This window comes from Ranitomeya variabilis, chromosome 8 (genome assembly GCF_051348905.1).
Source record: "Ranitomeya variabilis isolate aRanVar5 chromosome 8, aRanVar5.hap1, whole genome shotgun sequence".
Lineage (NCBI taxonomy): Eukaryota > Metazoa > Chordata > Amphibia > Anura > Dendrobatidae > Ranitomeya > Ranitomeya variabilis.
Genome location: NC_135239.1, coordinates 12,973,390 through 13,027,642, shown reverse-complemented (window position 1 = coordinate 13,027,642; position 54,253 = coordinate 12,973,390). Strand labels below are relative to the sequence as shown.

Here is a 54,253-nt window from a genome sequence, read left to right as displayed (position 1 = left end):
ACACACTGTGTGTGTTTGGTGCAGATTTTTGGGTGCAGATTTGTGTGTGGATTTGATTGTGATCTTCACTCTTCTAATGCATGAGGTGAAATTCATAAAATCTGCATATGACCCGCGTGGAAATGCTGCTGTGCAGCTGAAAATCAGCATGAAATTCACGTGTGCAGCCGGACGTTACAGAACTGCAAAACGCCAATTCTTCATATGAATTTCACCCTTGGAAAAGACACAAATTTGTGTCAAAACTGACTGAAAAATGTGCAGGTGAAAGAACAGATTTTTTTTCTTCACATTTTCATTCTATTTTTTTTTTCATTATTTGGTGAAGTGAATGTGGCCATTGACAACTACAAGGGCAAAAAATGGGGACAGAAATGGGAGAATAAAACAGTTCTGCCTCCTGGAAGTAAAGGAAAAGCACAAAAGTGAAAAATGGCCTCGGTAAAGTGGCGGAGGTGTCCCTGGTGAGTGAGGATGCTACGTGTCATGTTTTGCATTTATAAAAGTGAATTTACTTCAGAAGTTTATTTTTTTTCCTGCTTTTATACATTGTGATAGAAATGTCTGCTGGGAATTGTTTCTACAGAGGAGTAATGTGCACAGAGGTTTATTATCAGGTATCACACGGAGTAATTGATAATGAAGACACGATGTTGTGGCTGCTGGGGACCACTGAGGTGGCTGGGGACGACTGAGGTGATCAGTGTCCGCGCGGGCACTGGCACGTGACTTTCCCGCCTTTCTGTGATGACGTCACCAGCAGTCGTCGTGCCAAGCAGTCGTAGTCGTCGTCGGCTCCTCCTCCGCGCTCTCTGGGAGAGACCATGTCCGGATTCCCGGAGTTCTCACGTCACTTACTGGGCTTCTCGGCTGCCCAGAACCAGACACCGGAGCAGTCCGAGTCCTCGTGTTACTCGGGCCGGGAGTCCCCTCCTCAGTCAGGAGCGCTGCGGCCTCATCGTGCACCGCAGACCCCGGCGGGCAGCTCCCTATCCAGCAGCCAGGCGTCTCCTGCGTCAATCCCCCGGGTGACACCAGGGGGCAGCAACACGGCACAGAACAATGGTGAGGAGGACGCGGACAGGGAGCAGCCTCTCAGAACTAGAGCAAAGAGACAACCAATCAGATCAATGCTCTCATATGTCAAAGACCCGGAAGGAGCATGAAAGCAGCAATCTGGTTGGTTGATCTGGGTGCAATATAAAAACAGCAATTTGATTGGTCTGAACGAGCTCTGAAGTAAAGCATCGCTCTGGTTGCTAAGAGCTCACAGTAAATGCAGTGATCCGGTTGCTATGGGGTTGGAGTGAATGCGGTGATCTGGTTGCTATGGGCTCAGAGTGAATGCAGTGATCTGGTTATATGGGCTTAGAGTGAATGCAGTGATCTGGTTGCTATGGGCTCAGTAAATGCAGTGATCTGGTTGCTATGGGCTCTGAGTAAATGCAGGTATCTGGTTGCTATGGGCTCTGAGTAAATGCAGTGATCTGGTTGCTATGGGCTCTGAGTAAATGCAGGTATCTGGTTGCAAATCGAGCGATTCCTTTACATGGACGGTTCACTCTTCTTTTACCGAAAAATCAGCATTTGTATTGATATGCAAATGAGGGTGAAGAGCTATGGTAGATCTGAAGCCTCCGTCACTCCAGATCCACTCCCGCCCTGCTCTTCCTACTCCTGCTTGACTGACAGTCTCAGTGCTGTGTGACTTGAAGCAAAGGAGCCATCATTAAAGCAGGAGGCAGCACTGGGGGGATAGAGCTGGAGTGACGGAGGCTTCAGATCTACCATAGCTCTTCAGCCTCATTTGCATTTCCAGACGCTGATTTATCAGTAATGGAGGCACAGACCGGCCAACTTAGGGTACGTGTCCACGTTCAGGATGGCCGGCGGTATCGCCGGAGCGGCAAACCCGCTCGGCGCTAAGCCCCGCCCCCTTCTGGGACGCGATGATGCCGGATGTGTTCACTGTACACATCCGGGATCATCGCACCCCTCGCATAGGACCCTGTGTTATTCCTTGCGGCGGCGCAGCGTCACCGCAAGGAACACGGGCATGCTGCGATCTTAAAAGATGCGCAGCATGTCTGGAGTCGCAGGGCCGACGGATGCGTGTTTCCACGCATAGTGGACACGGGATTTCAAAAAATCCCCTCCACTATGCTGGAACATCTGGACGCTGCGTGTTTGACGCTGCGGCCCCACGCAGCGTCAAACACGCAGCGTTTCCTGAACGTGGACACATACCCTTAAGGTATCTCTGGACTTGACTGTGAAACGGCGTCATATGCAGATTAATAGTTTGGATGTGACATCTGCTGACAGATTCCTGTACCAGAGAATTTGACATTTTTTTCACTTTTACATACAGTAATTCTCTGTAAGTTCAAGCTAGTTTTTGAACTAATAAAACAATGTTATATACAGATATAGATCGATAGATATGTCATTGAGATATATAATCAGCACAGTGCATGTGTACATGTCTTTAACTAATAAATAAATAAAAGAAAAAAATGGTGTGGGGTCCCCCTTATTTTTCTTAACCAGCTGAAGGAAAGCCGACAGCTGGGGGCTGTTGTTTATAGTCTGGGATGAGGTAAATAACAAGGAGCTTCCCAGGCTATAAATATCAGCTCATAGCTGTCTACTCAGCCTTTACTGGTTACTAACAAGGGGGGACTCCCTAAAATTTGTTGTGGTGTCCCCCCTATTCTACTATATAATTGTCTAAGGGTCACTTCCGTCTGTCCTTCTGTCTGTCTGTCACGGATATTCATTGTTCGCGGCCTCTGTCATGGAAATCCAAGTCGCTGATTGGTCGTGGCAAAATGCCCACGACCATTGCCACGACCAATCAGCGACGGCCATAGTCTGGCAGCGAAATGGCTGCTGCTTTACTGCCCTGCAGTCAGCGCTGAGCGCTCACACAGGGTTAATACCAGCGTTAACGGACCGCGGTGTAACGCACTCTGTTAACGCAGCTTGTTGTGAACTCTGTTTTTGGGCTCCCTCTAGTGGTCACAAGCGGTACTGTGTAGTGTTGTCTTTCTGCAGGTTGGCAGCATCAGCTGGTTCGTTATCCTTGGTTGGTTTCCTATTTAGTTCACCTGGATACTCAGTTCCTTGCCTGCTCTCAATGTATTCAGTGCTCTTCAGATTCCTTGTGACTACCTTGCTCCCAGTCTCTCCAAGACAAGCTAAGTTTTTGTTTGATCATTTTTTGATTATCAGCATTTATTATGTTTTTAGTCCAGCTCGCTAAAATGTGATTTCTTCGCTTGCTGGTTGCTCTAGGGGACTGAGTTTCTCCCCCCCACACCGTTAGTTGGTGCGGGGGTTCTTGAAATCTCAGTGTGGATATTTTGTAAGGGTTTTTTACTGACCGCATAGATTCCCTTTTCTATTTTCTGCTATCTAGTATTAGTGGGCCTCATTTTCTAAATCTGTTTTCACCCCTGTGTATGTGCCTTCCTCTTACCTCACCGTTATTATATGTTGGGGGCTTCTATTTCTTTGGGGATTATTTCTCTGGAGGCAAGAGAGGTCTTTCTTTCTCTCTAGGGGTAGTTAGTTCCTCAGGCTGGCTCGGGACGTCTAGGATTTTTAGGCACGTTCACCGGCTACTTCTAGTGTGTTTGGATAGGTTCAGATTTGCGGTCAGTCCAGTTTGCCACCTCCCTAGAGCTTGTCCTATGTATGTTACTTAGCTGGAGTAATTTGTGATCCTCAACCACTAAGGATCATAACAGCAGCTATTAACCCTGTGTGACCAACTTTTTACTATTGTTGCTGCTTATGCAGCATCAATAGTAAAAAGATCTAATGTTACAAATAATAATAATTAAAAAAAAAGGTTATTCTCACCATCAGACGTTGCGCGCTGTCCTCGGCAGTGCAAGCGGCAGGTTCCGGTGCGGCAGGACCGCGACGTCATCACAGGTCCTGCGCTCATACCAACCCTGGGACCGGAAGCTGCCACGTGCACCGTACACAGGCGCCAGGACTTCAAGGGGCCTTCGGAAGGTGAGTATATGTTTATTTTTTATTTTAAGTCTTTTTTAACCATGCTATATACTGCGTGGGCTGTGTTACATACTACTACTACTGGGCTCTGTTATATACTACATCTCTGTGCTATATACTATGTAGCTGGGCAGTATACAACGTGACTGTCCAATATACTACATGGCTGTGCAATATACTACGTGCTCTGTGTTATATACTACGTAGCTGTGCAATATACTATGTGGCTGTGTCGGTTCTGTTATATACTACGTCGACTGTGCAATATACTACATGCCTCTGTTATATACTACGTGGCTGTGCAATATGCTACGTAGCTATGCAATATACTACGTGCCTCTACAATATACTACGTCGCTCTGCTATATACTACGTCGCTGACCAATATACTGCATAGCTGTGCAATACAATACATAGCTGTGCAATACACTACGTGACTGTGTTATATACTACGTGGCTGTGCAATATACTACGTGGCTCTACAATATACTACGTGGCTATGTTATATACTATGTGGCTCTGCTATATACTACGTGGCTGACCAATATACTACGTGCCTGTGCAATACACTACGTGGCGATGTTATATACTACGTAGCTATGTTATATACTACGTCGGTTGTGTTATATACTACGTCCCTGTGCAATATAGTACGTAGCCTGTGCTATATATTACCTACATATTCTAGAATACCCGATACGTTAGAATCGGGCCACCATCTAGTTTTTAATATCCATCAAAGGCTAAGCAGACAGCTGCAGGCTGATATTAATAGTCTGGGAAGGGTCCATGGATATAGGCTCCTGTCTAGACTAACAACATCTGCCCTCAGCCGCCCCAAAAATGGCACATCTATTAGATACGCCAATTCTGGCGCTTAGCCTCCGCTCTTACCACTTACCCTGGTGCGTGTTTTGTTCAAATAAAGGACTTTGCTCAGTTTGCATGTTTTTTTACTTAAACGCACAAGGTTAGTAATGGGGGTGTCTTATAGATGCCTCTCCACTACCTACCACTGGGCTTGATGTCAGCTGACGGAAAACACCCCAAAACCATTACCCCACTTGCCAACGCACCAGGTCAAGTAGGAAGCGCTGAGGCAAAGCGCCAGAATTGGCGCATCTAATTGATGTGCCATTTCTGGGGCGGCTGAGGGCTGTGTTATTAGTCTGCGAGGGGGCAACATCTATGTCTCCTTCCCAGCCTATTAATATCAGCCCGCAGCTGTCTGCTTAGCATTTGCTGGTTATTAAAAATAGGGGGTACCCCACGTCATTTTTTTTCTTTATTTATTAGCTAAATACATGTCCAGTATGCTACACACGCACTGCACAGATTATATATCTCGATGATATCTTTTTATCTGTCTTTTTTTATCTATTCTATTTTGACTTTTCATGCTGCGAATTTACTGATGAAATGTTGGGTTTCCTATGAGATGGGAGCAATTTTTTTCCTCGCACCTATTGACCTGCTTTGCTGAGTCTCGGTCGTTTTACGCGGACACTTGCAGCATGCTGATATTTTTTCCACATCCCAATTCCAGGTGAGAAAAGACTCGCAGATGATCACTGCCTCATTGATTAACATTGTCACGAGTGCAATTCGATTTTCTTCCCCACATTGCACACGTTTTATACGCAGATGTGAGCGAACCCTAATATGAAGTGTAGCAATAGGCTCTGGTTTTTTTAGCCTGTTACGGCTGCCAAGAACTTTACAAAAAAAGTGTCAAAAACTGTGATAAAGCCAGGAATTATTATTTTTTTTTTTACAATAGCCTTTTGATTTGTTTCTAATTTTTAGGCTACGTTTTTTGACATAGATTTTGAACTTTCAAAATCCACATTAAATGCCCCGTCACACGCTCTCTGAATTCTCTAATGTGGATTTTAGAGCAAATCTGCTTCAAAATTTACGTTAAGAAAATCACTCTAAAAACACGCAGAAAAAAAACACTTGTGCAATATAGACACAGTTGAAGTGAATGGGAAGCTTGTTGCCAGCAGATTTTAAGAGGTTTTTTTTATTTACAGATTTTGTTGCAGGATCCCTACAATAAGCCGCGTGGTGAACCTCTGTGTGAACATGCGCTATCAGGGGGTGTTTTTTGGTGCATTTCCTAAACAAAAACTGCATCAAAGCCACGATAAAAACATTTATGAAAAGTGCTTCTTTTTCTGCAATTTACAACCAGAAAATGCCCTAAAGAATTGACACAACATGTATGATAACACGCAGATAAAAAATGCAAATTGCACTATTGATCTGCTTTCTCATTCAAATCAATTGGGATTTTTTTGCAAGCAGAATTTAAAGATTTTTTTTTGTGTGTGGGGGTGGTGTTCATGGATTCTGGTACATTGTGGAATTTAGGTTCAGAAACGCTGCAGATTTCAGTTAAGGAATCTTCATAACATCCTCAACAAATGTGCAAAATGTGTACCTAGCCTTCGCTTCGTTTACGTACGCTTTTGTTTCTTATGTATTTGTTTTTACTTAATTTATAGTGTGGTTTCTTTCATGCATCAATCCTATTATACAGAAATATATGTCAGCCTTGCACCCGGCCTCCTGGCTCATCACATCCACAAAGATAACGATCAATATGTAGACGGCTGAACTGCTGCTCAGAAAGTCCTGAATGTCGCTCGGTCACCGGAATCCCCTAGGAGGGAACATTCTATGTAATAAGATCTGTCCTCATTTTCACAAATATTTTTTTTCTATAACTTTTTCCACAGAAGCTTATTTTGCCGACAGAAGTTCCTTTGCGGATTATACAAGCGCCGTCCATGCTACCTCTGGTACCAGCGGCTCTTCCAGAAAAGCTCCCAACAGTCCCTGTGCTAGAAAAATGGCCGGCGGCTTCTTTACAAAGTCCAAGCTCCAGACGCCAGTGACCGGATATACAGGTAGTGCTGTCCGATGACTTCCATCATTCAAACACTGCATGGGAAAAAGTATGTGCCCCCCCACATCCACCTCCTGTGGCTTCCTCTGATGTCTTACATCCAGAGACATTAATATGGAGTCGCTCCTCTGCAGATATAACGGCTCTCGCTCTTCTGGGAAGGATTTCTACAATATTTTTGACACGTCTGTGGAAATTTTTGCCCCTTTATCCACAAGAGCATTTGTGAGGTCAGACCACACTGCTGTACGAGGTCAATATTTTCCCTTATCAGCAATGCTTTGCTTATGATTGTCACATGGATGAGATGACTACCATCCCCATTATTCACCGCACACATCGGGCGTTGCATTCCTTAGTATAACAGATCATTCTTTCATTTTCCAGTGACCACTTCGTCTTCAGCATCGGCTCGGCCTACAGCTTCTGCGTTTGTAGCGGTGGTGGAAGGACGAGGACTTGCAAGAGGAGAAATTGGCATGGCTAGTTTGGATTTAAAGAACCCGGATGTGGTTTTATCTCAGTTTTCAGACAGCAGCATTTATGTGAAGGTGAAAGTATTACTATAAGTGTGAAAAAAAGCAGTATTACATAGTTTTTTAATATTCTGATTTTCTCTATTTTCTGACATTTTGATGGCCTACCATTAATACAGGACTTATTAACAGTTATTGAATATCATAGAAGGTCTTAGATAAGTGTCTGTAATCACCTGTAAGGCCAAAAGCTTCCAAGACTTCAAGCCAAAATATAATAATAAATGGGTTGTCCTGCAAATAAAGGTGGGTACTCAAAGCCATAGGTCAAGGTGAGCAGCACAGATGGAGACAGTGATGCAGCGAAAAAGGACAGCACCTGGATTGATGAGGACCAGGACAGCAAGTTAGGCCCCTTTCACACATCATTTTTTGCCGTCAGTCACAATCCGTTGGCTCGACGGATCTGTCGCAGATTGTGAAAAACTGATGCGATGGATTTGTTTTTTTCAACGGATCCGACTAGCGGATCTGGCTAATTGGATCCTAAATAAATCGGACAGATCCGGCAGCCATAGGCTTCCATTCGAGCAAGCGACGGATCCGTCGCTGTCCGATTTTTCGACGTACACAAAAAATATTACTTCGTCCCTCGTCTCAGGCCGCCGGACAAACAATTTTCGACTGATCTGGCGAACGACGGATGAAACGTGAGGCAATCCGTCGCTAATACAAGTCTATGAGAAAAAAAACGGATCCGGCGGCATCAGTCTCCGGATTCGTTTTTTTTTAAATTCGACGGATTGCGACTGATAGCAAAAAACTGATGTGTGAAAGGGGCCTTAGGCTACTTTCACACTAGCGTCGTGCACTGCATGTCGCTATGCGCATAGTGTGGAAGCGCCGAACAACGGGGACAGCGGATGCTGTTTTTCAATGCATCCGCTGCCCCATTGTGAGGTGCGGGGAGGCGGGGGCGGAGTTCCGGCTGCGCGTGCGTGGTCGGAAATGCTGCAGACGACGCACCAAAAAACGTTACATGTAACGTTTTTTGGTGGCGACCGACGGTCCGACGCGGTCCGACGCAGCACGACGCAACCGTCGCACGACGGTTGCGACGTGTGGCAATGCGTCGCACTGCGTCGTTAATAAAAGTCTATGGAGAAAAAACGCATCCTGCAAGCACTTTTGCAGGATGCGTTTTTTCTCCAAAACGACGCATAGCGACGTCGAGTGCACGACGCTAGTGTGAAAGTAGCCTTAGCAAGCAAAGCTGGAAGCACTGGATGCTGCTAGAGGACTGTCACGCACTGAAACAGCAGAGAATTGTATGCAGTCTGGAACTTGCAGCATGTATACGGTTGATAGCAGAGCTGAGAAGTAGTAGTTAGGCCGGTTTCACACGTCAGTGGCTCCGGTACGTGAGGTGACAGTTTCCTCCCGTACCGGAGACACTGACACACGTAGACCCATAAAAATCAATGCATCTGTGCAGATGTCATTGATTTTGTGCGGACCGTGTGCGGACCGTGTCTCCGTGTGCCAAACACGGAGACATGTCAGTGTTCGTGGGAGCGCACGGATTACACGGACCCAATAGAGTCAATGGGTCCGTGTAAAACACGCACCTCACACGGACATTCTCCGTCTGGGGTCCGTGTGGCGTGCCGGAGACAGCGCTACAGTAAGCGCTGTCCCCCCCACATGGTGCTGAAGCCGGTATTCATATCTTCCCTGTAGCACCGTTTGCTACAGAGAAAATATGAATGATAGTGTTTAAAATAAAGATCCATGTGTCCGCCGCCCCCCCACCCCCTGTGCGCCCCCCCCGCTGGTCAGCAAATACTCACCCGGATCCCCCGTCGGCAGTCGCTCCTTCCTGGTCTGGCCGCGGCTTCTCTACTGTATGCGGCCGATTACACTCATGAATATGTGGCTCCACCTCCAATAGGGGCGGAGCCGCCTATTCATGAGTGTAAATGAGCGGCCCCACGTGACCGCATACAGTAAGCTGCGGCCAGACCAGGAAGGAGCGACTGCCGACGGGGGATCCGGGTGAGTATTTTCTGACCAGCGGGGGGGGGCGCACAGGGGGTGGGAGGGCGGCGGACACATGGATCTTTATTTTAAACACTATTCTTCATATTTTCCCTGCAGCAAACGTTGCTGCAGGGATGATATGAATCGCAGCTTCAGCACCATGCAGAGTGGGTACCACACGCTCCGTGTGGTACCCACTCGCCATACGGGCGGCACACGTGTGCCGCAGGTATGGCCTCCGTGAGTTCCCAGGCACACGGACACGGATAACTCCGGTACCGATTTATTCCGGTACCGGAATTATCTGGACGTGTGGGACAGCCCTTAGATAATGGAAAGCAGGCAGGAGTTGCTGGGAAAATAATCCAGCTGGCTGAAGTAGATTCTTGAAGTAAATGAGGCTAAGACCTGCACAATCATGTAGCTATGTGCTATATTTTCCTGAATACTCAGACAGCACATGACTGCCTGAGCCAGCCTTAACCTCTTTTACATTTATTTTTTATTTTGGCCTCTTCTGGTCATGACACAGTGATGAACTTCTCTCTGTTTTTCTAACTAAGTTTTAATGATATCACATTTTCCAGATAATAACAAAACTCCAGATTCTGACTCCCCTTGAAATCTTGATGCCGAATACTGCGTGTGAAAGTGGAAAAAGCGCAGAACTGTTTCGCCTTATCAATGAAAACTTTAAGGTGCTCCGTATATTTGTGTTTAAGGGAACTGGTTTAGATTCTTTTTGGAATAAAATCCATTTTTCTCCATTTAAGATTTCTGTGGATATTTGGTGCTTATTTCACACTGCAGACTCACAACAATTTATTGTACAATGCAAGTAAACTAGATTGTTCAAAATCTGATTTGTCATGTTATATGGCATAAAAGTCTGCAAGAACACGAGAGCATGGCGTGGATATCAAATCTGCAGCACACTCATTCTTATGCCTTGTAAGGCCTCTTTCACACTAGCGTTGTGTGACGTACGTCGCAATGCGACGTTTTGGCGAAAAAACGCATCCTGCAAAGTTGCCCGCAGGATGCGTTTTTTTCTCTATAGACTTGCATTAGCGACGGATTGCCACACGTCGCATCCGTCGTGCGATGGATGCGTCGTGTTTTGGCGGACCGACGGCACAAAAAAAGTTCCATGTAACTTTTTTTGTGCGTCGCGTCCGCCATTTTCGACCGCACATGCGCTGCCGAAACTCCGCCCCCTCCTCCCCGGACATTAAAATGGGGAACCGGATGCGTTGAAAAACTGCAATCGCTGCCCCCGTTGTGCATTTATTTCACAACGTACGTCGGGCCGACGCATGGCGACGGCCCCGTACCGACGCTAGTGTGAAAGTAGCCTAAGGCCGGTTTCACACGTCAGTGGCTCCGGTACGTGTGGTGACAATTTTCTCACGTACCGGAGACACTGACTCACGTAGACACATTAAAATCAATGTGTCTCTGCACATGTCAACGTGTTTTCACGGACCGTGTGTCCGTTTGAAAAACATGGAGACATGTCAGTGTTCGTGGGAGCGCACGGATCACACGGACCCATTAAAGTCAATGGGTCCGTGTAAAACACGTACCGCACACGGATGCTGTCCGTGTGCAGTCCGTGTGCCGTGCAGGAGACAGCGCTACAGTAAGCGCTGTCCCCCCAGCTTGTGGTGCTGAAGCCGCCATTCATTTCTTCTCTCCAGCAGCGTTCGCTCCCATAGGGGTGGAGCCGCATATTCATCACTGTAATGAGCGGTACCACGTGACCGCTCATACAGGACAAGCTGCGGCGCTGAGAGGATGCAACGATGGAGCTGGGTGAGTATTTCCAACGGGCGGGCGCACAGGGGGTGGGAGGGGGTTGTTTACCGGGAACTTTATTTCAACCGCAAAAAAAATTAAAAAATGATTTTTCATTCCTTCTTTCCAGCGAACGCTGCTGGAGAGAAGGGATGAATGGCGGCTTCAGCACCCAAAGCAGGGGACAGCGCTTACTGTAGCGCTGTCTCCTGCACGGTCCGTGTGGTACCCAGTCGGCACACGGGCAGCACACGGCTGCCGCACGTGTGCCACACTGATGTGCCACGTGAGCACACGGACACGGATAACTCCGGTACCGATTTTTCCGGTACCGGAATTATCTGGACGTGCTAGACTGGCCTAAGGGTGAATTCCCACTCAGCAGATTTTGTTGCTAAATTTAAGTGATTGAAAATCCCATTCATCGTAATGGGAACGTCTCAGATGAATGGGACAGTTGTAGATCTTTGTGCCAGAACTTTCTGTCAGTAGATCCACTCCAAATATGCAACATGTGAAGATACCCTGGGTGAAATCCACAACCAAATCCTCAATGAATGTGAACTAACAGAAAAATACACGTAGAGATCACAACTTAGATGAAAAGTTTATAAAGTTTATGTGATCTGGGGAAAAGGTTAGCGTTTTCTTTTTTTTTTTTTTTTTTTTAAATGATGTTCATGATCCACATTTGGCATGCGTGTGTAACACCCGTCCGAGGTGAGCATGCTGAGAACATAGAATCCTAGATTGTTAGAATTAGAATGGACCTCTGGAGTCATCGTGTCCAACCCCCGGCTCAATGCAGGAGTCACTAAACCATCTCAGACAGATGTCCGTCCAGTCTCTGTTTGAAGACTTCCATTGAAGGAGAACTCACCACCTGTCATGGCCGCCTGTTCTACTCATTGATCACCCTCACTGTCAAAATTTTTTTTCTAATATCTAATCTTTATCTTCTCCCTTTCAGTTTAATTCCATTGCTTCTCGTGTTTCCATATGCACATGAGAATGATGATCCCTCTACACTGTGACAGCACTTCAGATATTTAAATACAACTACGCAATCAATAGGATATGAATATATATCAAATATCACCCCATAATATTAACAACACCTACTCAAAAAAAAAAAGGGGTGAAAAAAACAAGTACAAAACCAATATGGTAAACTATATAAATTTATTCAATAATATTAAAATACATATGAGAAAAGGGGAAAAGATACAACAGAACAGTACAAAAAAACCCCAGTGCAATAATTGGAGTGGGCTATGGACAGAATAATGATTAAATATAATAATACAAAAAGTATATATATCCCATTACATATAGCCTACATATGTTTGCAAACATGCATTCAAAGAAGTCAAAAAAAGGCAAAAAGAATGGGACAGAAAAAATACCCTATAACATAATATAATCCATACCCAATAATATCCTGCTAGCTCCAACGCACGTTTCGCCTGGACGTGGCTTTTTCAAGGAGTCAAACATTCCCAGATCCTTTACCCGTTCCTCGTAGGACATACTTTGCAGTCCGCTCACCATCCTGGTCGCTCTTCTCTGAACTTGATCCAGTTTTCAATGTCTTTTTTTACAATGTGGTGCCCAGAACTGGATCCAGTATTCCAGATGAGGCATGACCAAGGAGGAGTAGAGGGGGATAATTACTTCACGTGATCTAGACTCTATGCTTCTCTTACTACATCCTAGAACTGTGTTTTCCTTTTTTTGCTGCTGCATCACACTGTTGACTCATGTGCAGACTGTGATCTATTAGTATACTCAAGTCTTTTTCACACGTGCTGTTGCTTTGTTCTATTTCTCCCATTCTGTAGATGTAATTTTCCTTTTTCTTGCCCAGGTGTAGAATTTTGCATTTCTCCCTGTTTAATACCATTCTATAGTCGCTGCCCATTGTTCAAAGTTATCTAGATCCTTCTGAATCCTTTCTCTGTCTTCTCTAATGTTAATTATCCCTCCTAGCTTTGCATCGTCTGCTAATTTGATTAGTTCACCTTAGGGTACTGTCACACTATACGATTTACCAACGATCACGACCTGCGATACGACCTGGCCGTGATCGTTGGTAAGTGGTTGTGTGGTCGCTGGAGAGCTGTCACACAGACCGCTCTCCAGCGACCAACGATGCCGAAGGCCCCGGGTAACCAGGGTGAACATCGGGTTACTAAGCGCAGGGCCGCGCTTAGTAACCCGATGTTTACCGTGGTTACCAGCGTAAAAGTAAAAAAAAACAAACAGTACATACTTACATTCCGGTGTCTGTCCCCCGGCGTTCTGCTTCTCCGCACTGTGTCTGCGCCAGCCGGAAAGCACAGCGGTGACGTCACCGCTGTGCTCGCTTTCCGGCTGGCCGGCGCTCACAGTGCAGAGAAGCAGAACGCCGGGGGACAGACACCGGAATGTAAGTATGTACTGTTTGTTTATTTTTACTTTTACGCTTGTAACCACGGTAAACATCGGGTTACTAAGTGCGGCCCTGCGCTTAGTAACCCGATGTTTACCCTGGTTACAAGCGAACGCATCGCTGGATTGCTGTCACACACAACGATCCAGCGATGACAGCGGGAGATCCAGCGACGAAAGAAAGTTCCAAGCGATCTGCTACGACGTACGATTCTCAGCAGGGTCCCTGATCGCTGCTGCGTGTCAGACACAGCGATATCGTATGGATATCGCTGGAACGTCACGGATCGTACCGTCGTAGCGACAAAAGTGCCACTGTGTGACAGTACCCTTAAGTTCCCTTATCTAGATCATTTAAAAAATCTTGAACAACACTGGGGCCAGGACAGAGCCTTGTCCTGGCCCTTCCTAAATGTTTCTGTGGCTTTCTGTTGCATCATTAGAAATCATTTGTTAATGGCTTTTCTATTGCTGATGATCGCACAGTATTACAGAAACAATATGGGGCCATTAACATTTAACAAACCAATTCTTTTGCAGTTCTTTACTAATAATGCAGCAGAAAGCCGCAGCGACGTTTGAGGCAGCTTCTTAGCAGACACCTCGGAGGCGTCCTGAACACGCACTATGTGCAATGTGCGACCCCTGCTAAGAAAGATCGTAATATATTTCAGCAGCTAATGTCATATTTCGGTTAAGTGTCCAAGATAAAGTGCAAAATGTCATAAAGGGAGACACAGTACACGTCCTGGCTCACAGAATCTGAGTCTGATTTATGGCGATATCTGCAGCCGATTTGCCGACGACATGCCACATTTCCTTACTTTGTCATATTGTGTGACTTGCAGGATGCCTCTGTTACCACTGTACAGCGGAAATATTTCAATGAAACCAAAGGCCTGGAATATATAGAACAATTATGTGCCCCAGAATTTAGCACGGTCCTAATGGAAATCAAGTCTAAGTATGTATGATGTTGTGCTTCACATGAAGTGTGAGAGTCCCTAAAGGGAACTTGTCAGCTGATTTATGCTGCTCCAATCGCGGGCAGCAAGACTCAGAGACCAGCTCCATTGTTGCCGCCTTGTAAGCTTTCCTCTGACTACTTTTATCTTCTAGGTACTACTGTCTGGCTGCAGTTGCTGCTTTGCTGAAATATGTGGAATTCATCCAAAATGCAGTTTATGCTCCAAAATCCCTGAAGTTTCGCTTTCAAGGAAGTGAACAGACAGCAATGATCGACTCTGCTTCCGCTCAGAACCTCGAGCTCCTGGTGAATAGCAGAGATGTCAGGTGTGGCCAGAGCTGGTTAAAACAGTTAAGCCCCTATTTATCAAGACCGATTTGGAGCGCCCCCACGCGTAAGGGCAATGGGGTACTTGGTACCAGGTCCTTCTCTGCTCGGGGAATGTCACGGTTGCCCGACCCGGTCTGTGGCCCTTTTGAGGGGCGTCCAATTAAAGGTGAAGTTTGTACGGTGTTCGTGACGCCACCTGTGGTATTCGGTCAGGATGACCGACGCTGCTGAGGGGTCCGCTGGGGTGATGTTATGGCAGCTAGATGGTATACCTTCCCACAGGTGAAGTGTATCCCCAGGGCCTCCCAGAGGTGTAGTTGGTGATGGTGTAGGCGCGGTAATAACGAGGACACAGGGTTGCAGTCTCTTAACCTATTACTGAAGACTTCAGCGTCCGCAGTCCAGAGCACTGCTAACAGGGCTGGCTGAGACCGGCCGGTCCGAAGGCACATCCAGAGTTCCCTTATGCAGGTGGAAATCAGTGCCTCCCTACTAGCGCCTGTGTGTTGTAGTACTTCCCTGCTGAGCACCATGGGATAGTCCTCACAACTCTCTTAGATGTATCTGATGTTCTCTCTCCGTCCCCCAGATGGTATGGATAGGACGACCCGTATGACGGGGTAGGCCTGGAGCTATTTTATAGGGACCCTAGAGCATACCTCCCAACTTTTGAAGATGGGAAAGAGGGACAAAGTTTGCGGCGCGCTTTGCGCGCCGCGGCAAATTTTAGGCCACGCCTCTGACCACACCCATTCATAATTAGTCACACCCATATCCACATCCCAACCACACCCATTTAGCACTGCCGATCACACTGTTTCATATACAATAATTATAAACAAAAAAATATGGCCACACAGTGCCCCATACTGTATAATGGCCACACATGATGCTCCATACTGTATAATGACCGCACATGATGCTCCATACTGTATAATGACCCCACATGATGCTCCATACTGTATAATGAACACACATGATGCTCCATACTGTATAATGACCCCACATGATGCTCCATACTGTATAATGGCCGCACATGATGCTCCATACTGTATAATGACCGCACATGATGCTCCATACTGTATGACCGCAAATGATGCTCCATACTGTATAATGACCGCACATGATGCTCCAGACTGTATAATGACCGCACATGATGCTCCATACTGTATAATGACCCCACATGATGCTCCATACTGTATAATGACCGCACATGATGCTCCATACTGTATAATGACCGCACATGATGCTCCATACTGTATGACTGCAAATGATGCTCCATACTGTATAATGACCGCACATGATGCTCCAGACTGTATAATGACCGCACATGATGCTCCAGACTGTATAATGACCGCACATGATGCTCCAGACTGTATAATGACCGCACATGATGCTCCAGACTGTATAATGACCGCACATGATGCTCCAGACTGTATAATGACCGCACATGATGCTCCATACTGTATAATGGCCGCACATGATGCTCCATACTGTATAATGACCGCACATGATGCTCCATACTGTATAATGGCCGCACATGATGCTCCATACTGTCTAATGACCGCACATGATGCTCCATACTGTATAATGACCGCACATGATGCTCCATATTGTATAATGACCACACATGATGCTCCATACTGTATAATGACATACAGGCACGCAGCTCACACACAGGCACGCAGCTCACACACACGCAGCTCACAAACACATGCAGCTTTGACACAAATGCATCACACACGCAGCCATCACACACACACGCAGCCATCACACACACACGCAGCCATCACACACACACACGCAGCCATCACACACACACACGCAGCCATCACACACACACACACGCAGCCATCACACACACGCAGACATCACACACACGCAGACATCACACACACACACACACACGCAGCCATCACACACACACACACACACGCAGCCATCACACACACGCAGCCATCACACACACGCAGCCATCACACACACACAGCCATCACACACACGCAGCCATCACACACACGCAGCCATCACACACAGCCATCACACACACACACACAGCCATCACACACACGCAGCCATCACACACACGCAGCCATCACACACACGCAGCCATCACACACACACACGCAGCCATCACACACACACACGCAGCCATCACACACACACAGCCATCACACACACACACGCAGCCATCACACACACACACACACACACGCGCAGCCATCACACATGCAGCCATCACACACGCAGCCATCACACACACACGCAGCCATCACACACACACACGCAGCCATCACACACACACACACGCAGCCATCACACACACACACACGCAGCCATCACACACACACACGCAGCCATCACACACACACACGCAGCCATCACACACACACACGCAGCCATCACACACACACACGCAGCCATCACACACATCACACACACACAATCTCCTCTGTGATGCAGGGGCGGCTGATGTCCATGTGCAGCTCTCTGCTGAAGTCTTCAGTCTCCTGCTCACAGCTCTGCACTATCCCGGCACCTCCCCCGTCTCTCCTTCTCTGCCGGGATAGCAGCTAAGAGCAGAAGCCGGAGCTCCGTGCACACACAGCCAGAGGTAGTGAATCGCTGACCTTTCTTCTTGATTGCTGCAGGCTCTCTCCTTCAGCGTGGCAGCGCCGCACAGGGGGCGGGAGGGGGGGGGGGGGTGTTGCGCGGGCGGTCAGGAGGCAGCTTTTATAAAAAAAAAAAAAAACAGGCTCTCTCTACGTCCCGGAAGTGGGCGGGGCTTCACCGGCGGCCGCAAATTCGGGATTTTAAATGCCCGAAGCGGGACAGCGGGACCCCGGTGCCAAAGCGGGACTGTCCCGCTGAAATCGGGACGGTTGGGAGGTATGCCCTAGAGACGCCCCTCTCCCACAATTTGCCTCCGTTGTCTTCATTAGGTTAAAGCCAACTTCGAATTAACTGTCCTGCCGTTGTTTGAAATAATGCGTAGAGCTGATTACTCCCTCAGTGTTCCGGCCAAGGCTACGCGCCTCAGAAGGAGGCTGCCGATCTTGAGGCAGGACTCCTCCCGGTGTTATCTCCTTGTGCTGTGATCTCGTTTCTCACTCTCCACAATATACTTCGCTTCGTGTCCTTTCTTAAGATGCCGCCGCAATGAGGTGCAGGCGCAGCTTCGTAACGTTCTATCTCGTGCTCTGTCTCTGCCAGGATCCCACCCCTGACAGGGACCTCTGTCTGCAGCTCAGATGTTCCTCCTTCTCCCCCTGTCTGCCTGACAGGTCCTCTCTGGGACGAACCCAGGTAGCTTTCTGACTGACTTCTTATCCAACCCACCAGTTTTACCCGTGTGTGAGGAGTGGCCTAATACATAGAACCTTTGCTCCCCCTGGTGGCCGGAGTGTAAAGTGTAGTGTGTGACTGTGATACCTGGTCAGGTGAACTCCTTTAATACCATCAGACGTAACATCACTCCCCCTGGTGGAAGAGCGACATTACTGCAACGACCAGGACTCTGGGGCGCTGCAGGTGTTTTTCACTCCAGTCTTTATGAATGGGCACGTGTACTTCCCCTGACACGGCAATATGTGTAGGGCCAGCGTCAGGTCCACACTCATACCCTCTCTTCCCATGATTAGCTTCCCTCCGTTTCCCCACTGGTAATGTACATACTACTTGGGAGTCCTCCACCACACCCAACGAGGTGGTTTTTCTAACCCCAGCTGTGCACCACACTGGTGGAAGCAGCTTTTCTGCCTGTGCCTTTTCTTCCAGGTGACCCTTTTCTGCACATTTCCTTGGCAGTGTGCATCATACTCTTGGTGCTATTTTTGCACTCAGGTAATGACCTTGCATCTGTCTACCATTCATGCATTCGATCTTTTTTCACGGCTGTAAATACGGCCCTCATGGCCATACGGCGCACTAAGAAATTATTGCGGCCTGTTTTTGCTGCCCCAGAGAAATCTATTGGGGCCACAAATAAAGGCCTCAAAACAACGGCAAGTATAAAAGCAGCCTTAACATTACTTTTGGGTCGTAGGTGCCATCTTTAGAAGCTTTTTTACCATATTGCTCACCCGTTATAAGTCAGCTAGACAGCGGGAGTGTTGGTTAACTATTTATATAATATTTATAACTATTGTCTGGGTGTATTCATTTATTTGTATGCAGTCTATGGGTTTTTGAGTGGTTGGACCCACATGCTTTTACTTGTGTTTTAAATGTCTGTTATTTTGTGCTAATAAAGTATTTTTGATATTGCTAATTGATCTCCAGGGTGCATATCATACAGTAGTACTTTTTCCTTCTTGTCCTTGCATCATTTTCTAACTACTGGATATAGCACCTATGTAGAATTTTATGATATTGTAGTGCACCCTGGTTTCTATTTGAGAGTGGGACGCCGTTGCTCGTCCCACTTTGTCAGAGCTGGGCAAAAATGCCATGAAAACAACAATGCAGCCCCGTGTAAGGGTATGTGTCCACGTTCAAGAAACGCTGCGTTTTTGACGCAGCGTTGAGCAGCATGCATAAAAAACGCAGCGTCCAGATGTTACAGCATAGTGGAGGGGATTTCATGAAATCCTGTCTCCACTATGCAGTAAAAGACGCATGCGGCAGACCCGAGAAAACTCACATGCGGCGCGTCTTTTAAGAACGCAGCATGTCCTTACATTGCAGTAAAAACTCAAGGACAGCGCAGGTGACCTGCCAGTGACCTCAGGTGCAGATTTGGTCAGGATTTTACCTGCATAAAATCCTGACCAAATCCTGAAGCAATCCTGAACGTGGACACGTACCCTAAGGGTATGTTTCCACGTTCAGGAAACGCTGCGTTTTTGACGCTGCGTTTTTCCGCAGCGTCAAAAACGCAGCGTCCAGATGTTACAGCATAGTGGATGGGATTTCATGAAATCCAGACTCCACTATGCGTTAAAAAACGCATGCGTTTTTGCCGCGAAAACGCATGCGTGGTGCGTTTTTTCGAAACGCAGCATGTTGCTACTATGAGCAAAACACGCAGGTACACTGCAGGTGACCTGCCAGTGACCTCAGGTGCAGTTTTGGTCAGGATTTTACCTGCATAAAATCCTGACCAAAGCCTGAAGCAAAACTGAACGTGGAAACATACCCTTAGGGTACGTGTCCACGATCAGGATGGCCGGCGGTATCGTCGGAGCGGCAAAGCCGCTCGGCGCTAAACCCCGCCCCCTTCTGGGACGCGATGATGCCGGATGTGTTCATTGTACACATCCGGGATCATCGCACCCCACGCATAGGGCCCTGTGCAAGGAACACGGACATGCTGCGATCTGAAAAGACGCGCAGCATGTCCGGAGTCGCAGGGCCGCCGGATGCGTGTTTCCACGCATAGTGGACACGGGATTTCAAAAAATCCCCTCCACTATGCTGGAACATCTGGACGCTGCGTGTTTGACGCTGCGGCCCCACGCAGCGTCAAACACGCAGCGTTTCCTGAACGTGGACACATACCCTTAGGGTATGTTTCCACGTTCAGGAAACGCTGCGTTTTTCCGCAGCGTCAAAAACGCAGCGTCCAGATGTTACAGCATAGTGGAGGGGATTTCATGAAATCCCAACTCCACTATGCGTTAAAAAACGCATGCGTTTTTGCCGCGAAAACACATGCGCGGTGCGTTTTTCAAAACGCAGCATGTTGCTACAATGAGCAAAACACGCAGGTACACCGCAGGTGACCTGCCAGTGACCTCAGGTGCAGTTTTGGTCAGGATTTTACTTGCATAAAATCCTGACCAAAGCCTGAAGCAAACCTGAACGTGGAAACATACCCTTAAGGTACCTTCACATTAAGCGACGCTGCAGCGATAGCGACAACGATGCCGATCGCTGCAGCGTCGCTGTTTGATCGCTGGAGAGCTGTCACACAGACGGCTCTCCAGCGACCAACCATGCCGAGGTCCCCGGGTAACCAGGGTAAATATCGGGTTGCTAAGCGCAGGGCCGCGCTTAGTAACCCGATGTTTACCCTGGTTACCATCCTAAAAGTAAAAAAAACAAACAGTACATACTCACCTGCGCGTCCCCTGCCGTCCGCTTTCCTGCACTGTGTGAGCTCCGGCCCTAACAGCAGAGCGGTGACGTCACCGCTGTGCTTTTACTTTCACTTTAGGGCCGGCGCTCAGTCAGAGCAGGAAGCGGACGGCAGGGGACGCGCAGGTGAGTATGTACTGTTTGTTTTTTTTACTTTTACGCTGGTAACCAGGGTAAACATCGGGTTACTAAGCGCGGCCCTGCGCTTAGTAACCCGATATTTGCCCTGGTTACCAGCGTAAAACATCGCTGGTATCGATGCTTATGGTGTCAAACCTGACGATAAACGCCGGTCTGATGACCAAAGAAAGTTCTGAACTTTATTCAACGACCAGCGACATCACAGCAGGATCCTGATCGCTGCTGCGTGTCAAACTAAACGATATCGCTAGCGAGGACGCTGCAACGTCACGGATCGCTAGCGATATCGTTTAGTGTGAAGGTACCTTTAGTGTGGTGTGTCCATATATACACAGACTTATCTCTGTCAGGGCTGATTGGACACAGTCAGAGCCTTTGAAAAGGGAAACAATAATAATAATTCCAGGAGGAACAACACAGGAACAGCACAATGCGAAGTTCTAAGAAAAGATGCAACTGTATTGTAAAGTGAGGGGAAAAATATTTCTTAAAATACAATTTGTTAAAATATATTGCAGCTAGGGTTCATTCACACTGCGCTGGAAGTGTCCTTTCACTGCGTGCACCAGGGAAGCAGTGGATATGTGGGTCTGATTCATGCAGTGGAGGCCAGAAAAGTATCCACTATGTGCCCATGGGGTGCACACATCATTATGCATCCAGCGGAGATATACATTGGGAAATCCTCCCAATATACTGTATATGTCCTACAGGAATAGAAAACGCAGTGTGGCCAGTCCGTAACCACAAGGCATTGGTGGCAAGAAGATGTCTGACTGTAGTAATAATCCAAATATTGTAAAACTATTCCAAATATATTTATATATACTGTATATATAGCTGACTGATTGGACAGAAAGCACAGTAGTTATGTGACCACTGCCCGAGTCTGTGTACTTTTTCATTCATTCACTTTCCAGAAATAATCACACCCTGTATGGAGTCCTGAATAGCACTAAAACTCCAGGTGGAAGCCGCAGACTCAGATCAAACATCTTGGAACCTCTGATTGATCTGGAAACTATCAACACCAGACTGGATTGCATCCAAGAATTTCTCGAAGACGAGGAGCTTTTCTTCAGTCTCCAGTCAGGTACACGGCTGCTTCTGCACAATGATTTGAAGTTACACAAAGGTAAAAACTTGTATTTAATACAGAAAGGTAGGCAGTGTTTATAAATAATATACGAAGATGTTACAAAATGGGAACAAAACCATACGATATATACACTCACATAAAATAAGAAATAATGAAAGAGCAGTAGTAAACCTGATGTCACAGAAATGGCTCAGAGCTTAGTGGAAGGAGGACTCCTTAGGAAAAAATTGGACAGAACCCACAGCAAGCTGCACCTTCCAAATACTGACAGATGATCTTCCACAATTTTGGAAGGGTTCTAATGGCCTAACAGTGATGTTAGTGAATTTGTTTTGTTCAAATTAAGAAAAACCAGCAGCATAGAATGTGTTGGGGCTGTCCCACACGTCCAGATAATTCCGGTACCGGACAAATCGGTACCGGAGTTATCCGTGTCCGTGTGCCTGGGAACTCATGGAGGCCATACGTGCGGCACACGTGTGCCGCCCGTATGGCGAGTGGGTACCACACGGAGCGTGTGGTACCCACTCTGCATGGTGCTGAAGCTGCGCTTCATATCCTCTCTGCAGTAACGTTTGCTGCAGAGAAAATATGAAGAATAGTGTTAAAAATAAAAATTTAGGTGTCCGCCGCCCCCCCACCCCCTGTGCGCCCCCCCCCGCTGGTCAGAAAATACTTATCCGCCGGGTCCCCCGTCGGCTGTCGCTCCTTCCTGGTCTGGCCGCGGCTTACTGTATGCGGTCACGTGGGGCCGATCAATTACAATCATGAATAGTCGGCTCCGCCCCTATGGGAGGTGGAGCCACATATTCATGATGTAAATGATCGGGCCCACGTGACCGCATACAGTAGGAGGCGCGGCCAGACCAGGAAGGAGCGAGGGAGCGGGTGAGTATTTTCTGACCAGCGGGGGGGGGGGCGCACAGGGGGTGGGGGGGCGGCGGACACCTAAATCTTTATTTTTAACACTATTCTTCATATTTTCTCTATAGCAAACGCTGCTACAGGGAAGATATGAATACCGGCTTCAGCACCATGTGGGGGGACAGCGCTTACTGTAGCGCTGTCTCCTGCACGCACACGGACCCCAGACGGAGAATGTCCGTGTGAGGTGCGTGTTTTACGCGGACCCATTGACTCTATTGGGTCCGTGTAAAACGTGCGCTCCCACGAAGGGCTGTCCCACACGTCCAGATAATTCCGGTACCGGAATAAATCGGTACCGGAGTTATCCGTGTCCGTGTGCCTGGGAACTCACGGAGGCCATACCTGCGGCACACGTGTGCCGCCCGTATGGCGAGTGGGTACCACACGGAGCGTGTGGTACCCACTCTGCATGGTGCTGAAGCTGCGATTCATATCATCCCTGCAGCACCGTTTGCTGCAGGGAAAATATGAAGAATAGTGTTTAAAATAAAGATCCATGTGTCCGCCGCCCCCCCACCCCCTGTGCGCCCCCCCCGCTGGTCAGAAAATACTTATCCGGGTCCCCCGTCGGCAGTCGCTCCTTCCTGGTCTGGCCGCGCCTCCTACTGTATGCGGTCACGTGGGGCCGCTCATTTACACTCATGAATAGGCGGCTCCGCCCCTATTGGAGGTGGAGCCACATATTCATGAGTGTAATCGGCCGCATACAGTAGAGAAGCCGCGGCCAGACCAGGAAGGAGCGACTGCCGACGGGGGATCCGGGTGAGTATTTGCTGACCAGCGGGGGGGGGGGCGGCGGACACATGGATCTTTATTTTAAACACTATTCTTCATATTTTCTCTATAGCAAACGCTGCTACAGGGAAGATATGAATACCGGCTTCAGCACCATGTGGGGGGGGACAGCGCTTACTGTAGCGCTGTCTCCGGCACGCCACACGGACCCCAGACGGAGAATGTCCGTGTGAGGTCCGTGTTTTACACGGACCCATTGACTCTATTGGGTCCGTGTAATCCGTGCGCTCCCACGAACACTGACATGTCTCCGTGTTTGGCACACGGAGACACGGTCCGCACACGGTCCGCACAAAATCAATGACATCTGAACAGATGCATTGATTTTTATGGGTCTACGTGTGTCAGTGTCTCCGGTACGGGAGGAAACTGTCACCTCACGTACCGGAGCCACTGACGTGTGAAACCGGCCTTTGGCACACGGAGACACGTTCCGCACACGGTCCGCAAAAAATCAATGACATCTGAACAGATGCATTGATTTTTATGGGTCTACGTGTGGCAGTGTCTCCGGTACGGGAGGAAACTGTCACCTCACGTACCGGAGCCACTGACGTGTGAAACCGGCCTTGTATACATTCTGGAGCTTCATCAGTGGTCCAGCAGTGTATGGGCTTTCATGGTCACAGGTGCAGCACCTGGAATGACTATAAACAATGGGTATAGCTGTTATATTAGACTTAAGCAAAGGTGCAAAATTGTGCAATATTAAAGTACAACTTCTATTCTATTTCTTTAATATACCATTTTATATTAAAAAAAAAACCTAGGTACATATTGTGCAAACAAAACAAATATAACTGAAACTTGATAAATGTACCATGCCCCACTAGGCATAACCCAGTCTAAGTATGGTGGCCATTAGCACAGTAGGTATATCTGTATCAGGTCAACAAATCCAGTCAGAGATAAGTTCTAGTCCTCTTCCTCTCTGAAGAGGCAATTTGCATATTTAATTTCCCAGATGAGGATTGCAAGGCTTAAAAGTCTCCTCATACTGGCATGCCAATCTCCACAAGGAGAATCCTTACCCCTTAGGCTATATGCACACGTTGCGGATTGGTGTGCCGATTTTTCCGCACTGTTTTTGCAAACTCCGCAGGTAGACCGCACTGCGGATTACCCGCGGATTTACCACTGTTTTTATGCAGATTCCACTTGCGATTTTACACCTGCGGATTCCTATTGAGAAACAGGTGCAAACCGCTGCGGAATCTGCACAAAGAATTGACATGCTGCGGAAAATAAACCACTGCGTTTCCGCACGTTTTTTTCTGCAGCATGTGTATTATTTTCCATACGTTTACATGGTACTGTACAACGCATGGAAAACAGCTGCAGATCCGCAGCAAAATCTGCAACGTGTGCACATAGCCTTAGATCACTGTGAGTCCAGTGCCAAAAATCCTGTTATTACTGAGGCTGTAAAGCATCTTTTTGCCTTCAATAGGAAATTTCATAACATTAAAACGTTAATATTTCACATTCTAGCAATTATGGAAATGTAACATGGATTATTCTAAATATATAATTATATATAATTTTATCTAGTTCTTTCAAGGTTTTTGGACACAGAACAACTTCTCTCCAATCTTATACAGATTCCAAAGCAGGATACGGTATGTATATAAAGGAGCTACTGGGATGAGGCATATATATATATATTTATATATGAGTTTCCAGAATGTAGTATATACCGTATGGACTTATGGGCGCGATTTGTACTTGTTGGACGTCATGGTGGGTGACACCTTCGGATAGCGGTCAGGGCTCCTCGCTGCTTTTGATCCATCATGTGCTGCTGTCATGCTATCAGTATTTGGTCAGTATTTTACATCAGTATTTGTAGCCAAAACCAGGAGTGGAACAATTAGAGGAAAAATATAATAGAAACATATTTACCACTTCTGCATTTATCACCCACTCCTGGTTTTGGCTACAAATACTGATGTAAAATACTGACCCAATACTGCTAGTGTGACGGCAGCCTTACTGTGATTTGTACATGGCACCATTTTTACCAGAGGCAACAAGTGTCATTGTGGAGCACAGCAATGTCCACATCTAGTACATGTTGTACAAATATCATCTCTGGGAGCCATTGTTGTGTGACACCACGTCACCACATGATACAATGCCTTCTGCCCCGGGCACAGTCTCATCAGTGTCAGTATTACCACTACCTGACAATTATAGGACAATGAAGATGTTGACGCCTGTGCGGTAACTTTTTGTATCTCAAGTAGTTAGACCTGGTGGTTGAGATATCTGTGATACTTGTGTGGCGACTTCTGAAAGGATTGCCGTTAGAGATGAGCAAAACGTTTTGCAGGACTTTTTGAACTAACACATCAAATTATTACAAAGCAAATTCCTGTAATTGAAATATTTTTCTTTTCGTCATCGTGTTTCATTTAGACGTCTGATCAGGCACAAAATTTGATTAACACTTCATAACTCCTATTTACACTGACATTACCGACCATTGCATGATGGATAACACTGGCTACCGACAGTGTTCAGGTTCTAATTTTCATCAATATTTGGTCAATTTTTATTGTCATTATGGCATCTGATTTTCATTCATCTTTGGTCTATGTGTCAGTCATTACCATCAGTGCGGCATTTCATGTTCTCATATGCAACAAAAAAAAATAATCCAAATTTCAAATACCCATTAAATGCTAAAAAAAGACAGCCATCAGATGACAGATGCATGGATCTCAGTGCTATCATTTGTTTTTCTTTTCACTGACATATGTATTTGACCGGGCGCGTTTGATCTGCAAATCATATGAAAAATGGAAATGTCTCCTTTTTTTTTTGCTGTGGACAATCAGTCAACAAAAAAGACTTTCATAGATGCATGTCTTTTCTGTACGTGAAACATTGGCAAGTGAGTGAGGTTTGTTTGGATCCATTTCTGTGGTTTTGACGTGGCTGGAGTTTCTGAAGACAGCGGGAACATGGCTCCATAGTGATGGAAATCTTCTTATTCTCTCAGCTCCAACGCTTCATTACAGATAATGATAATGTCGCCAATATTCTCTGGTGACGTAGATATAATTTATTTAACAGGAGAAAGCCGCAGATACGAAGATAACCTATCTAATCTCACTCAAGCATACTCTTGAACTCGTGGAGCCTTTAAAGGTATTTTTTATTGTGTTTAATGACTGGTTCCAGACCCGATATCAACAATTTTAAACCAGAACCAGATGTCTGGTAGTTTGTTGCTGAACGTTTTATTTTAGGCTTATGAGATATACCAAGTCTTTTATTGTGGTTTGCCTCTTATTCATCAGAATTATTACATTGCAAAGGTGTAAACGTAATTCTGTTTTTTTATATGTCATAGGCCGTACTGCAAAAATGCAAAACACCCTTACTCCAAGCGTATTATTCATCAATAGATGATCCCAGGTGAGTGGAGATGCAGGAATCGCAGGTCAGGAACTGTCGAGTAATTAGCTATAACCATAATAAAGTGTACTGTGTACTTTGGTATAATGTTCAAACATTGTGCACAACCTGAAAGGTTATATCTATTGAAATGAAATGATCACTTAGCCACAGAATCGGTGATGATTTATAGATTGGGGGCATTTGATTGCTTGGACCTGCACTGGTCGGCAGAACTGGGCACTTTTATCCACGATACAATGGAACTGCAGTGCGGATTCCCCACCACCGCTCCATTCATCCCCTATAGGACTGCTGAGCGCTGCACTTCATAAAAAATAAATTCTTTCAAAAAATGATGTGGGATCCCCCATGTCTTTACTGTAACTGTCACTATGTGAGTGGTTGTAACCAAGCACACCCAATGCCTTGCACATGGGGTGACAGCTAATCAGAAGAACTATATTACATTTCTAATTGGAGGTATTTTCTATTATTATTCTATATATTGGTGTAGAATCTTGGAGATGATAATACCCCTTTAAGTACAATTGTGTATAAAAAAAAAAAAGACATTTCAAAAAGTGACAAATGACAGTTCAGACAAACACATCTCAAAAATTAAAGCCCCCCCCCAGGTTGTAGAGCACACCCCTGGGATGTCGAGGACCGAAAAAATTGCATGAAAATGGTGTAAAAGCCATAATGATGAATTTGATACAAAAATAAAAATGCCTTAAAAGCTGTCACGCCACAAAAAGTTTAAAAAAATGAGAAATTGGGCCGATGGGGTTTAATTTGTGCATTTTTGAGAGTCATTGATTCGCTTTCCTAAGGCCATGTGCTTCCCAGTGTGTCACAGATGTCTGAAATGAGTTTATTTATTCTTAGATTTAACATCATACTTGAAAAAATTAAAATGGTAATTAATGATGATACCAGATACACCAGAGGCTGCCTGAACATGAGAACGCAGAAGTGTTACGCCGTGAAGCCAAATATCAACGAGTTCCTGGATATCGCCAGGAGGACGTATGCAGAGATTGTAGACGACATCGCTGGTACTGACCGCAGCCACGAATAAACTTTTCTAAAAGTTATCTGTTGTTTGTTTTTTTATTTTGGAGATTTGGTTTCTTTCTGTTAGTGTTGTTATCTTACAGCATTACCCGAGGGGGCACAACCTGGGGTCGGGGAGTCATAATGTGGGGCCCCAATTATATGGAAGAAAAGAGGAGTGTCACATATAGTAGTAGCAAGGATGGGAAAGTGATAACGGTGCCCTGCGCTGCCTTCTCTGAGACCCCTAAAAATTGGCTGGGGTTGTTCCCAATAAAACCATAATGGAGACATCTGTACGTTTGCATATTGCTATTTGCATAATTGCTATTTTATGGCCTTTATTTTAGACAGTGTTACGCTCCATGTTGTGCAGCGTCTGCAGACCTGATGTCGGCATCCTAACCATACTGCCGGGGCCGTACTCGTCATCATATTTCCATGCAGTCATTTACATATGATAGTCACATATGTGTTGGTGGCCGTGACTTGTATCTATCACTAATGTGTGGTTTTATTTCTGTGCAGCAATGATATCGAAGCTCTCTGATCAGTACAACTTACCGTTCAGGACCAGCTTCAGCACCACTCGAGGATTCTTCATTCAGATGAACATGGAAGGGAATGTGCAGGAATCCCTCCCTGCAGAATTTATTAAGGTAGACCCCCTTATTATTAATGCTGGCAGATATAGGGTATGTTCACACGTAGCTTCTTTGATGCAGGCAATGGACAGAAAACTGCGGTTTTGGTGCATTTTTTAAGTGATTGTAGAGTAAAAAAAGTAAATCTGTGAAAAATACAAAGCTAATTTCTCCTTCACCTCATTGGGGGACACATACCGTGGTGTATGCTAATGCCACTAGGAGGCTGACACTAAAGGTACCGTCACACTAAGCGACGCTGCAGCGATACAGACAACGATGCCGATCGCTGCAGCGTCGCTGTTTGGTCGCTGGAGAGCTGTCACACAGACCGCTCTCCAGTGACCAACGATGCTGAGGTCCCCGGGTAACCAGGGTAAACATCGGGTTGCTAAGCGCAGGGCCGCGCTTAGTAACCCGATGTTTACCCTGGTTACCACTGTATAATGTAAAAAAACAAACAGTACATACTCACCTTCGCATCCCCCGGCGTCCGCTTCCTGCACTGACTGTGAGTGCCGGCCCTAAAAGCCGAGCGGTGACGTCACCGCTGTGCTGTGCTTTCACTTTATGGCCGGCGCTCAGTCAGTGCAGGAAGCGGACGCCGGGGGACGCGAAGGTGAGTATGTACTGTTTGTTTTTTTACATTTTACACTGGTAACCAGGGTAAACATCGGGTTACTAAGCGCGGCCCTGCGCTTAGTAACCCGATATTTACCCTGGTTACCATTGTAAAACATCGCTGGTATCGTTGCTTTTGCTGTCAAACACGACGATACACGGCGATCTGACGACCAAATAAAGTTCTGAACTTTAACCAACGACCAGCGATATCACAGCAGGATCCTGATCGCTGCTGCGTGTCAAACTCAACGATATCGCTAGCCAGGACGCTGCAACGTCACGGATCGCTAGCGATATCGTTTAGTGTGAAGGTACCTTAAGTGATACAAAAGAAAGTTCTCTCCTCCTCTGCAGTATACACCATCCTGCTGGCTCTTAGCTAACCAGTTCTTGCTTAGTGTCTGTAGGAGGCACTTGGGTATGGTTTTTATTTTTTAATTAACGGAGTGAAGGGGCGACAGATCCTTTCAAGGTTCCGATCTCCCCCGAATCATCAACAGGCAAGCACGCGGAGTATACCTCCCCGTACCCTCTCCTGCGACGTGGGAAGCCATGCCTGAGCTCACTTCAGGGGCGATGGTTCCTTCACGGTCCCGATCTCCCCACACCAGCAGCAGGCGACCAAATACCATGTATCCTCTCCTGGAGTCAGGCCTAATGCCGGACAACTGGCCCTGTCCACCCGGGGGCTGAACTCCGTCAATGTACAGAGGCCCCTCTCTATGGCGTCCGAGCAGCCCCCACTGTCCCACCACTGTGAAAGCGGATGGCACAAGGAGGCGGATGGTTCCTCTCCACCTCCCTAACAAAGGGATGATGGATTGAGGTTTAGCCCTCTATCCCTGCACCGTCCACGCTGAAATACCCGACCTGCAGTCATCCGCGGTGGCTCCATGCCGGGACGCGCACCGATGGTGAGTGAATCCTGTCAGCGGTGGGCCTCTGCAGCCGGATATTCACATGCTCACAGGCAGCCTCAGGCTTCCCTGTGGCCCACCTCCCTGAGGTAACGCTCCGGCCGGCTGCAAAAATGCAGGCCGCACCCCGGAAGCGCACTATGGTGCCCTAAGGCGGCTCTGCCCGCTTTTCTGGTGCTTCCACCTGGCACGGAAGCGCTCAGTTTTCTCGGCCACTACAACGCCCCTCACTTCTACCGCTGGTATCGCTCCCGCCGGGTGCAGAAATTTAGGCCCCGGCTTGGGCCTATTTATGGAAGTCTCGAGGCTCCGCCCACATTGTGCCTGTGGCTCCGCCCCCCGAATTGGCGCTTCTCGCTCTCTGCAACTCCCGGTGGCCATCTTGGTCCACCCGGCCGGCTCACACAGGGGCGACGACTTTGCATTAAAGGGCACAACGACTCTGCAACATGGCATGACCACTATTCCCTGGTCTTAAAGGCACACGACCAGTATTCCCTGGTCTTAAAGGCACACGACCAGTATTCCCTGGTCTAAAAGGCACACGACCAGTATTCCCTGGTCTTATAGGCACATGACCAATCCGAAGCCGGCCACCCTAAATGTGCTCAGGAGCACTCCGCTGCTGATCCCAGTTTATCCCAGAGTACCTAGTTCCCTCAGTGGACTTCGTCACTGCCGCAACCCATGGTTTCTCTGACCAAGAGATTGAATCCCTCCGTGATCCCTCTGTGGCTCGGAGTGCTCGCAGGACCAATATACATGGTCCCTCTCCTACATAGGAGCCGTCGGCTAGCAGGGGCAGCAAGTATTCTAGAAACGTACAGGCATCTAGAAAACGGAAGTTTTCATTTCATGATCTCTCTCCAAGGATTTGCTGAGAACAAGACTCTGAACACGGCTCGGATATTGCCTTGGACCTTGACTTGTCAGAGCTTCAGTAAAGGATGAACTCGCCTATTTATATCATCAACCAATCTCTGTACATTGACGAGGACTCCGGTCCTGCTCTAGACTACGCAGTGTCCCTCATAAGGAGACTAAACTCCCTCGTAGAGCATTTGCCATTCAGTCCGGATAAGCGATGCACTGGACAGAAGCCTCTACGTGGGATGCCATGCCTAGTCTGATTTTAAGGGTGACTAGTCCTTTAAAGGGCACCGATTTCCCCACACCATCAACAGACGAGCACACGGAGTGTCGCCTCCATGTATCCTCTTCTGCATCCAGGCCTAATACCAGGCAACCTGTCCTGTCCACCTGGAGACCTTAAGTCTGTGACTGTACAGAGGCCCCCTTTTTGGCGTTTAAAAATACCACGGACTGTCAGATAGCAAATCTGGTTCGTTCAGTCTTGCGGCTTCGGGTTCAGCGCTCTACCCTCCCTAGCCGCCGCATGGATTGTTAGAGCAGTAGTCTCCTGGCTGGAGACCTTAACTACTTTGATTCACACCAGTAACCTTTTTCCGAAGACAGTACAACTGGCCAATCTAATCTTTTGAGCGGGAGACTAACAAAGGATCGTATGTTTCCTACAGCCCCAACCAGCAGTGGAAGGGTTGTCCAGGACAGTCTAGATCTAAGGGATCTTGGTTCCAAAAAGGGAAATGAAAAGTAAGACTGATCCTGGACCTCAAACTTCTAACAACCTTTGACAAGGTCCTCCTTCTTCGAATGGAGTTCCTCCACTCAGCCATTACTTCAACAGAAAAAGGTGCAGTTTCTGGCATCCATCGACATTCGGGATGCTTACCCTCACATTCCTATTTTTCCCCTCTTCAAAAATTCCTTCGCTTTTCCATTCGTGAACAGCATTTTCAAGTCACAACCTTGTCCTTCGGCCTGGCTACCGCACCCAGAGTGTTCGCAAGGCTCATGGCGGCTGTCATGTTCCTCTTGCACCCTAGAGGCGTGCTCGTCCTGCCCTGTTTGGTTGACTGTCTAGCCGCCCTTCCAGGACTACGCTGAGTAGTCTATCACTTGCGATACCCTCTCACCTGGGCTGGCAGCTAAACTTAGGCAAGTTCTCCTCATTTCCAGCCCAGCAGATATCCTTTTTGAGGATGATCCTGCACACTTCCAGAAGGATGGTAATTCTCCCTCGAGACAAGGTCATGGCCCTTCAACAGGGAGCTCGCGCACTTGATCACTCATCCCCTCATTTCATTCGATTTGCTGGGAGGGTTCTGAAGAAAAATGGTGACGACAATGGAAGCAGTTTCCTTCGCTCCGCTCGTTTTCAGCAAGTTAAACAGACTTTCAGACGATAGTCTCTGAGCTCCTTCTTCATCCAGGGCCTTTCTCCCGGTTCAATGGTTATTAGTAACTACCAATGCCAGTCTTCTCCTGATCATTGCTCTGGAGATCCGAACGGTAGTCCTACAGCAGGTCCACTGCCTTCTGGCGGGTCACCCCATCCGAATTCAATTGGATAATGCCACGACGGTGCCATACGTCAATCATCTAGCAGGTACCCACGGTCAGGCGCCATGACCGAGGTACCTCACATTCTCTGATGGGCTGAGAGCTATCATTCGGTGATCTCGGCAGGACACATCCCAGGAGTAGAACTCTGGGCGGCAAACATATTCAGCCGTCAGGGTTCCGCCTCAAGTGAGTGGGAACTTCACCCGGAAGTCTTCCATTAGATCTGCCTACACTGGAGCTCTCCAGTTGTAGATCGGATGGCTTCCAGACTGAACGCCAATGTACTCGAGTTTGTGGTTCGGCCTCGAGATCCAAGAGCCATCGCACTGCATGCTCTGTTCTTCCGTGGTTCAGTTTCCATAACTCTTCTTCCAATACTTCCGAAAGCCTTTCGGAAGCAGAAAGGGCCCCAGTGATCCTCGGAGATCTGCATTGACCACGTCAGTTTTATGTTTGCGGAGCTAGTATCTTAACGCCTTATTGCAACAAAACTGCAAGTAGGGACTTTCTTGCAGGGAGTTTTCACACGTAGTTCTTCCCTATCGCATACTGTTAGATCATTGGGACCTTAATGGTCCTAGGAGCCTTATAGTAGACTCCTTTTTGATCCGGACAGACTTTACTATCAGGGAAGGTCACCCTTTTTTCTCTGCGATATCCTCATCCTGACGAGTCTTCGGAGCTAGCTGCTCTGTTCTTTCAGGCTTTTTTTCCTTATTACCTTCAAGGCAAGGTTGTCCTCAGACCATCCCCGTCCCTTGTTACCAAGGTGGTATTGTATTACCACTGTTATGAGGGCATCATTCTTCTCTCATCTCTTTCGGCACCAGTCCACAAAATGGAATGAATTCCCCATATTCTGGACGAAGTGAGTGCTCTGAGTAGGTATGTCTCGAGGACGGCGTCCTTCCGAAGGTTGGACACTTTATCTTGGACTTCCTGATGGTAAGAGGAAGGCTTCCTGACGTTTACAGGAAGTGTTTAGCCGTTTCATCCACCATGTTAGCCTGGTGGATTCCTTTCAACATCCAGGAGTCCTTCCGTGCTAGATGTCAGCCTATCTCCCTGTCTATCGTGGGTTCTAGGCACCAGACATCGGCAAGGCACGTCTGCAAGCTTGCGGATTCATCCAGTCCGCATGCATTCTTGAAGCACTAGAATTCCCACACTTCCACAGATGTGAGTCTGGGCAGGCGGACTCTGCAGGCCGCGGTGGCGCACTTGTAAGTAGCGGTTACACAGGGCTTGATCTGATGTTGTCCCCACCCAGGGACTGCTTTGGGACGTCCCATGGTCTGTGTCCCCCAATGAGGCGAAGGAGAAATAGGGATTTTTGTGTACTCACCGTAAAATCCTTTTCTCCGAGCCATTCATTGGGGGACACAGCTCCCTCCCTATTAGTTTGTGCTTGTTTTTATAATTTGACATGCTATACTCTCATATGTAATGTGACATGCTATACGCTCATATGTTATTGATCTCCTACTGCTTTTGCACCGAACTGGTTAGCTGAGAGCCAGCAGGAGGGTGTATACTGCAGGGGAGGAGCTAACTTTCTTTGTATCACTTAGTGTCAGCCTCCTAGAGGCAGCAGCATACACCCACGGCTGTGTCCCCCAATGAATGGCTCGGAGAAAAGGATTTTACGGTGAGTACACAAAAATCACTATTTCTCTAACACAAACTTTCCTTTTACAATGAACGAACTTTTTTATTATTATTATTATTATTATTATTATTATTATTATTATTTATTCTTCCTCTCTGAAGAGACAATTTGAACTTTACTAGGCTCCGTTCACGTGTCAATTTTGTTTCTATTTAGGACAAACTGGATTAGGATCCTGTGTATTTCTGCTTCAACCGGGAGCCGAGTGGCCCCGCCGATTATTATCCCTCTGTCCGGTGTCTGTCTTCTGTTCTAAAATTAACAAACGGAAACCATCCGGACACCGTAGTGACCAGTGGGAGCCGTCTGCTTCTGTGTGAAGCGCGAATACACAGGATGCTAATTCCACTTGTTCTAAACAGAAGAGACAAATGTGTGAGTAACAAAATACAACAAATACAATGCAAGAACAATAACAAGATGGTGATGGCTCTATGCTGCAAAAAGTAAAATGAAAACTGCATAATTGCTTTTTATGTACTTTTTTTTTTGCTGTGAAGTCAATTTGGTAAAATAAAAAAAAAGGCGGCATCCACCCGCAACTTAAACACTACGGCACTGACTCCACCAAACGCAATGGCGTGCACCAGTCACCTGACCACTGAAGCCTCTGATTGGCTGCAGGAAGTCATTGTCCAACAGAGATCGTCAGAGTGTTAGCGCTGGAGTTATTATAGTAGTCAGTAGACCTCCAACTCTTAAATTTAGCAACTTTTTAAAAATGCGCAGATAATTACTCTGCCGTAAACTTCTAGATTAGAAAATCCACACACACCCTTACAAGCAGAGATAGACACAGATGAAGAAGCAGAAAATAATCTTCTAAGTAGGCAAAACTTTAAAGAAGAATTAAAAATAAAAAACAGACTTAAAACAGGAAAAACAAGACAAAATATAGGAACAATGCAGTAATGAATAGAGCATGTATTGTGCATCCAAAGCTGGCGTCTATGGTAATTCTGATCATGGCCACTAGGTGGTGACATTGAATGTGATGTCAGAAGTTTTGTCAGCAAAGGGTGAGACCAACAAGGAGAAGCTCAGACGCCTTTTTCCATTTTCATTTTGGGCTTTTTCATAATTATTATTATTATTATTTATTGTTATAGCGTGTAAGGAGGGGTATACATAATAAAGACAAGTACAATAATCTTGAACAATACAAGTCATAACTGGTACAGGAGGAGCGAGGACCCTGCCCGCGAAGGCTCACAATCTACAAGGGATGGGTGAGAATACAGTAGGTGAGGATACGGCTGGTCATGGAGCGGTTTGGTTGATCGGTGGCTACTGCAGGTTGTAGGCTTGTCGGAAGAGGTGGGTCTTCAGGCTTTTTTTGAAGGTTTCGATGGTAGGCGAGAGTCTGATGTGTTGTGGTAGAGGGTTCCAGAGTAGGGGGAAGCACGGGAGAAATCTTTAATGCGATTGTGGGAAGAGGAGATAAGAGGGGAGTAGAGAAGGAGATCTTGTGAGGATCGGAGGTTGCGTGTAGGTAAGTACCGGGAGACGAGGTCACAGATGTATGGAGGAGACAGGTTGTGGATGGCTTTGTACGTCATGGTTAGGGTTTTGTACTGGAGTCTCTGGGCAATGGGGAGCCAGTGCAGGGATTGACAGAGGGGAGAGGCCGGGGAATAGCGGGGGGACAGGTGGATTAGTCGGGCAGCAGAGTTTAGAATAGATTGGAGGGGTGCGAGGGTGTTCGAGGGGAGGCCACAGAGCAGGAGGTTGCAGTAGTCAAGACGAGAGATGATGAGGGCATGGACTAGGGTTTTTGCAGATTCTTGGTTGAGGAATGAACGGATTCGTGCAATATTTTTGAGTTGAAGTCGGCAGGAAGTGGAAAGGGCTTGGATATGTGGTTTGAAGGAGAGATCAGCGTCAAGGATTACCCCGAGGCAGCGAGCTTGTGGGACTGGGGAGAGTGGGCAGCCATGCACTGTAATGGATAGGTTCGTTGGGGGGGGTCACGTGAGATGGGGGAAAGATGATGAATTCTGTTTTGTCCATGTTAAATTTCAGAAATCTAGCGGAGAAGAAGGATGAAATAGTGGACAGACATTGAGGGATTCTGGTTAGTAGGGAGGTGATATCTGGTCCAGAGATGTAGATCTGTGTGTCATCAGCATAGAGGTGATACTGAAAGCCGGGAGATTCTATGAGCTGTCCCAGGCCAAAGGTGTAAATGGAGAAGAGCAGGGGCCCAAGGACTGAACCTTGTGGGACTCCGACAGAGAGGGGGCGAGGTGAGGTGGTGGTGTGTGAGTGGGAGACACTGAATGTCCGGTCTGTTAGGTATGATGAGATCCAGGATAGGGCCAAGTCTGTGATGCCAAGGGATGAGAGGGTCTGTAATAATAGGGAATGGTCCACTGTGTCAAAGGCAGAGGACAGGTCCAGGAGGAGGAGGACAGAGTAGTGTCGCTTGCTCTTGGCGGTTAAGAGGTCATTGGTGACCTTAGTTAGGGCAGTTTCAGTGGAGTGGTGTGACCGGAAGCCAGATTGTAAGCGGTCAAAGAGGGAGCAAGAAGAGAGATGGGAGGACAGTTCAAGGTAGACGTGTTGTTCCAGTAGTTTTGAGGCATAGGGGAGAAGTGATATAGGGCGATAGCTAGATACAGAGGATGGGTCAAGAGAGGGCTTTTTGAGGATAGGTGTCATGGAGGCATGGTTAAAGCTTGAGGGGAAAACACCAGTTGTTAGTGATAGGTTGAAGAGATGGGTTAGGGTTGAGATGAAGACTGTGGTGAGGATTGGGATGAAGTGGGATGGGATCGGGTCAAGTGCACAGGTGGTGAGATGTGATCTTGAGAGTAGAGTGGAGAGTTGATCTTCTGTAATGGTGGAGAAGTTGGTTTGGGAGGTGGAGGGCTGGGTTGTCGGGAGGAAGGGCTCTGGGGGTTGTTGACCAAAACTGTCTTTGATGTTATCAATCTTCTGCTTGAAAAATGAGGCAAAGTCTTCAGCTGAGATGAGTGGGGAGGGAGGAGGTGCCGGGGGTGGAGGAGAGAATTGAAGGTGTAGAATAACTGTTTAGGGTTGTGAGACAGGGAGGATATGAGAGATGAGAAGTAGGTTTGTTTAGCTGTGGCGAGTGTGGTCTTGAAAGTAGAGAGGGACTGTTTGAATGTGATGAAGTGCTCGTTGGAGTGGGATCTTTTCCATCTGCGCTCAGCAGCCCTGGAAGCTCGCCTCAGTTCTTTGGTCAGGCTGGTGTGCCAGGGCTGTCTGTTGATTTTGCGAGCTTTGGTATGTGTAAGTGGGGCAGCAGATTCCAAAGCTACAGCTATTGTGGTGTTATATAGAGCGGCAGCATCATCCGCATTGTGTAAGGAACTTATATCTGTGAGAGGGAGGAGGGATTCAGAGAATGAGTATAGGTCAATGTGTTTAAGATTTCTGCGAGGGTGTGCAAGTTTGTGGGGTGGGGATTGTAGACATGGAGTGGAGAGGGAAGAGAATGTGAGAAGGTTGTGGTCAGAGAGAGGAAGAGGTGAGTTAGAGAGGTTAGATAAGGAGCAGAGGCGGGTGAAGATGAGGTCCAGTGTGTGACCATCTTTGTGAGTGGCTGTAGAAGACCATTGAGTGAGGCCGAAGGAGGAAGTGAGAGATAGAAGTTTAGTGGCAGCTGAGAGGGAAGTGTCAATGGGGATGTTGAAGTCGCCTATGATGATAGTGGGGATGTCTGCGGAAAGGAAATGAAGTAGCCAGGTGGTGAAGTGGTCAAAGAAGGTGATGGCTGGCCCTGGGGGGCGGTAAATGGCAGCCGGTTGGAGGGGGAATAGATGCGCACAGTGTGCACCTCAGAGGAAGGGAGGGTAACAGAGGGTGGCAGTGGGATTGGGGTGAAGGAGCAGGTATCTGACAGGAGAAAACCAACTCCTCCGCCATGTTTGCTGCTGGGGCGGGGTGTGTGAGAGAGGTGGAATCCGCCATAGGAAAGTGCAGCAGGAGAGGCTGTGTCAGAAGGGGTGTGCCAGGTTTCGGTGATGGCGAGGAAGGAAAGTTTGGTAGTGACAAAAAGATCATGGATGTAGGAAAGCTTGTTGCAGACAGAGTGAGCGTTCCACAGAGCTCCTGTTAGTGGGACTGGGGAAGCGGGGGCTGGGTGAAGGGGTATAAGGTTAGAGAGGTTACGGAAGTTTGTGATAGAGCGTGGGTGGGAGGTAGAACTGACTGTGGGGATGTGGTGAGGAGGACCAGGATTTGGAGAGATATCACCAGCAGTGAGAAGGAGCAGAGAAAGTGTTAGCAGGTGGGAGCAGGAGAGGGCATGAGGGGGCTGCCTGTGCTTTGAGACAGAGGATTGTATGTTAAGGAACAGTTTTGAGGAGGAGGTGAGATGGATGGGGAGGATTGAAGAAGAGATGAACAGTAATCCCATATTGTGCCTGTAATTTATATTACTGATGATAGATCAACGTGTGCACAACCTGAAGAGGTGCATGGGTAGGTTCCCAAACCGTTATACCAAGTAAATACAAAACCCAGCACTCAACTTTGTGATGAGAAGAAAACGAATAATTTATTGTATCCCAAGCAAAACGTTTCGGTCACACATTGGACCTTCGTCAGTAACAAATACTGGGATAGAGGATGGATGCTAGTGGCTATACACGCTGCCAACAATATCCGGAGTACAGCGCTAGTTCAGACTGATACAGCGGTGGACACCGTGGAACCAGCCACCTGCAAGGCTGCATAAGGACACTCTCACGCCATCGGAACTAGCGCTGTACTCCGGATATTGTTGGCAGCGTGTATAGCCACTAGCATCCATCCTCTATCCCAGTATTTGTTACTGACGAAGGTCCAATGTGTGACCGAAACATTTTGCTTGGGATACAATAAATTATTCGTTTTCTTCTCATCACAAAGTTGAGTGCTGGGTTTTGTATTTACTTTGTAATTTATATTACAGCCACAATTCCCAGTCCCAGACAAAGCCCATGGACAGGCGTGGTGCTGCCCCGCAGGGAAATGGTCAAGTATTTCTAAAATCAATAAATGAATGAGATATTATGTGTGCCCACATAATTGCATATACATACATGGACCCTTGCAGGAAGGATGAACAGTACACAATTCTCGTTAAGCTTTTACTGTTTCTTTTTGTCTCAGGTGTCTCGAGTGAAGAATAACTGCAGCTTTACATCAGTGGATTTGATCAAGATGAATGACCGGTGTCAGGAATCTCTGAAAGAAATCTACCACATGTCTTATCTGTACGTTCCTCTTCGGTCACAGTTTATTTGCAGTCACTTTTAGGCTGGGACGACATGATGACTTGGGCCACGACACGGGTCCCATGGTGAAAAATTTGTTATGTGTCGCTGCTATATCGCAGTGCAATACAAGTGAATAGGGTAACACGGCAAGTGAGTCACACAAATCGGACTGGGATGGATTTTTTTTCCATTTGCTTGAATTTATGGTTTACAGACAATCCAGTGCTGTGCATGTAAATATATACATTTAGAGACCTTTATATACACAGCACTGGATTGTCTGTAAACAATACATTCAAGTTTTTCTTTGATTTTGAAGTGACAGATTCTTATCTATATATACCACGGGTTGGACCCTATCTGAGCACCCTCCAGTTTTCACAATAACATCTTGATCCAGAGAATCACTGGTAAAAGTTATCAGCCACCAAACTGCTGACACAAATGTCCAGGTTGCAGCCCCGTAGGGGTTAATAGGACTTTCGTCCTGGGATCCCCCCCATACCGTGAATGATCAGAGTCATTGCTTGTCTTCTGTCTTTTCAGCATTGTGTGTAAACTTCTCACTGAGATCTACGAACACATCCATTGCCTCTATAAGTTGTCAGACACGGTCTCCATGCTGGACATGCTGCTCTCCTTTGCCAATATTTGTACTTTTTCTGAATACGGTAAGAACTGAACTTCCTCCTCGAATGGTAAATTAAAGGGGACGTCTGAAATAAGCTTTTAGCCTCTATGGATCTTAAACTAGCTTTGCTATCTTTGGCAATTCACTTAATTTGTCGAAAGAACCCCAGATTTGCAATTCTGCTGCAGGTAATGTGGCCGTGGGTGTAATGTTTACTCGCTCTGTATGATGACAACCCGTATATAGATTGAATGTCCAACAGATAGACCCGATAGTTGGGGAATGATGGGACATCCTTGTGATGTGACAGGACTTACTACGGCTGGAAAACCTGCTTCAAAGAGGCTCCAGCTCCACTTATTGTTCACAAAACTACGATCAGAGCAAAGAAAATCATAGTTTAGAGCAAATCTCTGTTCCTCAGTACCCCATGCAGTCCCCCAGCAATCACTAGAACATTAACCCCGGCTGCACAAGAGGATGGAGCCACACAGAGGAGCCTAAATACACTGGTACTGGGGGGTGATAAATGTCCCTGTAATATTGGGGTCAGTGTATTCTCTGGAGGGGATTTCACACCTTTCTAATAATCATGTTTTCTTATGAAAACTTGTCAGTAACAAGCACCATCAGTAACATGCACCATCAGTAATATGCACCATCAGTAACAGGCACCATCAGTAAACATGCACAGTCAGTAAACATGCACCGTCAGTAACATGCACTGTCAGAAACATGCACCGTCAGTAACATGCACTGTCAGAAACATGCACCGTCAGTAACATGCACCGCCAGTGACAAGCACCGTCCGTAACAAGCACCATCAGTAACAAGCTCCGTCAGTAACGCTGACTTTTCCCTTTCTTTTCCTTGCAGTTCGTCCAGAATTTACAGATACAACAGCTATGAAGCAGGGCTGGCACCCAATCTTAGAAAAGATAGCCCTGGGGAAACCAGTTTCTAATGACACTTTTATAAGCGAAGGGAATAATTTCATCATACTCACCGGACCAAATATGAGCGGAAAATCAACATACTTAAAGCAGATTGCGCTGTGTCAGATAATGGCGCAGATAGGTACGGACATTTATCAGTGCTCATACTGGCAGCTTTACTCGTATTGGAGTCAACAACATGGTGACATGTGCACACACTAATGGCCTCGTGTGACTGTATCACCCCAGCAAATGCAATGAGCTTCAGAACTTGTGCCCCAGCGCAACTAATGCTGAATCCCAATAATGAATCCCAGCTGACGTAAATGCACACACTACAGTCAGCCAGCGCCCAACAGTATCATGTGTAACGGGGCCTCACAACTCTCCCTGGACAGATGATTTCATGAGAGGAGATATGGATCCTTTTACCAGGAGTTGAAAAGAGTCTAAGGAAAGACGGACAGAAGAGTCTGCAGGAGGAGGAGGACAGAAGAATCTGGAGTAAAAAGACAAGAGTCTGGAGGAAGAAAACAGAAAAGTCTGGAGGAAGAAGACGGAAGAGTCTGGAGGAAGAAGGCAGATGAGTCTGGACGAAGAAGGCAGCTGAGTCTGGAGGAGGAAGGCAAATGAGTCTGGAGGAGGAGGACAGAAGAGTCTGAATGAGGAAGACAGAATAGTCTGAAGGAGGAGGACAGAAGAGTCTGGAGGATAAAGGCAGATGAGTCTGGAGGAGGAGGACAGAAGAGTCTGGAGTAAAAAGACAGAAGAGTGGAGGAAGAAGACAGAAGAGTCTGAAGGAGGAGAACAGGATTCTGGAAGGGTAGGATGGACAGAAGAGTGTGGAGGAGAAGGACAGAGGAGTCTGGAGGAGAAGGTTGAGGACAGAAGAGTCAGCAGGAGGAGGACAGTACAGTATGGTGGGGTCAGATGATTCTGGCAGTGGCTCTATTATTGACATAACATTCCTAATCCCAAAGAAACAGAGGAAGGTGATGCCGAGACAGAAAGACGTTGCACAAGGAAAAAGGTGTAAGTCTCATGAGATGATTTGGGTCTCACAACTGTCTGATATCACAGTCTCAGTGCCGTGCGGGAGCCCCGTATCGCATATTTTATCAGGTTTTTCTTATTTTTATATCTTACTAGTTTTTTCACTCTTACTAGTTGAGCCTTTGTGATCTGCTCATAGACTCGGTGAGGAATGCCGTCTTGCTGAGAGCAGGAATGTGCGATTTTAAGCCGCTCAATGCAATGTTAATGAGGAGTTAGAACAAAACCTGGAGCCTCAGATAATTAGTAGTCGGTGTAGCAGCGACCACAACACAATGCAATGTTACCATAGTCTTCAGTATAAGTCGCTGCACCTTGTGGATACACAATAACACACCGGACTCTTCATCTGTTACAGGTTCATTCGTCCCAGCTGAATATTGCTCCTTCAGAATCGCCGAACAGATATTTACCCGCATCGGAATGGACGATGATATTGAAACGAATGCCTCCACTTTCATGAAAGAAATGAAGGAGGTATTGGGAAAAAAAATAGAAAGTGATGGGAACACACAAAATTAGAGTGTGCAACCAATGATAAAGCATAGAATAGTGTGGTGCTCCGAAAACTACAAATCTATCCGAAGATACAATACAAAGACCAATCGTGTGTGCAAACCCCAATAAGAGGATCAATTTACCACCTGAAAACAGGAGCACAATGCAAAGATCGACATTAGGAATGGGGCCACACGGTAATGTCTCACAGCAGCAATTCTCAAACAATTTGTGCAAGTTGTCTACAACTTTATTTTGTGCGATTCTTTTAGAGATGCAATTTTGCTGTAAAAGGAAAGTCACACTGAAAGTCTGTGACAAGTGAGTCGCCAACGTGATATTGAGATTGTGGTGTTGCATTGCGACAATGCCGCTAACAATTTCCTATAGTATCGCACTGCAACCTGTGACACAAAGTCGCAAACGTTTACAAATTTTGTGTCGCTGGTTACAAGTCGCACGCAACTTACTTGGTGTGAACTTCATTGTTTGTCACACGTGACTGTGAGCTGCATGCCGCTTAGCTGTGATTAGGCTGATTTTTGGGAGGTTTTTTTTTACTGCAAAATTGTAAGTCTAAAATAATTGCACAAATTTGTTAGGCTGCATGACTTATCTGAGAATTGCTGTCGTGTGACACATGTTAATGTGGAGCCCCAGCCACAGTCGAGCACATTTGTAAACATTTGTGCCGCTAGTAGTTCACAGATCGCAATGTAACACCGTAGGAAATCGTTAGATGTAGCAAGTAACTGCGATCTCCGCGTGTAGCCCTAGGATCAATGACAGCTGAGGTATATAGTCCTCTTATCTATGTTACATCCTGTGTCCCCAATACTGTATTCTTATGTGGCAGATTTGGTGCACAAATCTCTGACTGTCCTGTTTATGTGAATGGGACGTGCAGCTGAAAAATCAACTTAATGGACAAATTCTGCAGATCTCCCCAGTGTCATTAACTTAATAAGACATAAAGCTCAGCGATATCTAACGTAGACAACCCCTTTTAGGGAGTTATCTGAGGAAGAGAGTTTTATTATAAGGCCGGGGTCACACTTGCGAGTGCAGCGCGAGAAACTCGTGCAAGTCTCTCGCCTCAATACCTGGCACTACCGCCGGCACTCAGGACCGGAGTTTGCGGCTATATGTATTTCTATAAAACTACACGTTCCGGTCCCGAGTGCCCTGCCTGGTATTGAGGCGAGAGACTCGCGGGAGTTTCTCGTATTGCACTCGCAAGTGTGACTCCGGCCTAAATATGTTTGTAAAATACATTTTCTCTTGAAGATTACATACATCATACAGAATGCAAATGAGAAGTCCTTGATAATAATCGATGAACTGGGAAGAGGCACCAGCGCCGAAGAAGGAATAGGCATCTGCTACGCCGTCTGTGAGCACCTGATACGATCAAAGGTTTGCTGACATTTACTTGGACTGATGAGGAGTCGCGATACAGACGTGTAGTAACCTCGTCAGTCCATAGTCTCCACGATATCCCTGACTTTCTGTTAGTGAATTTGAGCGTTTTACATCAAGCATCTGAAAACCAAATGTGTCCTCCTGACCTGGACCTGTCACCTGCTGTCACTTCTGTTTCCTATCTTCTCCAAAATCCCCATACACATGAGATGAAAGTCGACTGAAACTCGGATTTCCGTGATAAGCCGACCATTGATGTGTATGGGGGCCTAAGGACAGTATATGATTTATGTGGCTTTACACCTTTGCGTTATGCCAACCTCTCTTGTATAAAGAAAAGAGAAAGGCCTTACAACTGGGAATCACCACATAAATACAAATAGAGAAAATGGAACACCGCTTTATTTCACAATAAACATACAAAAGGCAAAGCACACATGTTAAATATCTATCTGTTATCTGGCATCTATTTATTGGTTTATCATGTGTACAGTTATTTGGGTTAGCCACACTCATTTTATACATCTGATGGTTATGCTGTCTCTATAGGCCATCTACATTTGTGGGCATGTTCATTTTGTACCCTTGAGTTATGTGCGAGCTTTTTGGCCTTATTTAGGGCTGTTGTGTACATGGGGTTACTTTGTTTCTCCCCTTTTTTAAATGGTTTTAACATGTGTGCTTTGCCTTTTGTATGTTTATTGTGAAATAAAGTGGTGTTCCATTTTCTCTATTTGTATTTATGTGGTGATTCCCAGTTATAAGGCCTTTCTCTTTTCTTTATACATTAATATTGGCTTTCCAATAGGCCTTGGTTTGAATCCCACTGACCGCGGTGCCCCCATTGATTCTATATTCATGCCAACCTCTGTTACTCCTTGTTAAGACCCGTACGTCTGTAATCTTTTTGGTTTTGGCAGTAAGTAGACACAGATCTCTACGTTCTTACAATCTGCAGGTCTAGGTGTTCATCAATGTCATTACTTTGGGACATATTTTACTCTTTTAGGCTTTTACACTTTTTGCTACCCATTTTCTGGAGCTGTGTCACCTCGGCACAATGTATCCGAACGTGCAGAACTTTCACTTTGAGGTGAAGCAAGCGAGCGACAAAGACTCCATATCTTACACATACTTACTATCAAAAGGGAAAACAGAGGAGAAGAATTACGGTAATGAGACGCGTCATGGATAACACATCACTCCGTGTCTTCTATATTTATGTTTAGTAATATCCTGTTTTGTAAGGTTTAAAGGCCGCTTCACTCTCATCATTACCCCTCTCAGTATTGAAGGATGCCAATGAAATCTCAAGGGTAGTCGCAGACAAGATTCTGGTGAGTGAACGACTAATATTTTTGTAAGGGAACAACTTACTGATCTCTGGGGGTTCCACCACTGGAATCACCACAGATCCCGAGAATAAGGCCCAGCTCCCGAGAATAAGGCCCAGCTCCCGAGAACAAGGCCCAACTCCCGAGAACAAGGCCCAGCGTCCGAGAACAAGGCCCAGCGTCCGAGAACAAGGCCCAGCTCCCGAGAACAAGGCCCAGCTCCCGAGAACAAAGCCCAGCGTCCGAGAACAAGGCCCAGCTCCCGAGAACAAAGCCCAGCTCCCGAGAACAAGGCCCAGCTCCCGGGAACAAGGCCCAGCTCCCGGGAACAAGGCCCAGCTCCCGGGAACAAGGCCCAGCTCCCGGGAACAAGGCCCAGCTCCCGGGAACAAGGCCCAGCTCCCGGGAACAAGGCCCAGCTCCCGGGAACAAGGCCCAGCTCCCGGGAACAAGTCCCAGTCCCAGCTCCCGAGAACAAGGCCCAGCTCCTGAGAACAAGTCCCAGCTCCCGAGAACAAGGCCCAGCTCCTGAGAACAAGTCCCAGTCCCAGCTCCCGAGAACAAGGCCCAGCTCCCGAGAACAAGGCCCAGCTCCTGAGAACAATGCCCAGCTCCCGAGAAGTCTCAGCAGAGCCCCACTGAAAAGAGCGGAGGTCGAGCGTGCACATTCACTGTCTGTGTGACAGGCGAGATGTAGCTCTGTGCACACGTTTCTGCCGCAGTCCTGAGTTTTTCAGAGATTTTCACCATTCCATATTTCAGATTGGTGAGGGTCCCAGCCAACGGGATAACTTTTAATCTAGGTAAATAAATCCCTTTTTAAAGGGAAAGTCTAAGAATATAAAATGAAGGCTGCTTTTTTTCAAAAAACAGTGCCAGGTCCATTATCGGTCTGTGTGAGATACTGCAGATCTTCCCTACAATACCACACACAAATCATGGACATAAGTGGAGCCAGTCCTGGAGTAAAAGCAGATACATTTTTATAATCCTGGAAAATCGCTGTCTGTACTTGTATTAGGAAGCACGTACAATTACAATTTCATACAACTCCAAAAATCTGATGTACGGTATCATACTGACTTTTTTTGCCAGAATGTCCCACTCTCTTCCACCTTACAGCTCTGCCTGGCAGTGGGAAAATAAATGCTCTCACTATGCAGTCACATGTAGGAATGACCCTGAGATGATGGCGGCAGCGGCTCGTTTAGGGCGAATTGTTACTTTTGCATTAATTTATTTTTATTATTTACTGCAGCAAAAGCAGATCAGCTCGCCAGAGAGCGCCAGACAGACGGCAGACTACCAGCTAGCCCTAAGACTTGTGCAGGCTGCCAGGAATTCTCAGCTGGATGCGGACGGCCTGAGAAATTATCTGAAGCAACTTAAAAGCAAACATTCCTCCGACTGCGCTGGAGCCCGACATTCATCTGTGCAATCTGCTGAGTGATCGCTGAGACGTGCACTGAACACTCAGAAAACACCAAACTGATCAAAACCACGTACGTTTCATGTTACAGATACTTCTTTTATTCCATGGAGGCAGCCATATTGGAGACACACCACTTATTTGTGTCTAAAGTGTGACCTATAAATGAAACTTAACTGGGCAGGGAGAAGCCAGTGGGTATCTGCCTCATAGAAACTTCTCCCTGAGCAGAAAGTCAAGGTTAAAACTAGAGTTAAACTTTGTGTTAAATGGGTATTTTAATGTCTAAAGCCAAATTCAGATTTTTGCTGATGGTTTCTTTTTTGTGAGAGCAGTGCATTATGGGTGCTGAAACGGAAGTTGTAATTTAATTTTTGAGTCACATGTCTAACAACAGGTCTGACATTGAACTGCTTTCTCAGAATGTAACTGCACATGAATGGAGAACAAGACATGAGAGACTCGGCTGCAATGCAATCCCTGCAATATGCTGAATTGCTCAACCCCACTGTGGGGAGCAGCACATTTGCCCACTGAGGTTTTGTGACTATTGTAACAATGTCACCGTATATCTTCAGGCAGCTTAAAGGCCACAAAAGTCATCTTTGACATAGACAAATATTATTGTTACATATTTTATTTGTTACATTTAATTAATAAAATTACACTAAGTTGCATTCCTTCATTCAGTTTCAGCCCCACTGATATGCAGTCTTATATAAGTTTCAGTTTTTTATTTTGTGAGTGTCTCTCCCAGTAGTGTAGACTGGATGTGAGCATTATGTGCCTTTCCCAGTAATCTAGGCTGGTTATGAGATCTGTGTGTCTCCCCCAGTAATATAGGCTGGATGTGACGTCTGTGTGTCTCTCCCAGTAATATAGGCTGGATGTGAGGTCTGTGTGTCTCTCCCAGTAATATAGGCTGGATGTGAGCTCTGTGTGTCTCTCCCAGTAATATAGGCTGGATGTGAGCTCTGTGTGTCTCTCCCAGTAATATAGGCTGGATGTGAGCTCTGTGTGTCTCCCAGTAATATAGACTGGATGTGAGGTCTGTGTGTCTCCCCCAGCAATAGAGGCTGGATGTGAGCTCTGTGTGTCTCTCCCAGTAATACAGGCTGGATGTGAGATCTGTGTGTCTCCCAGTAATATAGGCTGGATGTGAGCTCTGTGTGTCTCTCCCAGTAATATACGCTGGATGTGAGCTCTGTGTGTCTCTCCCAGTAATACAGGCTGGATGTGAGCTCTGTGTGTCTCTCCCAGTAGTGTAGACTGGATGTGAGCACTATGTGCCTTTCCCAGTAATCTAGGCTGGTTATGAGATCTGTGTGTCTCCCCCAGTAATATAGGCTGGATGTGAGGTCTGTGTGTCTCCCCCAGTAATATAGGCTGGAAGTGAGGTCTGTGTGTCTCCCCCAGTAATATAGGCTGGATGTGAGCTCTGTGCGTCTCCCCCTGTAATATAGGCTGGATGTGAGCTCTGTGTGTCTCTTCCAGTAATATATGCTGGATGTGAGCTCTGTGTGTCTCTCATAGTAATATAGGATGGATGTGAGGTCTGTGTGTCTCTCCCAGTAATATAGGCTGCATGTGAGCTCTCTGTGTCTCTCCCAGCAATATAGGCTGGATGTGAGCTCTGTGTGTCTCTCCCAGTAATATAGGCTAGATGTGAGCTCTGTGTGTCTTTCCCAGTAATATAGGCTGGATGTGAGGTCTGTGTGTCTCTCCCAGTAATATAGGCTGGATGTGAGCTCTGTGTGTCTCTCCCAGTAATATAGGCTGGATGTTAGATCTGTGTGTTCTCCCAGCAATATAGTCTGATGTGAGGTCTGTGTGTCTCTCCCAGTATTATAGGCTGGATGTGAGCTCTGTGTGTCTCTTCCAGTAATATATGCTGGATGGGAGCTCTGTGTGTCTCTCATAGTAATATAGGCTGGATGTGAGGTCTGTGTGTCTCTCCCAGTAATATAGGCTGGATGTGAGCTCTGTGTGTCTCTCCCAGTAATATAGGCTGGATGTGAGATCTGTGTGTCTCTCCCAGCAATATAGGCTGATGTGAGGTCTGTGTGTCTCTCCCAGTAATATAGGCTGGATGTGAGCTCTGTGTGTCTCTCCCAGTAATATAGGCTGGATGTGAGGTCTGTGTGTCTCTTCCAGTAATATATGCTGGATGTGAGCTCTGTGTGTCTCTCATAGTAATATAGGCTGGATGTGAGGTCTGTGTGTCTCTCCCAGTAATTATAGGCTGGATGTGAGCTCTGTGTGTCTCTCCCAGTAATATAGGCTGGATGTGAGCTCTGTGTAGAGCCCAGTAATATAGGCTGGATGTGAGGTCTGTGAGTCTCCCAGTAATATAGGCTGGATGTGAGGTATATGTGTCTCTCCCAGTAATATAGGCTGGATGTGAGGTCTGTGTGTCTCTCCCAGTAATATAGGCTGGATGTGAGGTCTGTGGGTCTCTCCCAGTAATATAGGCTGGATGTGAGGTCTGTGTGTCTCTCCCAGTAATATAGGCTGGATGTGAGGTCTGTGTGTCTCTCCCAGTAATATAGGCTGGATGTGAGGTCTGTGGACCTCTCCCAGTAATATAGGCTGGATGTGAGCTCTGTGTGTCTCTCCCAGTAATATAGGCTGGATGTGAGGTCTGTGCGTCTCCCAGTAATATAGGCTGGATGTGAGGTCTGTGCGTCTCCCAGTAATATAGGCTGGATGTGAGGTCTGTGTGTCTCTCCCAGTAATATAGGTTGGATGTGAGGTCTGTGAGTCTCTCCCAGTAATATAGGCTGGATGTGAGCTCTGTGTGTCTCTCCCAGTAATATAGGCTGGATGTGAGCTCTGTGTGTCTCTCCCAGTAATATAGGCTGGATGTGAGCTCTGTGTGTCTCTCCCAGTAATATAGACTGGATGTGAGATCTGTGTGTCTCTCCCAGTAATATAGGCTGGATGTGAGGTCTGTGTCTCTCCCAGTAATATAGGCTGGATGTGAGCTCTGTGTGTCTCTCCCAGTAATATAGGCTGGATGTGAGCTCTGTGTGTCTCTCGCAGTAATATAGGCTGGATGTGAGCTCTGTGTGTCTCTCCCAGTAATATAGACTGGATGTGAGCTCTGTATCTCTCTCCCAGCAATATAGGCTGGATGTGAGGTCTGTGTGTCTCTCCCAGTAATATAGGCTGGATGTGAGATCTGTGTGTCTCTTCCAGTAATATAGGCTGGATGTGAGGTATATGTGTCTCTCCCAGTAATATAGGCTGGATGTGAGCTCTGTGTGTCTCTCCCAGTAATATAGGCTGGATGTGAGCTCTGTGTCCTGACCCTGCTGATATATTCTATACTAACATACCTCATCGTGGATAAATCACTGTCTAAGCTAAAAGGGAATTAACTTTACAGCCAGAATTTCCAGATTGCTCCACACAGATTACACTTATAGATGTTATTTTTACTGTTTTATTTGCTACAGAATCCAAAATCATATCAGATAAAATGCTGATCGTAAGGGGTAGAGCCGAGATACAGAGCTGTTCTTTATTATTCCTTATCACATTTACTCTGTGAATGGCCGGCAGATGTAGCAGAGCTCAGTGATGCTCATCACATCATTTCTGTGCCTCTCCATCATATTGCTGGGTAAACCTATTGCAGTCTTTGGTTAATAAAACCGCCCTGTAGAGGTGTTATAGTGAGCACCCCCTCATAATCCAGGAGGAGACCTGACACTAAGAGCCGCTTTGTGTCTGCGCATTGTGTGCATTACATTGGGCACCATGTAATAATGAAGTGAAGGGTGCGATTCATTATTGCATTTGTTTATTTTTTTGTCTTATTTTTCTTTTTTTGCGCCAAATTCAGCCTTAAGTTGCTGCTGATTTAAAGTCTATTTTCTACGTGTTTGTCTGTTTTTTCTTGTGTTCGCTGTTTTGGGACTGATTTTTGTTATCTAGATGTATACCTGTTGACCAAATGTCGTCCAGTCCCCCTCACCCACCTCCTTGTCTGTTTTTTATATATTACAGTAATTTTTGCACATATGTGAAAATTTTATGCAACATGTTAAAAGGATCATGGAATTTTTGTTGCCCAAAAAAGATCAGACCTAAAAAAAAAATCTTTGATTTTGTGCAAAATTCACCAACCCGTATGTACCATGTTGAAGAATTTGACACAAAAAATGTCAATGAATACCAAAAGACAAAAAGAAAAAGAAACGTCACTTAAAAATAAAACCACAAATGCTGAAATAGGCCCTCATTTCTATCACAAAGATAAACCCAGCTCTGCTACATCTGTAATCAGTGTTCGCAAAGGAAAGACATCACCGGACTCAGAAGAAAAGGGACATTTACACCAGGAGAATAAATTACTGTCCATATTTATGGGAAGTGGTGGGTTTTCTTGGGGGTCCAACAAAACTAGTGGATTGTCTGACCAATGTCCAATGTGAGTGGAGGCCTTTAGGCTGGACTGTATCGTCTTTATGTTCCTCAGGGGCAGGATTTTGTTTCTACGATGGCTCAGAGATCTGAACAGTGACAGATGTGTTAAGTCGTAAGTCAGAAACCATCCACGGATCTAAAGGACACTTGGGTGGACGACAAGTGTTGTATCAGAGCATATGTAGGCATATGGAGTTTTTGCACTGATGACTGATCCTTTAAGGGGTTGTTCACCATTGGGCACAGTTTTTTCACTTTCTTATTACTTAAATACATGTTTTTGAGGCTAAAAATAATTTTTGCAATTGAGTCTCCTTAAATATTTTGCACCGTTTGGCTTTTACAGGCTCTTTGTTTCCTTGCACATTCTTCTCTGATGCGTTCTTTGGTCACAAATCAGCTGAGAGGAGCTCATAAAAAGATCTGAAAACTCTCCCATACGACTGTTGGAAAGAGCTCACTGACAGATTCTCAGTTAGCTCATTCTGCAGCCAGCGTACATAGTGCAACAAAGAGGCTATAGAAGACTAAAAGTGCCACATTTGTAATGAAACCCATTAGCAAAGAATATATTTTAGCCCAAAATCCATGCATTCTGGTAAAAAAAATATACCCCAACAACTCCTTTATGATCTTGCCATTCTGCAGAACGGGGGGACAGCAGCACTTGGAGGAGCACGCCGGCTTTTCCACCGCAGTGTAAACACAGAGGAGTCGTCTCCAACCTGTGGCCTTTGTGGTACTACAACTCCCATCATGGTCACAGTTTGGAGAACATTGCATGGCGACTCCCGATCTGGAGAACTGACTATTCCTGTGTTACTCACCCCGGCTGTGACACATGGCAGATGTGATGATGATGGGAGTGGTAGTGGGTGACATACACAGATACGCCCCTAGATCCAATGGTGTCAATAGATGACCTAGATATTGGGAGATTCCTGACTTTGGCCTCTCCCTGTACATTGTCGGAGCGCCTCTTTATACAATGGAAGCCTTTCAGTTGTCCTCTAATGTATCACTCTCATCATCATTGTCATCCTCATCATCCTTCTCAAACAACAAGTCAAAAAATGTGTGAATTTTGTCCTGTAGGCGGCGCTGCCGCTCCCTCTCCAGCGCGCTGCGGTCACACGGCACGGTGCAGCTGGCGATTAGCTCCTGCAGGATCCTCTTCCTCTCCGTCCTGGAAAGGCTCACGTGAATTTTCACTTTCTTCAGGTCACCAGCGGACGAGTATCTAGGTCTGGCGTTGTTCTTTAGCGCACCCTCGGGTCTCGCCTGACGGGTCGCTTTCTCTGGTGCTGATTGACTTCGGCATTCCTTCAGTCCGGTGTCAGTTCTGGATTTTCCTATCTTAGCCAGTCCTGATTCAGGGGACTCATCTGTCCCGGACGCGAGGAAGCTCTTCCCAGTTAGTTTGGTGGATGTGGTGTCTGGATTCTGGAAGTTGCCACCATTGGATTTTTCTTGAATTTCTCCTTGTGGTTCCTTCACATGTGACTTTTTGGCACTGACAGCGGAGCCTGTTTCTCGCTGGTTTGGCCCCTGTCTATCGCTGCCCCTCACATTCCTGCCGTCTGGGAGCATTAGGACTTTATCTCTCAGCAACCGTCCTGCTGGGACAATGTCGCTCCTGACCCCATTCATTTGGCGTCCTGTATTGCTGCTGCCTGCACCAGGCGAAGAATATTCCATATTTTCTTGAACTTCTTGGTTATTTGTCAAGCTATGGCCGATTTCGACATTAGAAGCTTTACTTCCGCCAGCATCCAAGTTCTTGCGCTCAGTTTCCTGAATTTTCGGTGTTGCTTGCCTTTCGCGTCTGCCCGGATATGGCTGCGACCTCCCGGAGCTTCCTTCCTGCTCCTTCCACGTTCTTGGTTTGGGTGTCGTCTGCATTTCTTCGTAGTATCCAGAACTGGCCTGGATGTCCTTTAACGTGTCCCTCGTCTCTTTCATGCTGTTATTGATGTTCATTAGCGAGTGGATGTGTCTCTTGGTGACCTCCTTTATGTAGAGATCGCAGCGGACCTTCTCATAATGGTTCTGCATGTGCACCTTTAAAAAGTTCCCCCCCGCGGAGTTGACGTACATGATGGAGCAGCACTGAGGGTCTTGGTGCACAGGGTCTGCTCTTCTTGGTTTACACTTTTTGCATTTTCAAGGCTTCTGTCTCTTCAGTGTGCGGAGCAGAGACGTCTCTGCTGGTTGCAGCCTCGCAGGCGACTGTGGAAAGTGACAAGACGTTTGGATAATTGAGACCTAGAAATGACTGCGGGCACAGAGAGCACAATGAGGACTGGATTCAATGACAGCTGATTGCACCGAGTGATTGGAAACTGTCAAACAAAGCAGAGTGGACACAAACATTGGGTGTGGAGCTAAGAAGAGACCAGGGAATGGCTTAAAGGGAAGGTGCCACCAGTTTTCTTGTAGTTTTGTTTTTTTTGTGAAATTAAGCTTAAAATGGTAATTAAAATGTATTAATGCAATGTTTGCAAACATTTCTATATGAAAAATATTAGCT

The 54,253-nt window shown here is 46.6% G+C and overlaps 1 protein-coding gene across 3 annotated transcripts; it reads left to right on the top strand.

Annotated features, from left to right (window-relative positions):
• Positions 1-682: 682 nt before the first annotated feature.
• Positions 683-47,976, top strand: MSH4 (mutS homolog 4). 3 transcript variants are annotated; one of them, XM_077278810.1, is made up of 20 exons: positions 683-1,065; positions 6,771-6,941; positions 7,328-7,491; positions 10,044-10,154; positions 14,532-14,647; positions 14,803-14,976; positions 22,120-22,292; positions 25,572-25,639; positions 27,099-27,173; positions 27,379-27,443; positions 28,314-28,483; positions 29,010-29,140; positions 39,884-39,987; positions 40,537-40,661; positions 41,498-41,698; positions 42,968-43,086; positions 44,395-44,523; positions 45,539-45,701; positions 45,778-45,866; positions 47,122-47,976. In XM_077278810.1, the coding sequence occupies exons 1-20, from the start codon at positions 825-827 to the stop codon at positions 47,311-47,313; spliced, it is 2,781 nt and encodes a 926-aa protein (XP_077134925.1). In that variant the 5' UTR covers positions 683-824; the 3' UTR covers positions 47,314-47,976. The 3 variants fall into 3 exon arrangements, with proteins under 3 accessions (XP_077134925.1, XP_077134927.1, XP_077134926.1); XM_077278812.1 differs by having other exon boundaries at positions 45,786-45,866; positions 47,122-47,260; XM_077278811.1 differs by lacking the exon at positions 10,044-10,154.
• The last annotated feature ends 6,277 nt before the right edge of the window (positions 47,977-54,253 follow it).

Coding starts and splice junctions, on each gene's coding strand:
- MSH4 (XM_077278810.1), top strand. CDS start 825: ATGTCCGGATTCCCGGAGTTCTCACGTCACTTACTGGGCTTCTCGGCT. Junction 29,141..39,883: donor TCCCTGCAGAATTTATTAAG/GTAGACCCCCTT, acceptor TTTTTGTCTCAG/GTGTCTCGAGTGAAGAATAA. Junction 44,524..45,538: donor AGCACCTGATACGATCAAAG/GTTTGCTGACAT, acceptor TTACTCTTTTAG/GCTTTTACACTTTTTGCTAC.